This window comes from Bos indicus, chromosome 13, assembly GCF_029378745.1.
Source record: "Bos indicus isolate NIAB-ARS_2022 breed Sahiwal x Tharparkar chromosome 13, NIAB-ARS_B.indTharparkar_mat_pri_1.0, whole genome shotgun sequence".
NCBI classification, from domain to species: Eukaryota; Metazoa; Chordata; class Mammalia; order Artiodactyla; family Bovidae; genus Bos; species Bos indicus.
Genome location: NC_091772.1, coordinates 59,759,476 through 59,830,984, shown reverse-complemented (window position 1 = coordinate 59,830,984; position 71,509 = coordinate 59,759,476). Strand labels below are relative to the sequence as shown.

At 46.2% G+C, this 71,509-nt stretch overlaps 3 protein-coding genes across 4 annotated transcripts in view; all 3 read right to left on the bottom strand.

The window, feature by feature from the left end:
* The window catches only part of SDCBP2 (syndecan binding protein 2), a 19,657-nt gene extending 15,631 nt beyond the window's left edge, over positions 1-4,026 (bottom strand). Inside the window, exon 1 of the mRNA XM_019972168.2 lies at positions 3,910-4,026. The gene's annotated coding sequence lies outside the window, so the exon portion shown is untranslated. The remainder of the gene's footprint in view (positions 1-3,909) is intronic.
* Positions 4,027-32,853: 28,827 nt separating this feature from the next.
* Positions 32,854-60,307, bottom strand: FKBP1A (FKBP prolyl isomerase 1A). Of its 2 annotated transcripts, XM_019972166.2 has the most exons (5): positions 60,124-60,307; positions 59,991-60,038; positions 40,216-40,328; positions 35,967-36,131; positions 32,854-33,938 (listed from the first exon to the last, which is right to left on the bottom strand). In XM_019972166.2, the coding sequence occupies exons 1-4, from the start codon at positions 60,158-60,160 to the stop codon at positions 36,003-36,005; spliced, it is 327 nt and encodes a 108-aa protein (XP_019827725.1). In that variant the 5' UTR covers positions 60,161-60,307; the 3' UTR covers positions 32,854-33,938; positions 35,967-36,002. The 2 variants fall into 2 exon arrangements, with proteins under 2 accessions (XP_019827725.1, XP_070657520.1); XM_070801419.1 differs by lacking the exon at positions 59,991-60,038 and having other exon boundaries at positions 60,124-60,298.
* A 9,734-nt stretch (positions 60,308-70,041) lies between these two features.
* The window catches only part of NSFL1C (NSFL1 cofactor), a 21,688-nt gene continuing 20,220 nt past the window's right edge, over positions 70,042-71,509 (bottom strand). The window contains exon 9 of the mRNA XM_019972165.2: positions 70,042-71,509. This exon is cut by the window's right edge and continues 391 nt beyond it. The gene's annotated coding sequence lies outside the window, so the exon portion shown is untranslated.

Sequence of the window (71,509 nt, the reverse complement as noted above, 5' to 3'; positions counted from 1 at the left end):
GCTTTTTGGAAGCAGCCAGGCACACAACTCCGTGAACAGGGGGACCGGAGAAAGCACCACAGGTCCCTAGGGCTTGTTTCCTAATCTGTCCAACGATCGCTGATCGAAGATCTCCAAAAGACTCCCATTCTGACCCTCTTGTAGCTCCGAACTTTGCTCGGAATAAGAGGCGACCTCCCCTGGTTGCTATGGGTTACAGCAAAGACTCCGCCAGGCCGCTAGGGCGCGCTGCGGCGGCTAGAGCGCATGCGTCTAATCCATCCGGGGCTGCGCACGGCTACACGCCGTTCCCAGGGTGCTCCGCGGCTGTGGGTGGAAAATGGCAGCCTCCTCTGTGGGTTGTTGGTCCGGTGGGATCCTAGCATCCCTCCGGCCTCTTGCTTTTTCCAGGCGCTCGTGGCTGGCACCCACATCCATACACACACACAAAATCAGGTAGAGCATCAGAATAAGGGATTTAAAGGCTCAATCGGGCTCCGCATCGCCTCTTACCGGTGTGGAAGCTACGCGGATCAAATTGCGCTTTCAATGGGAATGTCTCCCTACACTCCACACACCCCTGAGCCTGAGTCCATTAACGGCTTCCCGAAGGAGAGCGGGTGCGGCTGAACCCTCCCCTGACTGATAGGATTCCGTTCTGAGGCAGCTGAGGGAGGGAGGAGGGCAAAGTTGACACGCCTGCGCTCCGGGCTGCCTGTTGCTCCTTAGGAAGAGGAAGCTCCAGCGCTCCCGTAGGTTTCGGAAGCACCTTGGATCCCCGAGTATTTCCCACCCATTGAGACGTCACCTTCCCAAGTTTCTTGTCCTGCCCTGACTTCCCGTCCTGGTGCTCCGCCCCAGGAAGATTCACCCTAGGATCCCACCCGAGAATGAGGGCCTGCCACTCGGGGTGAGGGTCTTGGGCTTGGCCTGGCAGATCACTTCCCACAGCAAAACGACCCGCTGCTCGTTTTTAGAGATTCGGGCAGTTGGGTCTGTGGGGTGCAGGATAAAAGCCTGGGGCAAGGGGGAAGGCCTCCCGGAGGAAGCCAGGGGACACAGACTGGACTGTGAAGAATAGAGGTTCCAGAGGAGGAGAATGGAGTATGTTACTCCAGAGATGGGAGGCCCAGACCCAGGAGTCCAGCCGCCTTCCAGATCTTTACTGCCTCCCGCTGGTTGAAACTCATTTTTCCCAGCTTTGCTGCCACTCTACAGTGACCCCACCAAATGCACCCCATGGTCGGAGCCAGAAACCTGGGAGTTAGCCTTGACTCCTGCCCTCCAGCCTACCCATTTCCTGCCCTCAGAGTAAAATCTCCGACTTCAACTTGATATTCAAATCTCCCTGACCTGACTCCAGGTACCTTCTCCACTGACTCCTGATAACCTCACTCTTGTGCACTTACCCTGCATCTCATTCATTCCAGACTCCTGTTGATCGTAACTCACCTTGCTAGTTCAGCCTCTGTGCTTTTACAGATGCTGTTCCCGCTGTCTTGAATGCCATTCACATCTCCCCCGCCCCCACCACTTTGTTCATCTGGTGAACTCATTTTACCCCCAAATTCCCCAAACCAAACACAAATAAGCGTCTCTCTTTTCTAAACCACAGAATCTCATATTCATTCCACTACTAATATCATTCATTCCACTAGTGTTTTTAAGCACCTACTGTGAGCAAGGTCTGCATTTCCTAAGTTGGATTTCCACTACTCTGTATTTGTTTGCCTGTCTCCCTCTCTGGTGAGGAATGTTGCTCATTTCTGAAGCCCTAGTGTTGTGCCCACTCCCTGGCACACAGCAAGGGTCCAGTTACTGTTTCTTGAAACGGAAAAGCAGACCCAAGGGGAAGACAAAAAGTTCCAAAAAGACCTTTGAAGAAAAACCCTGGGCCTAGAAAGGGAGATAAAACAGTGCCCTGATGAGGTAGATGGAAAGGCGGCCTCCTGCAATGACACTGGAAGAATTTGCTCAATACGATGCTGCTGATTTCCTACAATTAACTGGCTCCTATGAAAGGAAAGAACCCATCTAACCTAGCTCACCCAGAGAAATGTTCTCCCACTGCATTTTCCACGATTTCCATCCCTGAGCTTCTGTACTTTGTGGTATTCTGAGTGGTAGCAACTCCCACAACTGAGCAGCAATCAGGTTCTCAGAGACCAGCAGGGCTGAAAAGGGGTCACCAGCCCCCATCTTTGGGCTTTGAAATGAGAACACTTTGTTCCAAAGAGCTGACACTAAGGGACGCCCACTTGTTCCTGTGGACAACTCATCCATCCTTTAGAAGACAGTGTGCAGGAGGGAAGCGTGGGTTAGAGTGTCAGAGGAATAGCTCCTGGAAGGCCAAATTAGCCCAGGGATGTGGTGAGTTGGAAAAGAAGAGGCTGTTGCTAGGCCACCAGCTTATACCCGCCTCCCTCCCTCAGGCTGTACTGCCTGCTGGAGAAAAACTGTGAACTTCTTTCAAGGAGTGCAGATGCTTCTGAACCCAGGCACAGGAGAGGCAGAATGAGAGCAAGGACCTCGGAGGCAGGCAGGATGGGTTCAGACTGATGTGCTCTGGCTGGAGAGCAAGCACGGACAAGTCTCTCCTGCATGTCATTTCTTCCTTTGTAATATGAATAACAATACTTGCATCACAGAGTTGTTGTGGAGGTTAGATTCTTGAGATGTGTACAGAAAGTACTACCACAATAAAGGGCACGCAGTAATCGTTAGCTGTTGTTCATTCAGTACATTCACTTAGCACCTAAGTCCCAGTACTGTTCTAAGTACCGGTAATAAGGCAGGGAACAAAAGAAAAGCCCGCCTTTGAATGTCACCTGGCTGGATAAATAAGTGCGTCTGCAGTGTTAGTTAGGTGATTAGGGAAGTGATAGGGAGTGGAGGATAGAGCCTGGAAGCCCAGGAGGCTCACTGCTGAGGGTGGGGGCCACAAGTGGCCTAAATGGGGAAGGAAAAGCAGTGAGGCTTAGGGCACAGCCACTGCAGTGGCCCTAAGGTGAGTGCCTGTTCTGTTTGGGGAATGTCTGACCAATGACACTGAAGTCAGTCATTCAGAGGGGAAGTAGTAGGACAGAGCGTGGAGAGGTGGTGAGACAGACTAGATCCTTTACGGCCTGAGGGTCATGCTGAGGGCTTGGCATAAACTCTTGTGAGATGGGAGCCAGCCACTGGAGAATTTTGAGCAGCAGAATGACATGGTCGGACTTTGATTTGGAAGACAGAAGAGGGAGCGCGAGTGAACAGAGAGCCCGGGCTAGAGGTGGTGGCGGTACAGTTGTTAGTAGTTTGGACCACCCTGTGTACAACAGCCCATGCAGTGCCTGCCCAGCACATAGCAGCCCTGTCTTAAGCACCATTTTCTGAGGCTAGCTGTGTGGAGGCATGCTCCTTTTATCCATGATCTCATTCAGTTTCCCCAACTGTGTGGGAGTCCCCGCAGGAGGAAACCGGTTCTTGGGTCAGGCCACTGGCCCACGCCCCCAGCAGGTTCTCCTTCCTTGGTAGGGAGCTTGTTGATGGAAACAGCTTCAGGCAGAGAAGTGAGTAACAGAAACTGAAGCCTGCATTCAGTTTCTTGCAGAGGTTGCTCTTTGGTTTTCCAGGGGTCCATTGTGAGGAACAAAGTGTGGGTCCCATCCCTGTGATCACTGTCCCAGGCAGTCAGAAGGAGCCTGGATGGAGCCCTAGTGATGTCTGGATAAAGATCACCTACCCTTGAACCTGGCCCAGGGCTGGGCTCAGAAGAAGAAGCCCCTCTTCCAAAGTTTACATTTCACTGCCAGAGAGAAGCACCTTGAGAGGAAAAGGCCTGGAAGTCCCAGAAGGGTCGAAACAGGGAAAGAAGAAGACAGGTGAGAGCAGGTGTCCTCTTCGCCCCCTCCAACCCCCCTGCCAAGGGGCCCTGCGCCCAGCTCTTACCTGTAGTCAGGTGCTGCTGCTCGTCCTTCTCTAGCCACTGCTGACGGACTATGGTCCCTCCCTGGAAGGTGGTGGCCCTTGTCCCAGCTGGGTTCCGGCTCCCTGGTCAGCTGACTCACCTGGGCCTGGAATGGGCCCAAGTACGTCCCTGCAGCTGGGTCAACCTGCCCGAGGTCAGCAGGTTCAGAGGAGGCCTTTGGCCTTAGTCTGGATGTAGAAATGGGGCTAGGGGCTCACAGCTCCTGTGGGGAGGGGTATGAACCAGACTTCTTGACCTTGAGGAAATCAGACTTGGATAGGACACCTACTCCTCTAAACATGAAGGCAGTTTGATGGGTCTTTAAAAATGGCCATACCTTGTGACCTAGCAATTCCTCTTCTGGGGATTCGTCATAAGAAAATAAGTAGGATGGGGTCTCAGGGCCCATCACTGTGTTTCTTATAGTAGGGAAATCTAGAAATCTCCAAATGCCCATCACAGACATCACAGGGTCAGTTAAATAAGGCGTCTTTGGAAGATCAGAAAGCCATCAATGTCATTTAAAGAAGCAATGAGGCGTCCTGTATTACATCCTGTAATACAGAGTCTGTATTCTTGGCTGCTATACCACATCACTACACAAAGATAAACGCAAAGTTCTAAAAAGATGGTGATTAAGAAAAAACAAGGATTAAGTGTGTTTTTCTTATCAGTATTGTTTTAGTTAGAGGAGTTTGAAATATGTTTTATAACTTTTTTTCTCATCAAAATTACTGCTTCCATTTTTCATTGCCTATTTTAGTAAATGTGATCAGTAGTCACCTAGTAACACAAATGAGAAAACTTAGACACATCTAAGATCTCTACTTCTTTTATACTTCCTACATCTAAATCAGTGGCCAAATCTTATGGTGCATGTATGAGTGGTGAAAAGAGCTTTATTTTTTCTTTTTCTTTTTTGGCTTATTTTGTAAGGTTTTTATTTTTTCACCTTTTTATTTTGTATTGGAATATAGCTGATTGACAGTGTTGTGATGGCTTTGGGTACACAGTGGAGTGACTCAGCTGTACACGCACATATGGCTGTTCTCCTCCCAGCTCATCTTCCATCCAGGCCACGTGGCAGTGAGCAGAGTTCCCCGCGCTGTGCAGTGTGTACTTGTTGGCTATCCATTTCAAATGTAACAGTGTGTGCATGTCAATCCTGGGGCTCCCTGGCTGTCCTCTCCCTGAATTCTTCCCTTCTGGTAACCGTGGGTTTGTTCTCTTATGAGTCAAAACAGCTTTAATTTACTATGGACCTACAACCACAAACCATGCAAACTCAGAAAAGGCAAAATTATTAAAGAACCAAAAACAAAACCAAAAAATTCAGTAATTCTCTCAACAGTATCCCGGTTTTTAACATAATAAATAGTATATACTTATATAACTTAATTATATAAATATATAACATTTATAATTTTAATATATATTTATAAATAAAATACAAAATATGGTCTCATTTTCTTTTTTAAGTCATGAGGAAATGTTCTGGCAACATATCAAAAAAAATCAATATTATGACATCCATCTTGTGTTTGGTTTTCATTTTTTAAAAAGTAAATATGCACGGAAAACTGTCTGGGTGGTCATATCCTAAAACACTGGAAATTCAGATGGTGGGATTGTGGGGATAGGCTTTGATTTGTATTTCTGTGTCTGTTTCAAAGTGATGGGGTTTTCTTTTGAAGTTAGTTTTTGCTTTGCATGTTTATGATTTTTGTAAGGGGTGATCAAATTAAGGTTAATTGTTTTAAAAAGAAATTTAGATGAGTTATCTCCAGGAAGGAGAACTAAGGGGCTCAATGCTGAGGCGGGAGGGGATTTTTTTTGTAATAGCACACTTTTTGTGCCTTTTAAATTTTGAAAAAAATTTAATGTATTTGACCATCCCCCCAAATAATCATGTAAAATAAACAAAAAGCAGGGAAGAATTTAGCTGAGGTCCTGGTGGGTTGGGTGGTACAGAGGTGACCGTCACACCTGGTGCCTGGGGAGGGCCGGCCCCCATGTGCTGGGCAGTCCTGGGAGGAATGATGCAGGGCAGCCGCCCAGGGTGGGGTGAATGTCAGGGTGGCTCAGCAGGCCGGGCAGGCCCACGTCACAGTCCCTGTGAGGAGCCTGGACAGAGGGGCACTGGGGCATCAGATCCTGGCTGGGGCCCAGAAAGTGTTCAGCCCATGGAGGAGACACTGCCAGCCTCAGGGGCTTATAGCCAAGAGCCCCACACTGAAGACCAAAGCAGGAAACAGGAATAACAGCAAGGATGCAGGGCATAAGACCCCACCGTGGGCGCTTCACAGCCATTACTTCAGTGGCTCCTGCCATCCCTGCAGAGCAGGGTAAGAGGCAAAGTCCCTCTCGAGTGACGCAGCTGCAGAGTGGCTCCAAGGTCCTTTTTTCCCTTCTATGAGACAAATGCACTTGAAGCTGAGGTGTGGACACACCCAAGGGCTGAGCCACACGGGCCTGAAGTGTGTGGGAGACCATGGCTGACGGACCACCTTCGATTAGGCCTTCAAGTCCAAAGAAAAGTAGCAAATAGAGACCCTAACTGAACCATGTGACATCTCCTGCCCTCACCACCCCCGCCACACACACATATCTCAGTTCACTCAGTAGGGTCTAAAAGTGGCTTTCTTGTGACTTCCCTGGTGGTCCAGTGGTTAAGACTGCATGCTTCCACTGCAGCAGGCAGGGATTCAATCCTTAGTGCAAAACTAAGAACCCACAGACCCGCAAAAAAAAAAAAAAAAAAGGTGGGGGAGGGGCAGGCTTTTCGAGAAGATGGAGGGAAAAACCAGCCCAGAAGGGTAAGGAACTTGCCTGTGGTCACACAGCATGTCTGTCCACACAGATCTGGGACAAGATCTATGTCCCCTCACCCCCACCTACATGCAGGGTGCTCCCTCTGTGCCCTGCTGGTTTAGCCACCTCCAGCTCTGACTTCTCCCCTATTGCAGTCACCAAGAAGAACTGATACTTTGCTGTAGCATGCCCTTGCTCAAAGTCTTCAGCGGTTCCCTACTGAATATAGTCCCTCCTATATTCATTGGAGGGACTGATGCTGAAACTGAAGCTCCAATACTTTAGACACCTGATTCAAAGAGCCAACTCATTGAAAAAGACCCTGATGCTGGGAAAGACTGAAGGCAGGAAAAGAAGGAGACGTCAGAGGATGAGATGGTTGGATGGCATCACCAACTCAATGGACACGAGTTTGAGCAAACTCTGAGAGATGGTGAAGGATGGGCAAGCCTGGCATGCTGCAGTCCATGGGATCACAGAGTCGGACACAACTGAGTGACTGAACAACAACTGAAGGGAGAGAGCGAGGGTCAGTATCAGGACTAAATTCCCAGGCCTGACATTGAGACTCCATGGCCCATCTCATCGTCATTATCCTTTCAGCCTTGTTGCCCCAGCACTCCTACCTGAGCCAGGCTGCAAGCCTCTCCACTCTCACCTCAAGCTTCCCTACCTTTGCTGCTGTTTCTCCTGGAATGCCTTCCCCCCGCCCCCACTCCAAGCTCCTCTTCCAGGAAGCCTCCATGATCACTTCCATCCGTGTGACCTGTCTTGCTTCTGAGCTCTGGATCAGATCGTGCTGTTCCGTTCTGTTCTTTGATAGTAATCATATTGTATTTTTCATGTGTCCTTTTTAAATTTTTTTATATTTTAAGCATGTGCACGCCTGGTCGCTCAGTCATGTATGACTCTTTGTGACCCCATGGAGTGTAGCCCGCCAGGCTCTTCTGTCCATGGGAATTCTCCAGGCAAGAATACTGGAGTGGGTTACCATGCCCTCCTCCAGGGGATCTTCCCAACCTAGGGATTGAACCCAGGTCTCCTGTATTGCAGGTGGATTCTTTACCATCTGAGCCACCAGGGTGGCTGGCCACCAATTACAGCCTAAGTTCCTTGAGGGTAGGGCCTAGTTATTACATGTACAGTGGCTATTTTCAAAATGAAAACTAGAACCTGTGCTCCGACCAGGATATGTTTCTGCTTTGAAACTCGCATAACCATCTTCAAAAATCTAAACCATTGGTATCCAATATGCACCATACACTCAGAAACTCTGTACAGCACCCTTCACAGACCTGAGTAATCAGCCAGTAACACCCCTTGCTGCTAAGCCCAGAGGCAGCTCAGAATTCTCTCAGAATAATGTGGCAGGTAGCTAATACCACCTGGATTTGGCCTGTGAGATGAAACCTCTGCATCACCTGGAATGGGCACTCCTTGAGAGCAGGGACTTGTCTATGGGATTCTCATCCATAGGGCCAGCACCCTGCCTGGTATATAATAGGCTCTCAGTAAGTATCTATTGACTCAATGCATGCCCTCCTAGAAAAGTCAATCACAGATATAAATGTAATGACTAACTCATTTAAAAGATGGGCTGGGCTGGGGCCCCAGATCTCTGTCTCAGATCTATGACGTTGCACAAGTTACCTAACCTCTCTGAGCTTCAGTGGTACCTGCTTTACCAGCTTGTTATGAGAATTAAATGAATCATATGCAGTGCTTAGGACATAGCTGACACTCCATAAACATGTTTCCAACTTCCTCTTGGAAGGAGTCCAGCTACAAGTTACTGAAACAAAAGACAACTGGTTCAAGTCAAAACAAGGGTTTTTTTCATGGAAGAAGGGGGAATGGCTGCTGGGCAGAGAGAAGTGTCAACTGCACACTTCTACCCTCTGCCTAGAACTGGGATGGTGTAGAAAACTCGGGTTTCGTCACCACAGCTGCATCAGTACCGCTAAATGATAACTGGAAGTGCTCCATCTGCATGTGGAACGCTCTGCTGAGCGTGGGGTAGAGCCCAGTTTCAGGTTGTTCCCAGCAGCCCGAAGATGGGGAGGGCGGAGCACCTTGCCTAAGGCCACACAGCCCGGGGGTGTGAACAGGCCGTGGCTGTGAACTGAATGGAGCCATCAGGGCTCGGGAAGTCTTCCCCATCCCCACAGAGCTGAGCCATGGATTTCTCAGGTGGGAGCTGAGCACCAGAGGGCTGACTCCCTTCATGCTTCATCCCATTTAGTTCTACTTAGCCCCTAGCTTGGAAGCACAGGCTCCTGCCAGAGACCCCAACATGGGCACAGGCACCTGCCAGAGACCCCTTACAATACCACCCCCTCAAAAAATACCCGAAAGTGGTATCCTAAAGGGGGCACAGCATATCGTATGGCTGTGGAATCCCAGCCCGCCTGGGCTAAAATCTCTATGCTTAGGCCGCGTGAACTTGCGCAGGTCACTCCACCTCTCTGGGCCTCGGTTTCCTCACCTGTAAGAATGATTTCACTTCGTATCTATTAGCACAAAGTGTGCAATGACACGGTGCCCATGGGAAGAGCCAGCTAAATTTGAATTATTATAATACTGAATACATTATTGAATTTTTGTTTTATCCAGGTGAGAAAAAGTGTATCCATTACTGCTTTAAATGTGATCAGAGATCAAATAAACAAATTACTTGCATCCTTTCTGGACCATCCATCCAGGCTGGAGCTTCTCCCAGGATAAGCTTCCAGCAAGTAGGAAGCTGAGGTCCCCAGACGGCCCACTACTGTGGCGGCCCCACCATCTGGGCCCTTGCTTCCTCTAATCTTCCCCTTGAATCCTGTATTTCTCCAAGGGCACTGACCCCAGCCACCTGCAACAGAGACCTCTGGGTAGAGAACAGTTAAAAAGACAGATTCCAGGGAACAACCAGGCTTGCTGCACCCTGCTCTGCCTTTGATTCACCTCTCCACGTGACCGGGACACAACCTATAATGTGAGAGCTAATGTCTTACTCCTTCCAAACCTGGTTTCTTCTCAGATCCAGTGCCTACAGTGTGCTAAGTGTGGGGCTAGGGGCTTTCCACCCCTTAGCTCCTTGAAACCCCTAAAGCATGACCACTGGGGTGTTGTGACAAGTAAACTGAGACTCGGACAGGCATGGTGAGGGCCCATGATCACATGTGCTAAGCCATGGAACTGGGATTCGAACCTAGAATCTGTCTGCTTTCCCTTTGCAGGCTGTGGCGGCTGTGCCAGCCTCATTAGCCTGGCCCTGGGTCTAACTTGGTATTTGCTGGTGAAAGTTGGTCGCAGCAGCCAAGCTGCTTGACCAGAGGCACAGGAGGAGCATCTAAACACACACAGGCAACTTGGGGGTAGGGGAAGTGTCGGCATTTGGGCTTGAGGAGGGGAGTCGGCCAGAGTTGTGATCGTCCATCGACAGAAACTGGCTGTGTGTTACTTAAGTAAGAAAGGAACTTATTAAAGGTTACTGGGGAGCCCACCACCTCTAAGTCAAGCAGAGAGTCCAGCATGGAAGTCTTATGGCCCAGATCACCTCTCAGCCCCTAATCACGAGACACTGACATGGCAACCCATCTCATTGACTCCCAGACCTGGCCAGTCCCTGTAGGACCTCTGTCCCTGGTGACTCCAGACACTGGATGTAGGCATGGCCAAAGTGGGTCTGTGTGCCCCTGTCTCCTTGGGTCATGGATCCCCCAAAATTTTGCACTGAGGGCACGTGACTGGGGGAGACTTCGTCGTGTGCCCAGCCCTCACTGCAAAGCATCTGGTAAATTAAGGGTGCTCTGTTGGAAGCATCATTGTTGTCGTTCAGTTGCTCAGTCATGTCCGGCTCTTTGCGTGCCCGTGGGCTGCATGCAGCTTGCCAGGCTTCCCTGTCCTTCACTCTCATTAGTGTCATTAGGTGGGGCATTCACCAGACACAAAGGCGGCTTGAAAACAGGGCATCCGGTGAGAATGCACATGTCCACTGAGACCAGGGGTGGGTGGTGAAGACCCAGCCAGTTCTGAGGGCTGCCAGGAACCAGGGGCTGCACCCGGTGGTTCACATCTGTAGGCTGCCATCCTTGTCCACAGGAATAATGCCAGTTTACTGATGAGAAAGCTCAGGTCCAGCATCACAGGAGGCATGAGCGCTGTTGATCTGGGTCCATCAGACCTGAGCCAGGGCTGGTGACCACCACCAGGACGTAGGTCATTGCTTTTTGCTTCCTGTGAGAGGGCCAACCCCACACCTCCAGATTGCACACTTGTAATTCCCCTGCCTTTTGCACGCCTCTGAGTTCTGCAGGATGGTCCCTCAACATCCCTGGGAGGGAGGCAAGCAGGGTATTATTGTCCCATCTTATAGGTGGGAACCCAAGTCAGTGGAGGGATTTGTCTGGCTCAGAGCAGCCATGAGAGGTCTGGGGTCTCCCCGCACTGGTCTTCTCTTATTAATTCTCTGCTCCATTTCCTGGGGAAGCCCGGCTTCCCTTCTGAAGAGAGCTTGGAGAGCCAGCTGGGAACACTCCTTTTCCCTGCCTTTGCCTGGCAGAGAGCCAGCTTCTGGGGAAGGCTGTGGGGTGGAGGTGCATGGGCCCTAGTGCAACTTGGGGAGGAGAAGGAAGGCAAGGAGAGCCCTAGAATGTATGTCCAAAGCCCTACTTCTCCAGTTGCTGGAGTTGCTTTGCTAAAGAATCCCTCTCCTCCAGGGCTGGAAAAATGTCCCCAGTCCCTTCAGCCCACCCAGAGATATCTCTGCCAGCCCTTACCGTAGGGCTTTGCTAGCCAGGTACAAAGCACATGGGAATTGTAGCCCACCTTCTTGGGCAGTGGATTTTTATAGGAGGTTTTATGATCTTCATTGACTATTGAAACATCTTTCCAGTCTTCGCAATTTTCACACTCACTGTGTACCACCTGCACCACTCAGAACGCGGATGGGGCTGCAGCTGCGATAGCAGGAAGGAGAGGGCAGAAGGACCTCCAGCTGAGTGACCCCCTATAGGAAGCCCACCAAGAAGTCCAGGCGGACTTCATACTTAGGTACTTAGGTGGCAAGGATTTAATCACATGGCCACACAGTTGCATGCAAGGCTGGGCGCATTACAAGATAATACTGGAGTTCTGTTACAAAGGAAAAGGGGAGCATGTGTACTGGGTAGGCAACAAGCAGTCTTTGCCCCTCATGTCAAGATATGCTAAGATCCAGCAAAGGGCCAACTCAGCTTCGGTGGGTCCCCACTGGGCCCGAGACACCACAGGTATACAGCCTGGACATTTGGCATTATATACCTAGAGCCCAATATCTATCAGCCCGTGCTGATAGGTGAAATCCCTCTGCCTAATTGCCCCAGGGCCAGGTATTTGGCAACTGGAAGTCCCCTATAGCCCAGAGCCCACTGAAATTATTGGGACCAGTCCTTCCCAAACTGTTCACTTTGCCCTACCTTGCCTTTTTCTTGAAAACCCCAGTAAAGGCTGTGGCTTAAGCCTTCTCCCCTCCCCCTCCTGACCACCCTGTGTTTTTGCCACTCATGGCACGTATGTTTCCTGTCTCTAGACTTGTGCATGCATAGAACCTTTGTTTCCCTGAGCCTCCCCTCTGCTCCGTGGCCACACCTAATGAACCATCTCATAAAAAAACACAAGACAGGTCTCCAGACTGAACATCCTCCACCCCATTTCTCAGCTCCACCTTGGTTCTGCTTTCTGGAGAAATGTACTAGTCAAGGGAGGAGAGGTCACACGCGCTGCGTAACAAACCACCCAGGTCTTAGCGGCACCGGCACATCCATCAAAAGCCAGTGGGGCTCTCCGGTCACCTCCCCAGGGCCCAGGAGACGGAGAAGCCACCTGCTCAAAGGCTAGCAGAAGCCACGATGGAGGAAGAGCATCTTCACCTGGCAATTGCTTCTGCTCGCATGCACCTCATTGGCCAGGGCTAGACAGATGACCCCACTCGATCACAAGGGGGCAGGAAGTGCCATCTCCCCACGTACCTGGAGGGCAGAGCCTGGGAAATAACATGGAGAATGACACTAAGGACCACCTCAGGCCTCTGTTTGGGGGGTCACCAGGCGGCTGTGGTCACCTGTGCAGGGGCAGAGGGAGCCTCTATGTCCTGGATATGGGGGTGGGGCCACACTGAGCCAGCAGCAGGGACCTACCTGGCGTGGGGGGCACTGAAGAGAAGAAAGACATCTGACAACTCCGAGCCTGGGGCTGTCAGGCCAGACAGGCCTTCCAATCCGCCTGGTTCCTCTTCTGCAAAATCGAATGCTTCTCAAACAGCAGTTGTGGTGAAGAGTAATGAAAATAACACAAGTAACATGGGGAAATGTGCCTTTTAATTCCCAGCAGCCCTTCATGGAAGGAAATACTTTTCAGTGGAAGACCCTTTGCCCGACTGAGCCCTTTGATGAGCTCAGGTGGACAAACTTGAGAGCAGGTTGGCAAAGAAAGGTTTAGGGGAGGCAAGGGGCTTAAGACTGTGTTTATAAAGCACAAAATATCCCTAAGATTTCTTTGGGGGTGACCTTGTCTATTTGGGATGATTTGGGGGGAATCAATGGAGATTATTGGGCATCCGGGCTTCCCTAGTAGCTCAGCTGGTAAAGAATCTGCCTGCAGTGCAAGAGACCCTGGTTCTATTCCTGGGTCAGCAAGATCCCCTGGAGAAGGGATAGGCTACCCACTCCGGTATTCATGGGCTTCTCTGGTGACTCGGACAGTAAAGAGTCTGCCTGCAATGCAAGAGAGGTGGGTTCAGTCCCTGGATTGGGAAGATCCCCTGGAGGAGGGCATGGCGACCCACTCCAGTATTTTTGCCTGGAGAATCCCCATGAACAGAGGAGCTTGGTGGGCTACAGTTCATGAGGTCGCAAAGAGTCAGCCACAACTGAGTGACTAAGCACAGCACAGCACAGCATGGGGGCATCCAAGCCCCCCCTCACCAACTGCCCCTATCAAAACTGGGAAGAAACCAATTGTTTGTATAACAGGAAGAGAAGATTCAGGGGTTTCTGTTGGAGTCCACAGGATGGGAAGCAAAAGGAGGGAAGCAGGAGAGGGAAGGCAGCCAGACGACAGCCGCTGGCAGGAAGTAATGGCCAGAGAGGTCCCCTGGGGGCATGAAGGCAGCAGGAGGGTACTCTGAGGATAGGCTGAGGCTTTGAAGCTGTGATGTGATGTGAGCCCTGGTTCATCCCCGTGCCTCACGTCTTGAGCGAGCTCCCTCTGATGGCGGGATGCTTGCTGCTGCACATGGCCACTCAGCATGCTGCCTGTGTGGTTCATGTTGCGGCAAAGCCGACTTGTGGACAGGGAGGCCCATTCTGCCTGCTGGGCTGAGGGTAGAGAGAAAGCGTATCAAAAAACCGATCCTGGTCCTGCCCACACAAAGGGACACACTGATAAGATTTGGATGTACTCTTCCGGAAGCCTCCCGTGGCCAGCCCAGTGTGGTGGGCTTGTCTGAGCAGAGAAATGGGGGACAGGGCAGCAGAAAGACAAGAAAGAAACTTCCTGAGATCAGCAGTCACCTTGTTAATCTAGCTGTGCAGGCCCTTTGGCAGACAGGACAAACTGAGTCCTGCGGGGATCAACTTTCCCACAGTTACCCAGATGGCCACAGTACAGCCAGGGAGGAGGGAAAGGGGGGCACAAAGAAGGGGAGGCCTTGCCCAAGGCCACATGGCAATTCCGAGGCAGATCCAGGATGCGAGGACTCCAGAGCCCATCTCTTCCAGCTGCCAGCCTGGGAAAGCTGTCCAGCCCTTTTACCCACTTTTTGCCTCGTGCCAGGGAACAGGTTGAGTGGTGGGGTGAGGAGAGGCAGCGTGATCTAAGAAATCCACTCCAGCCCAGACACTACGACTGAACCGGTCCCCCTTGCGCCTTGGCAGGAGCAGCCACCCCCCCAAATTGACAGTACCTGGGAGGACAGCTGTACTCTGAGTGGGACACCAGACCTGGAGCTCAGCCTCATGCACGCGTGATCTCATCGGACCCTCAGGCAGTCCTGAGAGGTGCCTCTGCTATTTTTGATTTTTCTAGAGAGGAGACGGGGGCAAGCTGGACCGAGGCCTCGGGGCAGTCAAGAGCTCCAACTCTGAACGGGAGGGGCCTGACTGGGACTGATTGGGAGTGGGTCGGCGGGGGTGGAGTGGAGGTGGCGCGAGGGTGGGCTCCCCAGCCCGGATGCGCCCTGGCCGGAGCTGCGAAGCTGAGCAGGAAGGAGGGAACAATGGACCGTGGCCTCAGCAGGGCTGCTGGCTTCCGGAGCCAGGGTGGGGCCAGCTGGGGTCTGGCCGGAGTCTGGCCGCTGAAGATTGTAGGAAAGAGGTCCCAGCGCAGGAGGCTAACAAGATTAACATCGTCTGAGCAGTCAGGTGTGCCAGGACCTGCGTTCACTGCTTTAGGTGGAGTTATCTCCTGGAGTCTTCACTTTGTTACTATCCCCATTTTACAGATGAAGAAATTGAGGCACAGAGAGTGTAAATAAAATAACCAAGGTTAAGTAAGGGGTGAAAGCAATAGTTGAACCTGAGTGGTCTGGCTCCAAATCCTATGCTGTTGACCACCATAAACTTGATTCACACACACACCCTACCTCCTTACACACACATTTTCTTGTAAATTTCCTTTTTTTCACTTAAAGCTTTCTATGTCATAAATACCGGAGAAGGCAATGGCAACCCACTCCAGTACTCTTGCCTGGAAAATCCCATGGATGGAGGAGCCTGGTAGGCTGCAGTCCATGGGGTCACGAAGAGTCGGACATGACTGAGCGACTTCACTTTCACTTTTCACTTTCATGTATTGGAGAAGGAAATGGCAGCCCACTCCAGTGTTCTTGCCTGGAGAATCCCAGGGACGGGGGAGCCTGGTGGGCTGCCGTCTATGGGGTTGCACAGAGTCGGACACGACTGATGCGACCTAGCAGCAGCAGCAGCAGCATGTCATAAATACAGTCCTCAGTTGTCCTTGTTGGAAGTCCCAACAAGCTGGGAAGATGTCCTTGCACCCAGCCCCTCACCCCACGTCTTTCCCACTATCTGAAAGACCTGATTTCCATTTCTACTGAAGGTGCTCTGTCCTTGAGCTAGGCCTGGTTCTTCAAATTTAAACTGGTGATAACATCAGGGATGGGCCAGTGGTTCCTGTGTCCATAGTGCTCTCCTGGCAAGAATACTGGAGTGGGTTGCCATTTCCTTCTCCAGGGGATCTTCCCGACCCAGGGATCAAACCCAGATCTCCTGCACTGCAGGCAGATTCTTTACCGTCTGAGCTACCAGGGAAGCTCAGTGGGTGCTTAAGCCCCTCCTAATCTCTATCAGAAGCCCCTCCATCACCCCCAAAAGACGCACCATCTACATAAAATTATGCACTTATTATGCAAAGGAAGCCTTACCCGGCCTCCTTCCCACCCCGAATCAGACTAGTGCACCCAAGACCCCCCACCACAGAGAATTCCAGAGACAGCAGGGCTGGTGGGTTCCTGCTTGCTGGGTTCCTGGCTTTGAACACTAGATAAGGAAACACTGCCGGTTTCTTAGGATGTTGTTGGGTGAAGATGTGGCCCTTCCTAGAGTGGAAAAAGACATGGGAAGATCCAGCCTGGCTAGCAGTGGTGGCTCCAGAATCCACAGAAGGCAGGGTAGCTGGAGCAGGTGGAGGCGCTGGCCTGGGGCTTCCCTTTTATATAAGATTAAGGCATCAGATTGACACCATCAAGGACTGGGAAGGCCTGTAGGAATCTTGGGCCCCTCACCCAACTCCCTTCCAACTGAGACAGACTGGGAGATACCAGTACAGCAGGGATGAGGCCGGGGGTTGTTAAAGCCACCCCATGACATCTACTGGGAGAAACTCCTTTCCCAAAAAGGCTGATGGAGCTTCTCCTCCAAAAATGATGAACCAGCTGGACACTCCCATCCCAAAGTCCCCTTGGGTACTCACAAGATCAGCTGGGAGCACTAGATGGGAGACCAAGATACCTGAGCTCTGTGTTCTGGTTTTATCTCCGCCAGGGGCTGCTGTATGACCTTGGACCAGTCATTCTCCAGCTCTGGGCCTCCAGCTTCCCCGCCCCACCACACCAGGGGCCTTCTTGACAGGTGGTCTGACAATGACACTTTCCCCTTCTGAGGCCACCTGAGCAGCCAGGTGGATGATCTGGTACAAGTCACCTCTTTGAACCTTCCTTTCATCACCAATTATTATTTTCCAAAGACAGTTATAATTTTGGGGTCATCCAGCACTCACTTCTTCTTATGCCATCAACTCCTGATTTTCTTCAGGGGAAGCCTCCTCTCCCACCTCAGCCTCGGGCAGTGGATGGAGTTGAAACCAGCCCTGACTACAAGGGGGACAAGAGTGACTAAGCCAGGCCCAGACCTGCATTCCATCCCCTGAGCCTCCACTGAACTGTCCAGAGTGTAGTCATGTAGCCCCGTTCCAGTCACCGGCAGTTGGGCTTAGGACTTATTCCAAATGTTGAGAAGAATGGGAGCATCAAATCTGAGAGGGTCGGCTGCTGGAGTTGCTGGCAGCTGTCCTGCCTCTGCTGGAAAGGGAGCCTTTGCAGAGAGGCAGAGCCAGGTGTGTGTGTGTTAGTCACTCACTTGTGTCTGACTCTTTCCAACTCCGTGGACTGTAGCTCGCCAGGCTCCTCTGTCCATGGATTTCTCCAGGCAAGAATACTGGAGTGGGTTGCCATTCCCTTCTCTAGGGGATCTTCCCAACCCAGCGATCGAACCCAGTTCTCTTGCACTGCAGGAAGATTCTTTACTGTGTGAGCCACCAAAAGCCCCCCAGTCCAGCTGTGCTTGAAGCCAATTGCCTATTCTTAGGCTTTCTACATCCAAGAGCCAATAAAGTACCTTTTTCACTTAAGCCAGTTTAAAGTGGGTTTTTGGTGCTCATAATGGGAAGAATCATGACCATTTTGGATTTACTTGATACTGTGGCAACCCAGTATTCTTGCCTGGGTAATCCCATGAACAGAGGAGCCTGGCAGGCTACAGTCTATGGGGTCACCAAGAGTCAAACACAACTGAGTTACTTCCACTTTTTTTTATAACGTTATCAATTGTAAGATTTTTAAAGAAAATATATCTATTTAGTAACTTTTTGGTAAAAAAGCATATCAGGTGTGCCCTCTAAAAAACTTACAGTAGTGTATTTTATTTCTAAAATTGCATATCATGGTCACTTTGGTGACCTGATCAAAGATTAAAGTTCTTCACATTCTTTGGATGAATTTGGCAAGTTTTGTTTTGTCTGGGTGATGGTAGGCTTCTGAACACTCAATAACCTTCTATTTCCATGTGGCATCATTTTAGAAGCCACTGTAAGGGATAATTAGGGATTCAATCTGATAAAATTCCATCAGGCTTGATCTCAGCCATCTGAGGGACTGGCCAGAGACAGTGAGGACACCTAACTCCCCCTCCGCCTGCTGGCTGACATGCTCCTTGGACATCAGTTGTCAGACACATCCTCATTCCAGAGACAGGGAGATGCGTGTGTGGGACCCATGTGTCAGAACTAGTTACAATTGTAACTGAGGCATTTCCTGTGGGACAGACACTAAGCCAAGCAGAACAAGGGTGTGACCTTGGGCAATGATCACCACCACTCTGTTCTTCCATTGCCACATCTGTAAATGAGAATAATAGCTTCACAGGGTGGTTAGGAAATTTAATGAAAAAAAAAATCAGTCATACTCTTGGAACTTTGGGTACCAGAATTTTCCAGTAAGTATCAGGCATCATTATTTTTTTTTTCATTCTCACAACTACTTTTTCAGATCAACACTGGTTTAGGACACTGAGAACAGGGACAAGTAGAGTCATGTCCAAGGTGACTCATCTGAGAAGGTGGTGGATCTGGGACTCAAAGCCAGGCCTGTCCAGAACCCAGGCTTATGTTTCTAACTAACGCCATCCAGACCTCCAGCCAGCAGCTGGACTCCTAACCCCAGACGTGCAGGGTTTGGGGGGTGTGGGCCAAGGGGGACTTGAGGGTTCAGTTCTTAAATGGGGTGGGGAAAGATCATATTCCGTCACCAGCCACAATCACTGCCCAGACCACTGTTTAGCCTGATTTGTGGAATAAATCAAGGATTTATTGGCCAGGGACTTGTCCAAGGCCATACTGGCCAGGGAGCGGCAGGGCTCAGGCGAGAGCCCCATTCTCTGTCTCCTCTCAAGTTCCTCATGTTTCACTGCCCTCCCCCTCTAGACCGTCCCAGCACAACGTCCTTCAGGAAGCCCCCTGGCCACCATAGTTCATGTCCACGTTTGCTGTCTTGCTCTGGCAAAGCCTTAATATCTGCTGGCACTTCAAACTCCATGGACTTTGGAGTTGGGCCAACCTTGGACTTGAACCCCTTTCCTGTCACTTATGAATGTAATCCTGGGCGTTTTTCCCTTCCCTTTCTGAACCTCAGTTTCCTCATCTATAAAATGGGCTACAGAAGCCCATCTTGTGGAGTCGATGTGAAGTTTCGGGCAAAGTCAGGACTGAACTAGTCTTTATGATCAGCAATTTTCTCACTACTCCCTCCTCTGCAGCATAATTATTGTCATTAATAATCACGAAATAAATCATAAGAATAATGACCAGAAAAGAAATTCAGCGTTGGAAAAGTTTCTTTATTGGACTTCACATAGACTTTTTCACAAACCAAATCAACAAATACAGTATTACAGTACAAAAAAAGGGAAAGTGATGAACTAATATTTCTGTCACAGTAATGTCTTTTTTCTTTTTGCAAAAATAAATAAAGAGTGAACCCAGTGAGCCTGGAGTGTGATCGGCACATGCGCTGAAAGCCTGAGGTCACGCGGGCTCTGCTGCCGCCTCTCACGGTCACAGCGCTGTCACTGCTTAGTCTGTTCAGACTCAGGGGTGTGCGGAACACCGGAGGGTACACCAGCTGTGTCTGGAGTTGAGTTTGACTGTTACAAACTGTTACCAAACTAGAAAAAAATGCCTGTAGTTGAGTCTGGGTGTGTGGGGGGAGCCAAGTGTATAATAAAGTTCTCTGGATTAACTTCCATGTAGAACACCATGTTTATTACAGGAAAAGTAGTTTTAAACTGTGCTAATAGCCTGTTATTAAAACTTAACAGTAACCACAGTGACCATTTAGAACCTAGACTCGCAAAAGACTTTTACCAGGAGGAGAAAGTTAATCACTGACTTGGATAAGAACTGCCAGTGCAGAGTGATAATAAAAAGCAGGCGCCATTCAGGGGTTTCATTACTACTTCTCAACTCTCTACAGAAAACACCCCTCATAGTCCACACCGGGAAGCCTCGCTCTGCCCACCCTCGACACTCCTCTGTTCTCAATTCCAGGTAAGTGTCCTTTTGATGATCACTGCTAGATTTAACCACAGGGCATCCCCAGAGAGGTGAATGAGGGAAGGAGGGAGGGAGCCATCGCCCGTGAGTCCCAGGCCTAACTCATCATAACAAGCTGTTTGTGTCACACCACTCTTTGTGCTTCAGGGCCTGGGTTATGCCTCCCCTGCTTTCCTGGGCCTGAGCCTAGGCCTAGTGGCAGAAGCAAGTGGCCACTGCATGCCCGCTGCATCCCTGGGCACCTCTCTAGAAGTCAAACCCAGGCTGGCACAGCCTCGCCTGTTGTTACCTCTCCTGCTCCAGCTGCCTGGCTATCGGCAGACCTTGAACGTGCTGCAGTGTGGACAGTGACTGGTTTTAATTTTGTATGATTCCATTTTCTCTCTTCTCAGAATATCAATTGCTTCTTTTAAAAATTTGTTAACAGATTCCCTAAAACAGAGGTCCCTGATTTCCAGGATCTAAGGTGGAATTGATGTAATAATAGGAATGAGTTCAGTTCAGTTCAGTCGCTCAGTCGTGTCTGACTCTTCCCGACCCCATGAATCGCAGCACGCCAGGCCTCCCTGTCCATCACCAACTCCCGGAGTTCACTCAGACTCACGTCCATCGAGTCAGTGATGCCATCCAGCCATCTCATCCTCTGTCGTCCCTTTCTCCTCCTGCCCCCAATCCCTCCCAGCATCAGAGTCTTTTCCAATGAGTCAACTCTTCGCATGAGGTGGCCAAAGTACTGGAGTTTCAGCTTTAGCATCATTCCTTCCAAAGAAATCCCAGGGCTGATCTCCTTCAGAATGGACTGGTTGGATCTCCTTGCAGTCCAAGGGACTCTCAAGAGTCTTCTCCAACACCACAGTTCAAAAGCATCAATTCTTTGGCGCTCAGCCTTCTTCACAGTCCAACTCTCACATCCATACATGACCACAGGAAAAACCATAGCCTTGACTAGATGAACCTTTGTTGGCAAAGTAATGTCTCTGCTTTTGAATATGCTATCTAGGTTGGTCATAAATTTCCTTCCAAGGAGTAAGCGTCTTTTAATTTCATGGCTGCAATCACCATCTGCAGTGATTTTGGAGCCCCAAAAAATAAAGTCTGACACTGTTTCCACTGTTTCCCCATCTATTTCCCATGAAGTGATGGGACAAGATGCCATGATCTTTGTTTTCTGAATGTCGAGGTTTAAGCCAACTTTTTGACTCTCCTCTTTCAGTTTCATCGAGAGGCTTTTGAGTTCCTCTTCACTTTCTGCCATAAGGGTGGTGTCATCTGCATATCTGAGGTTATTGATATTTCTCCAGGCAATCTTGATTCCAGCCTGTGTTTCTTCCAGTCCAGCGTTTCTCATGATGTACTCTGCATATAAGTTAAATAAGCAGGGTGACAATATACAGCCTTGACGTACTCCTTTTCCTATTTGGAACCAGTCTGTTGTTCTATGTCCAGTTCTAACTGTTGCTTCCTGACCTGCATATAGGTTTCTCAAGAGGCAGATCAGGTGGTCTGGAATTCCCATCTCTTTCAGAATTTTCCACAGTTTATTGTGATCCACACAGTCAAAGGCTTTGGCATAGTCAATAAAGCAGAAATAGATGTTTTTCTGGAACTCTCTTGCTTTTTCCATGATCCAGCAGATGTTGGCAATTTGATCTCTGGTTCCTCTGCCTTTTCGAAAACCAGCTTGAACATCAGGAAGTTCACGGTTCACGTATTGCTGAAGCCTGGCTTGGAGAATTTTGAGCATTACTTTACTAGAGTGTGAGATGAGTGCAGTTGTGTGGTAGTTTGAGCGTTCTTTGGCATTGCCTTTCTTTGGGATTGGAATGAAAACGGACCTTTTCCAGTCCTGTGGCCACTGCTGAGTTTTCCAAATTTGCTGGCATATTGAGTGCAGCACTTTCATAATAGGAATAAAGTGCACAATAAATGTTATGCGCTTGAATCATCCCCAAACTGTCCCACCGGCCCCAGTCCACAGAAAAATTGCCTTCCATGAAACCGGTCCCAGGTGCCAAAAAGGTTGGGGACTGCTGCACTGGAGTGTGCAGTATGTCTGCAACTAATCCCAGTCCACTTTCTTTTACATTTTTATTTATTGAGGTACAATGGACATATTGATATAACATTACATTACCTGAAGATGCACAGCTTAATGATTTGATACTTGTTTATAAGTCCACTTTCAAATGACACTGTACCACTTCATGGGTACTCCAACTCCCTTGGAGTGGTCCCAATTCCTCCCTCCAATCCATTATAACATTGCTGCCATTCAATTCACTTTTCATATGCTAGAATCACCCTGTTCGCTGTTGTTATTATTACTTTGGACAAAGAATTATCTCTAAGATTAGGTAGGTATACAAGCAATGAAGACTGTATTTTACCTTCATTTCTTCCTTCTCAGATACCTTTCTTCCTTATGTTGATCTGAATTTCCAATTGCTATTATTTTCCTTCTCTCCAAAGAACTTCTTTTAACACTTCTTGCAAGGCAGGTCTGTTGTTGTTCAGTTGCTCAGTCATGTCCAACTCTTTGTGACCCTGTGGACTGCAGCAGCCAGGCTTCCCTTTCCTTCACTATCTCCTGGAGTTTGTTCAAACTCATGTCCATTGAGTTGATGATGCCAGTCTCTCCCTTTCTTCCTGCCCTCAATCTTTCCCAGCATCAGTGTCTTTTCCAGTGAGTAAGCTCTTCACATCAGATGGCCAGAGGATTGGATTTTCAGCTTTCAGTATCAGTCCTTCCCATGAATATTCAGGATTGATTTCCTTTAGGATTGACTGGCTTGATCTTGCTGTCCAAGGGACTCTCAAGAGTCTTCTCCAGCACCATAGTTCAAAAGCATCAATTCTTTGGTGCTCAGTCTTCGTTATGGTCCAGGTCTCACATCGGTACATGACTAGTGGAAAAACCATAGCTTTGACTATACAGACATTTGTTCGCAAAGTAATGCCTCTGCTTTTTAATACGCTGTCTAGGTTTGTCATAGCCTTCCTTCCAAGGAGCAAGCTGCAGTCACCATCTGCAGTGATTCTGGAGCCCAAGAAAATAGTCTGTCACTGTTTCTATTTTCCCCCCATCTATTGGCCATGAAGTGATGAGACTGGATGCCATGATTTTCGTTTTTTGAATGTAAAGTATTAAGCCAGCATTTTCACTCTCCTCTTTCACCTTCATCAAGAGGCTCTTTAGTTCTTTACTTTCTGCCGTTAGGGTGGGGTCATCTGCATATCTGAGGTTATTGATATTTCTCCCAGCCATCTTGACTCCAGCTTGAGCTTTATCCAGCCCGGCATTTCGCATGATGTACTCTGCATAGAAGTTAAATAAGCAGTGTGATAATATACAGCCTTGACGTACCCCTTTCCCAATTTGGAACCAGTTCATTGTTCCATGTCTAGTTCTAACTGTTGCTGCTTGATCCGATACAGGTTTCTCAAGAGGCAGGTAAGGTGGTCTGGTATTCCCATCTCTAAAAAATTTCCACAGTTCGTTGTGATCCACACAAAGGCTTTAGTGTACTCAATGAAGCAAATAGATGGTTTTCTGGAATTCCCTTGCTTTTTCTTTGATCCAATGGATGTTGGCAATTTGATCTCTAGCTCCTCTCTCCTTCAGTTTTTTGTTTGTCTGAGAAAGACTTTATTTCTCCTTCATTTTTGAATGATAATTTTGCTGGATACAACATTTTAGGCTGGTTGTTATTTTCTTTCAACACTTGGGTATCTCACTCCACTCTCTTCTTGCTTTCATGGTTTCTGATGAGAAAGCCCAATATAATTTTCATCCTTGTTCCTCTACAAGTAAGTTGTTTCCCTCCATACCCAGCTTCTTTCAAGATTTTCTCTTTGTCCTTGGTTTCCTACAGTTTGAATATAAAATGCTTTGGCATCAATTTTTTGGTATTTATCCTGCTTGGTATTTCTTGAGCCTCTTGAATTTGTGGTTTGGTGTCTATCATTAATTTTGGAAACTTGTAAGTCATTACGACGTCAATGACTTACAAATCATTTCTTCTCTTTCTCTTCTCCTTGTTTTCTCATTATGTGTACGCCACACCTTTTGTAAATGTCCCATAACTCCTACTTATTCTGAAGATTTTTTTCCACTTTGCATTTTTTCCAGGTTTATTGAGATAGAGTTGACATACTGTGTAAGTTTAAGGTATAAAATGTGATAATTTGATACACTTACATATTGCAAAATTATTACAATAGTATTAGTTATCTCTATACCATCACTTCACATAATTACCATTTCTTTTTTTGTGATGAAAGCATTTAATATCTACTCTCTTAACAACTTTCAAGAACATAATACAGTATTGTTAAACACCATACTTTAGATCCCCAAACTTATTCACCTTATAACTGGATATTTGTACCCTTTGACCAATATCTGCCAATATCCTGAGCCCCAGCCCCCAGAATCCACCACCTTCAGTTCAGTCGCTCAGTCATGCCTGACTCTTTGTGACCCCATGAGCTGCAGCATGCCAGGCCTCCCTGTCCAAAACCAACTCCCAGAGCCTACCCAAACTCATGTCCATTGAGTCCGTGATGCCATCCAACTATCTCATCCTCCATCGTCCCCTTCTCCTCCTGCCCTCAATCTTTCCCACCATCAGGGTCTTTTCAAATGAGTCAGCTCTTCGCATGAGGTGGCCAAATTACTGGAGTTTCAGCTTCAACATCAGACCTTCCAGTGAACACCCAGGACTGATCTTTAGGATGGACTGGTTGGATCTCCTTGCAGTCCAAGGGACTCTCAAGAGTCTTCTCCAACACCACAGTTCAAAAGCATCAATTCTTGGCACTCAGCTTTCTTTATAGTCCACCATCTTACTATCTAGAATTTGGCTTTTAGTGCATACTATTTTAGGATTGTTATGTATTCTCAGATTGGGGTTCACTCAGCTTCTTATTTTAGGACTGTTATGTATTCTTAGTTTGGGGTTCACTCAGCTTAAGTCAGTAAATTTATGCTCTTTTACCAAATTTGAGGATTTTTCAGTTATTATTTCTCTATATTTTCTGCACTGCACTCCTTCTTCTCTCCTTCTGGGACTCCAGGGACATAAGTGTATCTTGGTACTGTCTGACAGGCTCCTGGAGTTCTGTTTGTTTTTCTCACCTATTGTTTCCTTGTTCAGGCTGCATAGTGTGTATTGGCCCAACTTCAAGTTCATTGTTTCTTTCCTCTGTCATCTCCATCCTGCCACTGTGTCCATCCAATGAGTTTCTTATTTTTGTATTCTTTAGTTCTAAAATTTCCATTTGGTTTTCCTTTATATTTTCTATTTCTTTGCTGAAACTTTTCATCAATTATTTCTCTATTTCAAGAGTGTTCACAGTTGCTCGTTGATCCTTTCCTTCCTTTACCCTTTCCTTTTTTTCTTATGATGGCTGCTTTAAAACCCTTGTCAGAATTTCATCATCCATGTAATCTTGATATTGGGATCTGTTGATTGTCTTTTCTCAGTTCAGTTCAGATCTAGTAATATTTGATTTTTATCCTGGGTTTTTGGGTATTATGCTACAACAATCTGTTTCCTTTAAAATAACCTTCTACTTTAGTATGCCTTCAACCTGTTTCAGTTTAGAATGCATATTATGGCTCACTTTTGTGGTTTGTGTGTTTGAACGTCCATTTAGTTCCAAATTCAGTGTTATTTTGGTCTGCCCTGCTTGTGTGCTACTCAGAGGCCAATCTAAGACCATGCAGTATTCCACATCATAGTTCAGTTCTCAGAGATTTTTCTATGTTAATTTCAGTGGGTTTCATGCATGGGACACTTGAGTGTATGCCAACTTCATACACAAATTAAAAGAATCTCTTGCTGTAGCTCCTCCTTCTCTGTAACCCTCCCCAACACTCCGGCTGTGAGGAGGAGAGTGTTGCCTCTGTTACTGTTGCTTCATGCGGAGCAAGGAAAGCAATGGGGCTCCACCCTGCCATGGAGTGGGGGGTGGGGAGGGTGGGGTGTCCCCTCTGATCACCTTAGTGCAAGGTGGAACTGAGACCATTTGCTGTGAAGAAGCCTGGGCGTGCCTGCTGGAGGACAAGAGGCCACATGAGAAGATTAAGATCCTAAAGTGACACGTTGAAGCACAGCAATGTAATGTAAAATTCTTAAGAGTAGCTTAATATTATTTTCTACTAAATTTTTTTCTTTAGAATTTTTATATATTTAGGGTACAAGATTTTTGTTCTATTTTGTAAAAAGAATTTCTCTCCATTATGGCTCTTTTCTTTATGGCATTATGATACAGAAGTTTTGTTATTTCATTTTTAGGTGGTCACACCTATTCTTAATTTCCTTTACATCTCCTGAGATTTTGTTTCTTAATTAAGCAGGCTCTTTCCAAAGATTTACTTTAATCTTATTTTCTAAACAAACAAGCAAAAAAAAAAAAAAAAAATCCCCTAAAAAACAATATAATCAACTGGTACAACATGGTGGTAACTGCAGAAGAGCGAGCTAGGAGTTTGAAATAGTTGTCTCTGTGCATGGGCTAGAGTGAGGAGGGCCTGGCGGAAAACTGCTGCTTTTCTACTGGGACTCTCCCTCATGGTTCTGCCTGAAAGCTACCCTGGTAGTACATCCTGGACCTGACCACTTTCTTACTACCCTCGCTTCTATCAGTCTGATCAAGACCTCCCTCATCTCTGGGCTTCCCTGGTGGTTCAGATGGTAAAGAATCCGCGTGCACTGCAGGAGACCTGGGTTCAATCCCTAGATTGGGAAAATTCCCTGGAGAAGGGAATTACTCCAATATTCTTGCCGGGAGAATCCCATGGAGGGAGGAGCCTGGTAGGCTACAGTCCATGGGGTCGCAAAGAGTCGGACATGACTGAGCAAGGGAGGAAGAGCAAGCAAGGGGCTGAACGGGAATCCCTAAACTCTCCTTTCTCAGTGGTTCCTGAGAACCCAGTTCAGTCCAAGGCTATCAACCAAAGTGAATCCACATTTATCCAGGGAGCAGGTGCATGCTGAGGGCAGAATTCTTACAGACACACATCCCACGTGTCAAAGACAAATCTAAGTTTAAGACAAAATTAATAAAGCCTGTTTATTTAGAAACTTGCTGCAAGCGAACTCCCGCCATCATCTTTGCTTCCGCAGGGGTTCAAAAGTGTCAGGGGTACAATTTATTGCGTAAAAATGAGATCTGTTGTTTAGTTGCTCAGTCGTGTTCAACTCTTTGCCACCCTACGGACTGCAGCACACCAGGCTTCCCTATCCCTCACTATCTCCCGGAGTTTGCTCAAACTCATGTGCAGAGTCATTGATGCCATCCAACCATCTCCAGGCTCTGTTGCCCCCTTCTCTTCCTGCCCTCAATCTTTCCCAGCATCAGAGTCTTTTCCAATGAGTTGGCTCTTAGCATCAGGTGGCCAAAGTATTGGAGCTTCAGCTTTAGCATCAGTCCTTCCAATGAATATTCACAGTTGATGTCCTTTAGGATTGACTGATTTGATCTCCTTGCTGTCCAAGGAACTCTCAGCACCAGCTGGAAAGCATCAGTTCTTTGGTGATCAGCCTTCTTCATGGTCCAACTTTCACATCCGTACACGACTACTGGAAAAACCACAGCTGACCTTTGTCTGATCTTTATACTTACACAAAGATCTTTATACTGATCTTTGTTGGTTAAGACCTCTTTTATGGCAACGGGATCATACTTATTAGTAATTACCTTAAACGTAAATGGGTTGAATGCCCCAACCAAAAGACAAAGACTGGCTGAATGGATACAAAAACAAGACCCCTACATATGTTGTCTACAAGAGACCCACCTCAAAACAGGGGACACATACAGACTGAAAGTGAAGGGCTGGAAAAAGATTTTCCATGCAAATTGGGACCAAAAGAAAGCAGGAGTCACAATACTCGTATCAGATAAATTAGACTTTAAAACAAAGGCTGTGAAAAGAGACAAAGAAGGTCACTACATAATGATCAAAGGATCAATCCAAGAAGAAGATATAACAATTATAAATATATATCCACCCAACATGGGAGCACCGCAGTATGTAAGACAAATCCTAACAAGTATGAAAGGAGAAATTAACAATAACACAATAATAGTGGGAGACTTTAATACCCCACTCACACTTATGGATAGATCAACTAAACAGAAAATTAACAAGGAAAAAAATAAATAAATAAACATGTATCTATAAAGTTCACTAAAGCAAAGCACAGTAAAATGAGGTATGGCAATAAAAGGCGTTAAATTTATCAAATAAAAAAAAAATAATAAAGTGCTGAAAAATTAAAGCTGTCAATTCTGTAATAGATATTCATTGAAAGTATCTTTTGAAATGGGGGTGAAAACACCTTCAGAGAAATGAAAGCTAAGGAAGCATGCACGAGCTATAAAAAATGATAAAGTCCTTTATGAATGATGATAATATCAAAACAAAACTTGGAAATACAGGAAGGAGTAAAGAGCACTACGAACAGTCAATACATGGATAAACATTAGAAACTATTCTCTTTTCTTAATTTCTTCATGGTAAACTATCAACATTATATTGTGAAATTTTTCAGAAAAAAAAAAAAGAATATGGTATGACATAGTTCTGTCTTAGATATTATGCAAGTGGGATGAATACTGAAAAAAAAAAAAAAAGAAATATTTGTTCTCATGTTCAAGAGACCTCCACATGTCCCTGCAGCCCTTATAGTGACTTCATGCATAAATGGGATAACCTTTAGTTGATTAAAATATTAAAAAAAAAAAAAAAAAAGACCTCTTTTAACATGCTGTCTAGGTGTATACTAATGTAGTTTCCAATTGGAACACGGTCCAGTAGGGCAGGTTTGTGGAGTGAAGGAGAGACCAACTGATCTTCAAGTACATTTGGCCATCCTTGGTTAGCTGCAACAGGCCAAGCAAGCAGTCTGGGGACATTTCAAAAGAGGAAGGGGTGGAGGGTGTGTGGCCAGCCATTTCCTGGAACAAGTAGGGGCTGGTGGAATTCTTTTTTGCAGTCAAACTGTCATCCTGGTTACTGGGGAGCAGAGGAGCTGTGTGGCTGCCATGGCCGCATACAAACAGTGAAGTTTCTCATTTGATCACCGAATTTTAAATCAGTACAATTTTGTTAGAGTTGGAAGTTATCTTACAAGTTCACTCAGTCACTCTGACCTACTATGCACTCCCCAAATTCCACCCCAAATCCACTCAACAATTGGAAAAACTCATTAACAGGGTAGATCAGTGTCTAACCCATAGCAAAGTTCAGAAGCAGACTTAGTTCTCCTGAATCTCAGGACTGTAAATATAACCACCATGTTTCTCAAAAATTAAACAAAAAGGAAGGAAAAGGAAAAGAAAGTCAGTGTCAACATGAACCAGTTCCAGCTGGGCCTGTGGTGCTCCTGTTTCTTTATTATTTTTAATATACATTTTTAATTTGGCTGCATTGGGTCTTCGTGGCAGCACGTGGATCTGAGGAGCACTGGGCTCTCTAGTTGTGGTGGTTGGGCTTCAGAGTGCTGGGCTCAGTTGCTCTGAGGCATGTGGCTCCCCAACCAGGGATTCAACCTGTGTCCCCTGCACTGCAAGGTGGATTCGTAACCACTGGATCACCAGGCAAGACCCAACTCTTGCTTCTTTAGTGAGAGATCCAGGATGCTGTTCTGGGGCTCAGAGGGAGCCAGCACTGGGGGAAGGGTGATACGTCTCTGGTTCAGTCCGGTCAATTCTCCACAGATCTACTTACAACCAAGGAACATAAGAGCAAAGAGGGTGAGCGGGAGGGTGTCTGGAAAAAGAAAGTGCTCACGTTTTAAGGAGACCATGGAAGTGATGGCCCATATTCTGCCGTGCGACATGGGTAGGGTTTGTTTTTGGTGTGTGGGAAGCTTATACAACTTGGCAACACCAACTGAATGTCATATAATAATCTCTTTGGAGCCTACAGCCCTCCTTCCACTATTTTATCCTATAGAATCAAGGTATTTAGGGAAGAAAAAAATTACATGTTTAAAGACATATTGACTTTTTAATAAATGCAAAACATTGGAAACACCTGAAGTACCGTACCACAGCAGGATGCCAGCAAACGTGGTGGAAGCCTTCCAAGTCGCTTTCCTCCCTCCCGTTACTGCGTGTTCCACCTGCCCATCCACCCCCATCCCTTTCTCGGTTGTCTCCACCGTCCATTCTCTTTAAGCCACTTCACAATGATTGACCTTGAGGGAAACTGACAGTGAAGATGACTCTTGTGCAGAGAAATGCAGATTGCATCCAGTGGAATTTAACTGATGGTGAATTAGTTCTGTGGATACTGGCCAATTCTGTTGGTTTTGTATCTATTAAAGAAATTCATTTCAGGATTCCTACTTGGCTTATTACTAAAACATCTTACTGGGTCTCCAATTAATTAACAACTACAACCTTTAACATGTTCATTTTGTACTTGAGTCACGATTGTACTTTCCAATACAGTTTATCCTTTAACAAAATGGTTAAGGGAAATTCCCTGGCAGACCCGTGATTAGAACTCAGCAATTTCACTGCCAGGGCCCAGGTTTGATCCCTGGTCAATCGGGAAACTAAGATCTCACAAGCTGTGTGGCGTGGCCAAAAAACAAAACAAAAAAACTCCAAGGTGGTTAAACTTAGTACAGTCATTTGACTTTATTTACAGCCCTCTTAAAATAGTTACAAAGACTTTGTAGCAACATGGACATATATTCCTGATCAAAAACATTCAGTAGGGAAAAAACCAGAATGCAAAATTTGTGCTAGGTTGTAATTAAAACTCAAAATGACAAGTCCCTAGGGAAATAGAGGGGAAGAAGCAGGAAAAATACTGAAACCTGATTTGTTACGAGTTGTGGAATCTTGGGAGATTTTTTAAAAAATCTTGACTTCTTGTTATTCTGTTCTCTGCTACACATTAAAAGAAACAAAGACCCTGTGTGAGTTTTTTCTTGCTCAAATTGCCAATGTAACAAATTGCCAGAAATTTAGTGGCTTAAAATAACACAGATTTGGCTTGTAATAACACAGATTTATCATTTTACTGCTCTAGAGGTCAGAAGTCCAAAATGGGTCTCACAGGACTAAAACCAACTGTTGGCGGGGCTGGTTCCTTCAAGCCCTGGGGAGGATTTTCGCACCTTTTCCAGCTCCTAGGGCCCACGGCCATTTCTCAGCTTGTGGTCCCCGCCTACATCTTCAAAGCCAGCAGTGCAGTATCTTCAGATGTCTTTGTTCTCACATCTCTGACTCATTTAAGGACCCATGTGATTACACTGGATCCTCCCACATGATACATGACAATCTCCCCCCATCTAGGTCCTTCCTGTAACCATATCTGCAAAAGCCCTTTTGCCACATTAAGGTACTCATGAGCTCTGGGAATCAGAATGTGGACATCTTTGGCGTCCATGGTTCTGCCTGTCATGGGTAACTGACCCCGATCCAGAGGATTTCTTTCATCTTGAAGTTCAATGAGAACTAAGTTTCCCGATGTGTCTGAGTGCAAGGAGATACAGCCTAAGATGATACTGAAATTAAACTCTGCAACAGGCAACACTTTAGTAGAAAAAATTTAAACTGTTGCCTCTGGGGGGTGGGGTGGGGACTGACTAGGAAAGGGCACAGGGGAACTTCCTGAGAGTGCTACTCTGTATTTTGATAGGTTTTTAAGTGTAAACAAGTACTAAATTCTAATGATATCTAAGGGATACTGCAGTGATGCTTGCCATTTATTCTGAAATGTGACTAAAGGGACAGGTAAATAAAATGATAAACAGGTGTACAGTAACATGTTCATGGTAGAATCTAGGTGGTGGGTATATGGGTGTTCACGATAAAAATCTTCTGTTGTTTGGTTTTTTTTTAAATAAAAGAACTATGGGGGATATAAGATAACACTGAAATAATATTCCGGTGACTTCAATTAATAAAGGTGGGAATTCTTTGGCAGGCCAGTGGTTAGGATTCTGCGCTCTCTCTGCCAAGGGCCCAGGTTTGATTCCTGGATGGGGAACTAAACTCCCGTAAGCCATGTGGTGTGGTCAAATTAACAAACAGATAAATTAATAAATGGATGGCTGGATGGATTTTAAAAATTATTAAGCAAGTCCTTGAACCACCTATTTAAAATCAAAGGCTCTTAACCAGGGAAATTTTGGAAGGTGTCTAGAAAGGAGTGGGACACCGCAATTTTTGATGTCCATGATAGGGGAGGAGGGGAATATTACTTAGCATATACAGGGTAGGGCCAGGGAAGCTACTGCAAGCACTCACACTGTCCACTTGACAAAAACCTCCATACCAGGTTTCACCAAGGAACACCTGCTTAAAACCCAAATCTCCCCTTTGTAACATTTCATCCATCTGCTGGCAGCACATCTTCAAAAGGGTTGTGGCTCAGTTCACCTGTTGGCACATCCCCGACTTCCTGGCAACCCCAGGAAAGCCAGCACAGAGCTCTACCCAGACTTCACTTTTAATGAACTTCTGATGATGGGCAAGGAGGAGAGTCCCTGACCATCTCAGCCTCATCTCCACATAGTTCACTCCATGGTGAAGATGCAAGTCTACGGCCCACTCCCTCCCACCCCCGCCAAAGACCACTGGGGCAGGATGTTCCTGCTGCAGCTCTGCTAAGACACAGCCTCCGACACTACAGCCCCACCGTCATACCCCCAACCCCATTCTCTCCACAAAAGGGCAGGGGAAGGTGCCTCAAAGTAACCACCATCACACAGAGCTGAGAAAAGCCAGCATAAAGCACTTTTATTGCAATAATAAAACTTGAAACTCATGTGTAGTGCAGGGAGTAGGGGTAGGCTGGGGGAGTAGGCAGCAGTTTCTCTCACCAAATCACTACACAGTACAGCAAAGGGGTGAGAGGGGGCAAGGAGAAGCCAGGAAACTCTGAGATCAGCAGGGGGAGCTGAGCATCAAAAAACAGGAGATGCTGAAGCTGTGATGACCAGCATCATTTTCTTAAGACAACACTCAAGGATTTGTCATGATGGCTGGGCTTTCATGGGTGTTAAGTGTCTACAAACAGCACCTTCAATTTAACTTTCGATTAAAGTTCTTAAAATTTAGGAAGTAGAGCTTGGATAGCTATGCGATTACAAAAATCCTGGATATCCATTAGAAAAACCACAGGATGAAAAAAAAAAGGCCAGGCCATGAAGGTTTCAGAGGTCCCTGCTGGCCTGGGGAACAGACATCTGCAATGTCCAACATCTCAGTGAAAATGATCTGCTTTCAAAAGGCAGAGGGTCTACGAGGAGGGTGAGGGTGGGGCAGTGGAGGCAAAGGCTCTCCCCCTTCCCACTGCAGTTTTGGGTAGGGCTTTCAATTCAACCCGAGGACATCTCTCAACTTGGAGAATAATTCGGCCCTCAAAAGCGCCTCAAATCTGCTATGGCTTTGCAGCACAGCAGCAAGAACGTTTAATATATAATAGATAAAACTTTTATCCAAAAAAATAAAATAAAATAAAGATTCTTGCACCCCCCACCCCAACACCAATTCCTAGTCTAAAGTTAACCCATTACTTGTGCTGTTAATACTTGACTAATACTTAATTGGAAACCTAGATCCAAAGGACTGAAACTCAATCTTCACCCCAAAACAAAAACAAACTGAGTAATTTGAGGTTTATGGCATATAGTTCAGGTCAACACACATACGAGGAGAAAGGGGAAGAGCAAAGCCGGTGGCAGAACACATTCAGTCTGGGAAGATGTTTATACAAACAGTGTAGTGGAACATCAGGAAAAGCTCCATACGGACTCGCTGTGTGCGTCTGGAGGCGCCAGATCCTTCTGTGGCACATCTGTTGGGGACAGAAAATCCGTAAGTCCCAGCAGCTCAAAGCTTTCTGTGTGGGGAAGGGACCACCACAAGGCTGTTGCCATACCATGTCCCTTCCCCAACAGCTGTGAGGTCTGATCTGTCCTCACCCCTCTGCTCCAGTTGGGAAGGACCCACTGTGCTCGGGCTAGGTTCCCAGGTGAGCAGCCTCTTCCTGCACACCTTAGTGGTGCTTTTTAAACCTAAGGTTACATCTATGTTGCTGAGGACAGCAGGAGGGACAGAGCCCACCAATATGGCTGACAATTCAGATCCCCATTATCAATGGGTCTCCAACCTGGCTGCATATCTGGGGGCTTTAAAAAAAACCTGAAGGCTTAGACCTCACATCTAGTGACAGCAGTTAACTGGTCTTGGGGTAGCCTGGGCATCAAGAGTCTTAAAGCTTCCCACAGACTTTAACACGCACAGCCCTAAGCCAGTTTTTCCTTGTGTCAAACGGATTGAGAAAATATCTAGTTTTCATTCACTCACTCGAACCTGACTTTTTGGGTCTGGTCTTGAGCTTTCCCTCAAGACCTTTGCAAGAAGCTCTGAACTGTTCTTTGGCAGTGTTGGGGGGAGGCTGAGGCCAGGGTGAATCATAGCCATTCAGCCCTCTCTCCCCTCCTTCCCTTTCCTGTCCTTCCAGATTTACAGAAAGCCTGTTCCCAAATCAGGATTACTCCAGGGCTCCCTTTGGTACATTTATGTTCAAAGGACTCAGCCTTCTAGGGCAGGGACTAATGGTGCAGCTCTCTGGGCAGAGAGAGGCTCTATCAAGTGTCAGGGTTTCCCCCGGAAGGAATGACAAGTGAAAAAGCCAGAGTCCTCAAACCTGACCAGGCATGGATGACCCAGGTGTTTAGGGATCAAACCACTGAGAGGAAATAGCTTAAAAAAAAAAAAAAAGGCTCCTCTACCTCAAGACAAAGTATTCCATAACGCTGGCAGCCACCTACTACTGTTTTCAAATAGAATCACTGTCACCCAACCCCTGGCTATGGCCTTCTGGTTCCAGAAGCAGGAGGGGAGCAAATGCAGAGATCTGGGGTCACATGGAGGAGGAAGGCACGGCAACCCACTCCATATTCTTGTCTACAGAATCCCCTGGGCAGAGGAGCTTAGCGGGCTTTGGTCCATAGGGTCGCAGAGCTGGACATGAATGAAGTGACTTAACATGCATGAGGTCATGTGGAAAGATGTCAGCGTTCACATGTTTTATGATTCTAATACTCATATGAAAAGTAATGTTATTAGAATATTGAGTTGGCTTACCTAGAAATAAGGGAAGAGGAAGGAAAACAAGTCCAGGAAGGGGAAGCAGGAAAGGGTTCTGTCCATTACTGTCTCTGTCTGGATGTGACCTTGAGTAAGGCCTCTTTCTCTTTCTCTTGGCCTCGGCCTCCTCACTTGTTGGACAGAAAGGCTCACTCAGGTCCCTAAGATCCTCTCCAGGACTGTCTGAGAACATCCTTCATACTTCATAAGCATCTGGGCCTCATCTTTAAACCCACTGTAACAAGCTGGCCTACTGTCCTGCGTGTCCTGGGCTTGCTCCCTGGGGCAAGTGGCCCAGGTGGTAATGTCCCATTCATACCTTTCTAACAGGCAGTGAGAGGATGTATGAATGAAGGAGCTGCACAAACTCAGCAGGGCAAACAAAGTCATCACCAATCTTATTTCTAGAGAACTGAAATGCTGGCACTAAAAATTTGATCTATATTTCCAGTTCCCAACTCAGTTTTAGTTTGTAAGCTACATATAAAAATACTTCACTTAAACAGCTACCATCAGCTGCCCTGTCCCCCTGAGTTCTTTCAAGAGCACATGCCGTCCCTTTCCAAGGTATAAACTTGTAACAGAACTGAAAGTATGGCTGACGGAGGAAGAATATAAAGGAAAACATCCCGAGGCACCAAGGTTCTTTCTGATGCCCATCAAGCACTGGGCATGACTCAGGAGGAGCAAAGGTAGTTAAAGGAAGGTTCTTTAGCATTAAGTTCCTTACCCAAGAATGGGGAGCTCAGGGAGGAGGCCACTCCTGTCATTCCAGTTTTAGAAGTTCCACGTCAAAGATGAGAGTGGCATTTGGTGGGATGATGCCTGGGTGGCCAGTGGCACCATAGGCATAGTCTGGGGAGATAGTCAGCTTGGCTCTCTGACCCACACTCATCTGTGAAAAGAGCAAGGAAGAATGGCAGTGCTGGATGTGCTCCCCAACTGTTCCCTTAAGAAGCAGAGCTGTTTACTGGGTGCTCCTTGGCCAGGATGGTGTGATTCTGGTGACTGCATGGCTGCCTGGGCACCGGGCACCCTCTGTGAGGACGTGGAGGCAGGCAGACAGGCTGGATGAGCCCTCCATCTGGCTCCAAGGACCCGATAACTGATAAAAATCCCTCCTGACTCCCAGAATCGCCAGGCTCTCAATCCTTCTGTCCTGGCCCCACTAATCCAACTCTGGGCAGCCAACACTATAGACATGTCACCACCTAAGCCCTTCAGTGGCCCGTCACTAGAAGCATCTATACTACTGCAAAAGGAGCGCTTTGAACAAAACTTTACTTTAGAAGAAAACATACAGAAAGTCATATTTAAGGCAGGCTACTTTTCTGCAATCTCTATATTTATACTCAGAAATGTAGAAAAAGTAAAACAAGCAATAAGATTTTCTGGGGGTACCAAGTAGCATCTACCAATTGTATGAAAATAGCATGCTACCAATTATACAAAAAAGAAAAGTATTTATACATAGTTGCACCTATCTGTATAAACATGAAAACATTTTTGGAAGAACACAAATAATACCAGCACTTTTCTATGGGGAGAGCAGAGGATGGCAGGAAAATTTTCACTTTTTAAAATGTATTTGTAGCTTTTTCATTTTCTCATCAAATACAAAATGTCTATTTTCCGAACAGTGAGCAGGTTCTCTGCTTTATCCCCACTCTTTACTTATCTCTTTTAAGTCTCCATATCTATTTCCTCTCACCAAATAGAACTGGAGATTAACCAGTGTGGATAGAGGGATTTCTGTCTCTTTTTCAGAATATACTTTACTCTACATCCTTTGTAAAAGATCACTGATTTACCTCCAAATAAATGGCTTAACCAGAGAAGGCAATGGCAACCCACTTTAGTACTCTTGCCTGGAAAATCCCATTGACAGAGGAGCCTGGTAAGCTGCAGTCCATGAGGTCATGAAGAGTTGGGCACGACTGAGCGACTTCACTTTCACTTTTCACCTTCATGCATTGGAGAAGGAAATGGCAACCCACTCCAGTGTTCTTGCCTGGAGAATCCCAGGGACGGGGGAGCCTGGTGGGCTGCCGTCTGTGGGGTCGCACAGAGTCGGACACAACTGAAGCGACTTAGCAGCAGCAGCAAACAGCTTAACTTTCAGAAACTGCCTTTCCCAGGTGTCTGGATTTTTGTTCCTGTCTGGCTAAAAGTTGGCAGTACAAAACAGAGAGGATCTTTGTGGCTTCCTTTCCTTCAGACGCCTCTCCAACTATACCCATACCTCTCCATGTGTGCACTCCTGGCTCTCTGACTCAGTCCAAGTGATGGTGACTGAAGAGAAAGCTACAGGCTTCTTTCCTACAGCGCCCTTGAGAAACTGGGACATGTTGGACCAAAGCGGTAAGGACAGTTGAAAGCATATGGCTTAATCTAATAAAATTCAAAGCAATGATATCCTTTTACCCAGCAATTCCACTTCCAGAATCTGCTAGCAACTCAAATGCCCACTGCAAGGGGCGTGGTTTCACAGTACAGCTGTACCATTCTTCTTAGCCTCTAGAAAGAAAACAGTGGCCTTAACTATACTAACATGGAAAGATGTCCAAGATACATGGTTAGATGAAAAAAGCAAGTTGCCAAAATAGTATATGTGCCAGGACTGAAGACCTATAAGCACAGAAAACTGGAACAATATCAAAAGAACAGGAAAAGGGGCAAAAGACAACCCTTCTTCCTGCGCCTTTAATGTATGTCCTAAAGAAATATTATATGGAGGAGTTCATGCTCTATGCAGGTCTCAGACCACCCAGACTTCCCCCAAGCAACAGCACTGTGACTGACTCAAAGCAGCCTGGCTGCAGGGGGAGACTAGGGATCTCCCTAACACTTCATTAGGCCTTACCAGTCTGGGATGGGAAGTAGGCTGATAACACTAGCTCAGTAGCAGCGACGGCTCCTGGGACACACAACACAATGATTGTTCCAGTGCTGGAACAGCCACAGAAGATGAGCCATGGAGTGGACAATGGCTGGCATGGGAGATGGGGGGTGAGCTACAGACCCAAGAGCCTACCAGACGTCTGGGGTGGGAGACAGGACAGAAAGGTACAGTTGGAGAGGTTTCCAAAAGGAAGTAAGCCACAAAGATCCTCTCCGTTTTCTATTGCCGACTCCCAGCCAGGAAGGAACAAAAATCTAGACACCTAAGAAAGGCAGTTTCTGCAAGTTTAAGCAGTTTATTTGGAGATCAATCAGTGACATTTTATAGAGGACGTAAAGTGTATTCTGAAAAAACAGAAAAACAGAAATCCCTCTATCCACATTGGTTATATCTCCACTTCTCTTTGGTAAGAGGAAATAGACTAATTATCCACCATGGCAGAGCCTGATTATAAAGCTCCCTGGGTTGTAGGCCACAATAAACATCCCTTTACCTGGTCAGTGCCAAGAACAAATTCCTGGGCTCGGCACAAGGATAAAATCCAACTGAAATTTGGCAACCCTGGGTCCCTTATTGTCTACTGGGAATTTCACAGAGTTGGCAGAACAAAAGCTGTTTACACAAATGGGGAGGGGAGAAGTGAAGAAATAGACTTAAGACAAACAAAATTACTTTCTCCGTGAGCCTGACCTCTCAGAAGTGGTCTGACACAACATGGTCAATAATAAGACAAATACAAATTAAAACCATACCAAGATAATGTTTTTCACTCATTGTGTCCTGAAGCCAAAAGTTTTTAACAACACTGGGCTGGAAGGGCTGGGAGAAGCAGGCACCTTCATAGCCCACTGGTGGCAATTCAGTGTAATCCCTACAGATGGCAACATGGCAATATGTCAAAATCCAGTGCACAGAGCTACTGAACCACTCGGTCTACTTCCAAGAATCTGCCTGTGGGAACCCCTGCACAAATGTAAAATAAAGTCCATTCAAGATTAATCACTGCAGTGTTGTTTATAATACTGAAATACTGGGAAAGACCCAAATGGCCATCAAGAGAGTCCTGGTCAAATAAACTGTAGTACACCCACCTGAGGGATACAGACATAAACTCGTTTTACTGTGCTTCTCAGACACTGTGTTTGTCACAAACTGAAGGTTTGTGGCGATCCTGGGTGGAATAAGCTTACCTGTGGCTTTTCCCTCAGCATTTGCTCACCTCATGTGTGTGTGTGTCACATTTTGGTAATTCACGCAGTATTTTGAACCTTTTCATCACTACATTTGTATAGCAATATGCGGTCTTTGATTTGCTACCACAAAAAGATTATGACTCGGTAAAGGCTCAGATGTTAGTTAGCATTTTTTAGCAATAAAGTATTTTTTTAATTAAGGCACATACATTTGATCCTTGAACAACACAGGTTTGAATTGCATGGGTCAACTTACATGTCAGTGTTTTTTAACACTGAACACCACATGATCCATGGTTGGCTGAGTCCTTGGATGAGGAACTTCAGGCACAGAGGACCGGCTGTGAAAGTTATGTGTGGATTTTTAACTGTTCAGGGGGCAGGAAGGTGGGGTTTGGTGTCCCTACGCTGCTCTGCTCAAGGATCACCTGTCCATTATTTTTTAGGCATAATGCTATTGCACACTTAATAAACTATAGTGTAAACATAATTTTAATATGTACTGGGAAACCAAAAAATTCATGTGACTCACTTTACTGCAAGATTTGCTTTATTGTGGTGGCCTGAAAACAAGCCTGCAATACTTCCAAGATCTGCCTACACTATGAAGCTCTATGAGGACAGCTTTCTTCTATGTCCTGGTATAGTGCAAAAGAAAAGAGCACAACAGTGTGTGTGTGTGTGTGTGTGTGTGTGTGTGTGTGTGTGTCTGTCTGTCTGTCTGTCTGTCTAAAAGAAGGGGTGGGGGGCATTTACAGAAATTCTACAAAAACATTAATAAAAGGAGCTATTTGGGTGAGGGAGCTAGCAATGAAATTTTTCCTACTCATAAACATTATTTAAGAAGTAGACACTAAAAAAAAAAAACAAAAAAGAGAGCATACCTGGGCAACCCCTTCTTCCCAGCCTCGGATCACCTCCTGCTTGCCCAGCACAAACTTAAAGGGCTTGTTTCTGTCCCGGGAGGAATCGAATTTCTTTCCATCTTCAAGCATCCCTGTGGAAAAGGGCAGTTGTAACATGAGTAACGAGGAGGAATGACATGAGGGAAGTGAGAGCCAGCAGGAGAGTGCCTGTCCTAGAGGCCAGCACTGGAAGACCTGGTGGTGTCCTAGGATTTCCTGTGTCCTCAGTGGGCCTCTGAGGAGCTGAGGTAGTCCCTCTATTCCAGGCTAGTGAAGGCTCTTCCCCAACTCAAAGCAGTAAGTTGATACCAGAGGCAGGCTGTCTACCTTGTTCTGGAGAATGGGGAAGCAGACACACTCCTGGCAGGAATTCCCAGCACTCTGGATTTCCTCCCAGACTGAGAGCAACTGTGGGCCCTTTAAGCACACAGTTCACAGTCAGTCTATGTGCAAGCCATATTCCTCCCTGAATTCACCCATCATCTTTTACAGAAAGTGGGTAGTGTCAGAACGTAACTGAACTGTAGGATACCAGCTGGTATTGGAGAAGGAGCATTGGAAAAGATACCAAAAACCTTTCACTGATAAACTGTCTAAAGCTCTGGTTCAACTGTGGGCAGCGCTTCTAATCTGAGTCAGAGACTGGGCAAGGTACTTTCCACACATGAACTTTTTCAATCATCCCCACAGCAAAGGATTCCTGTCCCCACTTCACAGAAGAAGTAACTGAGGCAGAGAGAAGTGAAGTGATGTGGTAAGGCATTAAAGCTAGGCTATAAATCCAAAAACCATTTTCATTCTACCATTCCAGTTTCTCATAAGCCAGACAACCCATACGGGAAACTTGCACTAAAAGAGGGCATTTCAGAGATGGAAATGCCAGGGGATGAGTGTCATGACAAAAGACCAATAGATACCTGCAACTCCTTGTTCACAAAAGACCATCACATTGGTTTCTCCAGAAGCCAGTGTCAGCCAATTGTGATAGCTGTCACTGAGGTCTTGAAAACACATCTTCATCCCAGACTGGAAGGGTCCAGCCCATTGTTGACATATAACTAACACAATACTGATTTCACTGGAGGTGGAGGGAGGGCAACCACTATGGTTCTAAGCAACCCTCTAAGGACTCAGCGAAACACAGAATTCTGTTGTATGTTTTCAGAGGTGGAGGGAAATTCCAACCTAAAAAACAGTGTCAACACTGGTAGGTGGAATGGGGAAGCAGAGATCAATTGCCAGCTTTATCACAGTCACCAGACTTTCTGTATTTTGACAAAATAGGAAAATGGGGAGTCGTGGGGACAGGAACTACTGTCCTAACAGAGGAGGAGAAGGGACAGATGTCCTAGGGCAGAGTGGGTGATGATACTGCCTGAAACTGGGAGCTGAAGACAAAGGGAGACACAAAGATGGAGATTCACCCCGGTTAAGTCACTGTAAAGCTAGGAACTGGCACCCTAGAACTAACAAGTTCGGGTGTACATGTAGCTCATCTCTTTACCAGAACACAATCACTATCTGATCAAAGAAATGATAAATAGTTTTCTATAAATGACAAACTGGGAGAAAACTAGATCTCCACTCTCCATAATACTCACCATAGATGTTCCCTCTAGTCCATTTCAAGCTCTTCACACACTGACCCCACCCCAAATGAACTCAGCATCAAGGGTGAGAGCAGGCAACAAGAAGCTAGGCATCTCAGAATCCTTTCTTTTTCAGGAGCCTTTCCATCCATCTGCCAGAGACTGCTTTTAACAAATGAGGAAATCAACTCCAAGGCTATAATTTGCAGGATGCTGAAGGAGGTTATGCAAAAGAGGAAGCAATGTCCATTAAGAAGCAGGAATGAATGTGCATATGATGCTTTCTCGAGTGGGAATTAGGTTTGTCAGTATTGAATGCAGAATATAAGAGAAACTATGATATCAAAACAGGTATTAACAGTTTTGGCCAAGATGGAGGAAAGGGATCAGATTTACCCTTCTACCAAAAACTGAAACAAAAAGACACCAGACAAACCAACCACAGGAAAAAAAAAAAGAAACTGAATGAAACCAAAAAGAGGCCAGACTACAGTTACAACAGTGAAGACACTGGACTTCGCAATTAAAGCCTGTGATCCCTGAGAAATAAAATTAACAAGGTGAGAGCTATGACGTCCTCCCCCACCCGGCTTATATCCTCGGGAGCTTCCGAGGGAAGAAAACAGAACAGAGTCTATTGAACACACACCAGGGAGGGGAAGAGCGTAAAGGAAGATCCCCAGATCTACAGAGTCCCCCATAAGTACCCACCACAGTACTAATCAATGCATGTGGCCTGAGGACACCACTCACAGCCTGGAAAAGAACCCATCCAAAAGGTTTACAAGGAACAGTGCTCAGAGCCTACACAGGACTGGGATCAGTACTGGTCCCCACTAGCTGAACTGAAAAATGTCATGGTTCATGAGGCACAGCATAGGATCTCTGGGAAGATCTCGCCTCAGCAGTGAGGAGTAATCAGCCCCCGCCTGAGCACTGCTTTGGAGGAGCCACCTAACATATCATAAAAGCAAGACCGCAGAGGATCAAACTGTTTCCAAGTAACTCAAGTGTTTACCCATAAGAAACTCAAGAAGATTTTTAGGAATAAAATATCCAGCACCCCAAAAGGTAAAATTCACAATGTCTAGCATCTAAAGATGGTTGTTGTTCGGTTGCCAAGTCATGTCCAACTCTTTGCAACCCCATGGACTGCGGCACGCCAGGCCTCCCTGTCCATCACAATCTCCTGGAGTTTGCCCAAGTTCATGTCCATTAAATCAATGATGCCATCCAACCATCTCATCCTCTGTCGTTCTCTTTTCCTTCTGCCTTCAATCTTTCCCAGCATCAGGCAAAGTCTTTTCTAGTGAGTCAGCTCATCGCATCAGGTAGCCAAAGGATTGGAGCTTCAGCATCAGTCCTTCCAATGAATATTCAGGGTTGATTTCCTTTAGGATTGACTGGTTTGATCTCCTTGCTGTCCAAGCGACTCTCAAGAGTCTTCTCCAACAGCCCAATTCAAAAGCATCAATTCTTCGGCGCTCAGCCTTCTTTATGGCCCAACTCTCGCATCTACACACAACTACTGAAAAGATCATCAAGGCTACTGTATAGCCTTGACTATACAAAACCTCTGTCGGCAAAGCAATGTCTGTGCCTTTTAACACACTATTCAGGTGGTCATAGCTCTTCCAAGAAGCAATCGTCTTCTAATTTCACAGCTGCAGCCACCATCTGAACCCAGGAAGAGGAAATCTGTCACTGCTTCCACCTTTTTCCCTTCTATTTGCCATGATGTGATCGGACTGAAGTGGTTGTCTATGGCGGCTTCAGAAAGTGCTGAGGAAAGAAGAAAAGCAAAAAGCAAGGGAGAAAGGGAAAGGTATACCCAACTGAATGCAGAGTTCCAGAGAATACCAAGGAGAGACAAGATGGCCTTCTTCAATGAACAATCCCAAGATTACCAAGCATGCAAAGATGCAGGAAAGTATGACCTACATGCAACTAATCAATAAACTGAAACCAATCCAGAAGTGACACAGATGTTAGACTGAGCAGAGGACAACTATAAGATTGAAGTCAAACTTCCAGAGGTGAAAACCGTAATGCCTGAAATGAAAAATATGCTGGGCTTAGAAGAACTGGATGGACACCCACAGGCAAAAAGTAAAAGCCTGGACCTATACTTCACATCATAATCAAATGTCAACTAAAAATCGGCTCTAAAAGAACACTAAACCTATACAATTTATAGATGAACTCATAAGAAAATAACCTTTGACTGTGAGTCGTGCAAAAATTTCTTAGATATGAGGTGAAAAAGCACACTCCATAAAAGGACAAAATGAACTTCATCAAAAATGAAAACTTCTGCACTTTTAAAGAATACTTTTAAGAGAATGAAAAGTCAAGCCACAGACTGGGAGAAATCTTTACGGGACATATCTCTCATAAAGGACTTATGTCCAGAATACGAAAAGAACCCTCAAAAAACTCAGCAAAAAAACAATTAAAAAAGGGCAAAAGATATGAATCCATTCTTCATTGAAAAGGATAAAAAATGGCAAATAAGTACATGAAAATATATTCAACACTGTCATCATTAAAAAACGCAAATTAAAACCACTAGGAGATATGACTACTATCGATTAGAATGTATAAAACTAAAAAGACTCATTATCATATTATTATATTTTTATAATATAATATAATCAGATCAGTCGCTCAGTCGTGTCTGACTCTTTGCGACCCCATGAATCACAGCACGCCAGGCCTCCCTGTCCATCACCAACTCCCAGAGTTCACTCAGACTCACGTCCATCGAGTCAGTGATGCCATCTAGCCATCTCATCCTCTGTCGTCCCCTTCTCCTCCTGCCCCCAATCCCTCCCAGCATCAGAGTCTTTTCCAATGAGTCAACTCTTCTCACGAGGTGGCCAAAGTACTGGAGTTTCAGCTTCAGCATCATTCCTTCCAAAGAAATCCCGGGGCTGATCTTCAGAATGGACTGGTTGGATCTCCTTGGAGTCCAAGGGACTCTCAAGAGTCTTCTCCAACACCACAGTTCAAAAGCATCAATTCTTCGGCGCTCAGCCTTCTTCACAGTCCAACTCTCACATCCATACATGACCACAGGAAAAACCATAGCCTTGACTAGACGAACCTTTGTTGGCAAAGTAATGTCTCTGCTTTTCAATATGCTATCTAGGTTGGTCATAACTTTCCTTCCAAGGAGTAAGCGTCTTTTAATTTCATGACTGCAGTCACCAACTGTAGTGATTTTGGAGCCCAGAAAAATAAAGTCTGACACTGTTTCCACTGTTTTCCCATCTATTTCCCATGAAGTGGAAGGACCGGATGCCATGATCTTCGTTTTCTGAATGTTGAGCTTTAAGCCAACTTTTTCACTCTCCACTTTCTGCCATAAGGGTGGTGTCATCTGCATATCTGAGGTTATTGATATTTCTCCTGGCAATCTTGATTCCAGCTTGTGTTTCTTCCAGTCCAGCGTTTCTCATGATGTACTCTGCATATAAGTTAAATAAGCAGGGTGACAGTATACAGCCTTGACGAACTCCTTTTCCTATTTGGAACCAGTCTGTTGTTCCATGTCCAGTTCTAACTGTTGCTTCCTGACCTGCATACAGATTTCTCAAGAGGCAGATCAGGTGGTCTGGTATTCCCATCTCTTTCAGAATTTTCCGTAGTTTATTGCGATCCACACAGTCAAAGGCTTTGGTGTAGTCAATAAAGCAGAAATAGATGCTTTTCTGGAACTCTCTTGCTTTTTCCATGATCCAGCGGATGTTGGCAATTTGATCTCTGGTTTCTCTGCCTTTTCTAAAACCCGCTTGAACATCAGGAAGTTCACAGTTCACATATTGCTGAAGCCTGGCTTGGAGAATTTTGAGCATTACTTTACTAGCATGTGAGATGAGTGCAATTGTGCGGTAGTTTGAGCATTCTTTGGCATTGCCTTTCTTTGGGATTGGAATGAAAACGGACCTTTTCCAGTCCTGCGGCCACTGCTGAGTTTTCCAAATTTGCTGGCATATTGAGTGCAGCACTTTCACAGCATCATCTTTCAGGATTTGGAACAGCTCAACTGGAATTCCATCACCTCCACTAGCTTTGTTCGTAGTGATGCTTTGTAAGGCCCACTTGAGTTCACATTGCAGGATGTCTGGCTCTAGGTCAGTGATCACACCATCGTGATTATCTGGGTCATGAAGATCTTTTTTGTACAGTTCTTCTGTGTATTCTTGCCATCTCTTCTTAATATCTTCTGCTTCTGTTAGGTCCATACTATTATTATTATATTATGTACTGGCAGGGATACAGAGAAACTGGAATCCCCACATGCTGCTGGTGGGACTATAAAACAGAACAGCCACTTTGGAAAACAGCTGGCAGTTTAAACATACACCTCCCATTTGACCCGGTCATTCTACTCCTAGATATTTATCCAAGAGAAATGGTGGTTTTGGCTATATAAAAATATTCATATACACAAATGCTCATAGCAGACCTACTTATAATAACCAATAACTGGAACAATCCAAACAACTGCCATCTGGTAAACAGATAATTAAATATATCCATATGATAGAAAATTATTCAGCCATAAAAAGGAACGAACTATTGACTCGTGGAACAACATAACCTCAAAATAATTATGCTGAGTGAAAGCCAGGCAAAACAGTACACATGGTATGATTCCACTTCTATAAAACTTTAGAAAAGGCACACTAACCTATGCTGACTATCAGTGGTTGTCAGGGATGGGAAGAGGAGGGAGGTTTCAAAGAGTAACAAAGAAACATATCAAAACTTATGAAACTGTACACATTAAATATGAATAGCTTATTTACTGGATGTCCATTACACCTCTATAAAACTGTTATTTTAAAAAACAGGAGAAAGGGAAAAAAGTGAGATTTACTAAAATGCTACATGCTTGCTTCCTACACTCAACCAGGCAGTGGATGGCAGGTGCTTCCTCTGTTTGGGAAGGAGCAGGTGAAGCAGGCAAGTTAGCCTCAGCAGCTGCTCCCATTTTAGTTCTGGACATCTCTGTGCCAGAACCGGGAGCCCTTGAACAGTGAAGCCACCTGCCAAGTTAGTGCTGTAATTTCCTAGAGAAAACACTTCTCAGCTGAGAGAAGGCAACTGAGGTTACAGTGCAGACACGACAGCTGATACTCTTTAAGCTCCGAAGGCCATTCTTAGCAAAAACCTGGATCACCAGCATGGCCTTCTATTTAAAGAACTGACTGATTCCATTTCTGATTACACACAAATCTATACCTCATGATCCAGAAACTGTCTAGGATAGCTACGTACTCTTGATGTCAAGAATTAGTTCTCGTCTTTCCCAACTGAACATGGCTCGAGATCAGACCTGGACTCAAAAGAGTTCTACGTCCCTGAGGCACTCAGCTCAACCCCTGGCACTCATGAGCACTTTAGGATCTGCTTCATTTGCACAATTTTAAGGAACTAGCAGGACAACCACAAGGCTTTGGACCTCTTCCCTATGTGATAAAAAGATTCTGAGGGGTAATCCCAGAATGGCAGTTTTTTACATTCGGCACCTTTAAATTCCTCGGCAAACTCCGGGCTCTCCAGTTAAAAGCACAAGGCCACGAAAGGAGCAAAAGCTATGGCTGCCTGAGGGACTGTTAAATCGGCCTCTGGCTGCAATGCAGTTGACGTCACCTTCACCTGGGTCTACTCCCAAACTGTTTCAGCTGTTCTTTGGGGGAGAATCAAACTCAGATCCCTGGAGAGGGAGCAGGAGGTCTTTAAAAAAGAGAGCAAGCGTATACACGATAGTGGGGAAGTCTCCAGATCCTCTCCTGGCAGGATCCCGCCCACAGCTTGGCTTTCTGCTGCCTGTTATGGAGGGCTCTTTCTTGCTCAAAAGGAACCAGCAGAGGCAGACCTGGCCAGCAGCTGCTATGCAAAGGCCCCTGTCACAGAAGCAGTGGTTACGACCCAAGACCAGGGAATTCCCTGGTGGTCCAGTGGTTAAGGATCTGACTCTCGCTGCCAAGGGCCTGGGTTCAATCCCTGGTCAGCAAAGATCTGGCATGGCACACAGCCAAAACATAAAAATACATAAATAATACATTAAAAAGAAAATAAAAAATCTTAAAAAAAAAAAAAGAAGAAGGACCCAAGGCTAGCATTTGGAGAGTCTGGAGAACCCCTGGGTTATCATTTCACTTAACAGAAAAGAAGCCACTTCTAGCGCACTCTGCTTCGTGGAAGGCAGAGTTCCCAGATACCCTCTACTGGGTAAGGGAAGATGACTGAGGAAGGCATGAATCTACAGCCTCACCACATGTTGTAGTTAAAGCTCATGATTCACAATGTGATTTTCATTAGCTGGTGCATCTTTGCAGGTGGTTTTCACAGGAAACATTTTGCAGGGCCCCAAATATGGAAAGTTTTAGAACACCAACCAACCAACCAACAACAACAAAAACCTAAACCAAACAATAACAAAACAGAGTATCCCAAACCCCAAGCTTTCAAAACTATATAAAGTTCTTGCTACTTACAGTTGGGAGAGGGAGAAAGAATTTCTACTTTTAACTTAATACCAGTTAGTTTTTTAAGGAATCTGCATACTGTTCTCTATAATAGCTAGTATCAATTTACATTCCCACCAACAGTGCAAGTTCAGTTCAATTCAGTTGGTCAGTCAGTGTCCGACTCTTTGCGACCCCATGAATCACAGCACACCAGGCCTCCCTGTCCATCACCAACTTCCGGAGTTCACTCAAACTCATGTCCATCGAGTCAGTGATACCATCCAGCCATCTCATCCTCTGTCGTCCCCTTCTCCTCCTGCCCCCAATCCTCCCAGCATCAGAGTCTTTTCCAATGAGTCAACTCTTTGCACAAGGTGGCCAAAGTATTGGAGTTTCAGCTTCAGCATCATTCCTTCCAAAGAAATCCCAGGGCTCATCTCCTTCAGAATGGACTGGTTGGATCTCCTTGCAGTCCAAGGGAGTCTCAAGAGTCTTCTCCAACACCACAGTTCAAAAGCATCAATTCTTCGGCACTCAGCTTTCTTCACAGTGCAAGAGGGTTCCCTTTTCTCCACATCCTCTCTTTATTTATTGTTCGCAGACTTTTCGATGATGGCCGTTCTGACAGGTATGAGATGATACCTCACTGTAGTTTTGATTTGCATTTCTCTAATGATGAGCAATGTTGAGCATCTTTTCATGCGTTTATCAGCCATCTGTATGTCTTCTTTGCAGAACTGTCTGTTTAGGCCTTCTGCCCACTTTTTGATAGTGGTGTTTTGTCTTCCTGGTATTGAGTTGCCTGAACTACTTGTGTATTTTAGAGATTAATCCTTTGTCAGTTGCTTCATTTGCTATTTTCTCCCATTCTGACAGCTATCTTTTCACCTTGCTTAGTTTCCTTCATTGTGCAAAAGCTTTTAAGTTTAATTAGGTCCATTTTTTAAAAATTTCCATTACTCTAGGAGGTGGGTCATAGAGGATCTTGCTGTGATTTATGTCAGAGTGTTTTGCCTATGTTTTCCTCTAAGAGTTTTATATAGTTTCTGGTCTTACATTTAGGTCTTTAACCCATTTTGAGTTTATTTTTGTGTATGGTGTTAGGAAGTGTTCTAATTTCATTCTCTAACATGTAGCTGTCCAGTTTTCCCAGCACCACTCCTTGAAGAGGCTGTCTTTTCCTTATTGTATATTTTTGCCTCCTTTGTCAAAAATAAGGTGCCCACAGGTGTGGGGATTTATCCCCAGGCTTCCTATCTTGTTCCACTGGTCTACATTTCTGTTTTTGTGCAAATACAATGCTGTCTTGACAACTGTAGTTTTGTAGTATAGTCTGAAATCAGGAAGGTTGATCCCTCTAGTTCCACTTTTCTTTCTCAAGATTGCTTTTGGTTATTCAGGGTATTCTGTGTTTCCATACAAACTGTGAATTTTTTTTTATAGTTCTGTGAAAAATACAATTGGTAATTTGATAGGGCCTGCACTGAATGTGTAGATTGCTCTGTGTGGTCATTTTGACAATATTGATTCTTTCAATCCAAGAACATGACATATCTCTCCATCTGTTTGTAATCTTTGATTTCTTTCATCAGTGTCTTACAGTCTTCTGCATACATGTCTGTTGTCTCTTTAGGTAGGTTTATTCCTAGGTATTTTATTCATTTATTTGCAATGGTGAGTGGGATTGTTTCCTTCATTTCTCTGATTTTTCATTGTTACTATATACAAAAGTAAGGGATTTCTGTGTATTAATTTTATATCATACAACTTTACTAAATTCAGTGATTAGCTCTAGTGGTTTTTTGGTGGCATTTTTAGGGTTTTCTATGTATAGTATCACATCATCTGCACATAGTGAGTTTTACTTTTTCTTTTCCAATCTGGATTCCTTGTTTCTTCTCTGAATGCCATGGCAAGGACTTTCAAAACTATACTGAATAATAATGGTGAGAGTGGGCACCCTTGTCTTATTCCTGATCTTAGAGGAAATGCTTTCAGTTTCTTACCACTGAATAATGTTTGCTATGGGTTTGTCATTATGGCCTTTATTATGTTGAGGTATGTTCCTTCTATGCTGATTTTCTGGAGTTTTTATCATAAATAAATGTTGGAATTCTGTTGAAAGCTTTCTCTGCATCTACTGAGATGATCACATGGTTTTTATTTTTCAATTTTGTTAATCTGGTGTATCACATTGATTGATTTGTGCATAATGAAGAATCTCTGCATCCCTGGGATAAACGCCAGGATTAATCTCCAAAATATATAAGAGCTCATACAGCTCAATATCAGAAAAACAAACAACCCAATCAAAAAGTGGGCAGAAGACCTAACAGAAGTATGATACCAATCAGAACAGGAATGCAGACTTTCCACACTCCAGCTGAAGTCTAATACCAGGTCCTAAGTGACCACTTGAAACAGTCACTGAGTACCTACTCCATGCCAAGCACCAAAGGAGAAAGACCCTGGAGACCACCAGCCCTGTGGGGCTGACTTCCTGGAGCCTGCAGTCTCCTGGGGAAAGAGCAGATGTAACTACACACTGCCTGATGGGCACCTTGTTAGAGATAGAGGCCTAAGTGTGTGCACACATCTCAAGTGTCACTTTAGCCAAGGGTCAGAGGAGCCCACCGAGGGTGTGTCATTTAAGCTGCAAGAGGAGCCTGCCCTGGTGAGAAGTGGAGGCAGTGTGGCAGGCCAGAGGCCTTCCTGGGGGGAAAGGTTGGTATGTTTGGGGAACTGAATGCAGGCCAGGGTGGCCTGAGCTCCTGGGAAGGGAAAAGGAAAGGCAAAGAGAACAGAGACAGCAGCAGCCAGGTGCAGATTATCCCCCCTTTTCTTTCCCTTTCCTCCTCCTGCTCTTTGTACTGCTAGAATTTATCAGGCCAAAGTTAAAGGGGCCCAAGGGAATACATGCCTAAGTTGTTCAAAACACCTCCGGCCTTTTCCATGGGAAACTGTAGATGACAATACCGTTTTTAGAGAAAATCCCAAGGCAGACAAATGAGCCTTAGTTTATAGACACAATGAACTGTATCTATAACATTTCAACTCCTATTTCATAGAAAATCAAGGTAATGGAAGGAGCTACACAAAACCAGGAGAAAATGAGACAGACGCGGGGGTATTCTAATCAGAAACTTTACAAAAATCAGTTTTAAACCACCAAACATGTTCAAGTTAAAAATTTTATTGTATAAATTATATCCAATGAAGCTGTCAATAAAAAAAGTCTGAGACCCATTGCAAGGAACCAGAGTTCTTTGGAGAGAGGTGACTAAGGCAAGGAACAGAACAGTGAAACCAAGGAAATGATTAAAAACAGTGGAAGCATGTCAAAAATGCAGGGGCTGCATGCATGTACTCTCAGTCACTTCAGTCGTGTCCAACCCTTTGTGACCCTAAGGGCTACAGCCTGCCGTTCATGGGATTTTTGTGACACGAATACTGAAGTGGGTTGCCATGCACTCCTCCAGGGGATCTTCCTGACCCAGGGATGGAACTCGCGTCTCCTGTGTCTTCTGCACTGCAGGCAGATTCTTTACTGCTGACCCAGCCAGGAAGGCCCCCTGAAGGGGCTCCTACTGGCCAAATCTGGGACAAGAGTTATCAAAAAGAATAATGAATAACAATGATTTTAAGGCCCTGAGTAAAATATGAGTCCCAAATACACTACAGATAAATAAATAAATAGATGGGGAGAGTCACTTGTCATCATGGAGGATGACTATAAAACCAATTCCTGACCTTAAAATTGATAATTAAAGCAAAAGAATTCAGCTTTACCCTGTGTAATAGAAGAGCAGTTAATAAATGTGGAAGATATGAAAAAAAAGTTTTTAATTACCATTTTGTAAATTAAATGCCAATGAAACAGTTTTTTCAGGTAAGAATCATCAACTGAGATAAAAAACAGCAGGTGAAAGGCTGGTGAGGAGCAGGGCACATGCACAATGTCCGAGCACTTTGACAATGGCCCCGTTAATTCAAAGGGTAAAATGCATAATCAGAAAAAAGATCAATTTAGCATCACAAATAGTGATGTTCCCCATGGTACGCCAAGTATGAAGTACACAGCATCATGTTAGAAGTCTTCACACTAAAATGTTTTAGCCAGAAACTGTTTAGACATTTCAACTCCTAGTTTAAAGGAAATCAAGATAGTGGAAGGAGTTATACAACAATCAGGAAAAAACAATGAGATAGACGTGGGGGTATTCTATAACAATAAGTGCTCTCTTTGGAAAAGCAGTGAGATATGAAGACTCTTCTGGATGTTTACTACAGACATAATCTCCAACTGAACTCTTTTTTTTTTTAAGCTACTGAAAAACACTTTGAAGACAACTGGGGTAGTTTCAATACGCATTTGGCTTTAGATACTACTGAACCATTTAAAATTTTCTCAGAGGTGACCAGAATTAGAATAGGGAGAATACTCTCATTCTTACAGCATGCTCAAGTACTTAGAGAAAAGTATCATGTCAGCACTGGTCATAACAAACACCCTCTTCCAACAACACAAGAGAATACTCTATACATGGACATCACCAGATGGTCAACAACGAAATCAGATTGATTATATTCTTTGTAGCCAAAGATGGAGAAGCTCTATACAGTCAGCAAAAACAAGACCAGGAGCTGACTGTGGCTCAGACCATGAACTCCTTATTGCCAAATTCAGACTTAAACTGAAGAAAGTAGGGAAAACCACTAGACCATTCAGGTATGACCTAAATCAAATCCCTTATAATTATACAGTGGAAGTGAGAAATAGATTTAAGGGCCTAGATCTGATAGAGTGCCTGATGAACTATGGAATGAGGTTCGTGACATTGTACAAGAGACAGGGATCAAGACCATTCCCTTAGAAAAGAAATGCAAAAAAGCAAAATGGCTGTCTGGGGAGGTCTTACAAATAGCTGTGAAAAGAAGAGAAGCGAAAAGCAAAGGAGAAAAGGAAAGATATAAACATCTGAATGCAGAGTTCCAAAGAATAGCAAGAAGAGATAAGAAAGCCTTCTTCAGCGATCAATGCAAAGAAATAGAGGAAAACAACAGAGTGGGACAGACTAAGGATATCTTCAAGAAAATCAGAGATACCAAAGGAACATTTCATGCAAAGATGGGCTCGATAAAGGACAGAAATGGTATGGACCTAACAGAAGCAGAAGATATTAAGAAGAGATGGCAAGAATACACAGAAGAACTGTACAAAAAAGATCTTCATGACCCAGATAATCACGATGATGTGATCACTGACCTAGAGCCAGACATCCTGCAATGTGAACTCAAGTGGGCCTTACAAAGCATCACTACGAACAAAGCTAGTGGAGGTGATGGAATTCCAGTTGAGCTGTTCCAAATCCTGAAAGATGATGCTGTGAAAGTGCTGCACTCAATATGCCAGCAAATTTGGAAAACTCAGCAGTGGCCACAGGACTGGAAAAGGTCCGTTTTCATTCCAATCCCAAAGAAAGGCAATGCCAAAGAATGCTCAAACTACCACACAATTGCACTCATCTCACACGCTAGTAAAGTAATGCTCAAAATTCTCCAAGCCAGGCTTCAGCAATATGTGAACTGTGAACTTCCTGATGTTCAAGCGGGTTTTAGAAAAGGCAGAGAAACCAGAGATCAAATTGCCAACATCCGCTGGATCATGGAAAAAGCAAGAGAGTTCCAGAAAAGCATCTATTCCTGCTTTATTGACTATGCCAAAGCCTTTGACTGTGTGGATCACAATAAACTACGGAAAACTCTGAAAGAGATGGGAATACCAGACCACCTGATCTGCCTCTTGAGAAATCTGTATGCAGGTCAGGAAGCAACAGTTAGAACTGGACATGGAACAACAGACTGGTTCCAAATAGGAAAAGGAGTTCGTCAAGGCTGTATACTGTCACCCTGCTTATTTAACTTATATGCAGAGTACATCATGAGAAACGCTGGACTGGAAGAAACACAAGCTGGAATCAAGATTGCTGGGAAAAATATCAATAACCTCAGATATGCAGATGACACCACCCTTATGGCAGAAAGTGAAGAGGAACTCAAAAGCCTCTCGATGAAACTGAAAGAGGAGAGTCAAAAAGTTGGCTTAAAGCTCAACATTCAGAAAACGAAGATCATGGCATCCGGTCCCACCACTTCATGGGAAATAGATGGGGAAACAGTGGAAACAGTGTCAGACTATTTTTCTGGGCTCCAAAATCACTGCAGATGGAGACTGCAGCCATGAAATTAAAAGATGCTTACTCCTTGGAAGGAAACTTATGACCAACCTAGATAGCATATTCAAAAGCAGAGATATTACTTTGCCAACAAAGGTTCGTCTAGTCAAGGCTATGGTTTTTCCTGTGGTCATGTATGGATGTGAGAGTTGGACTGTGAAGAAGGCTGAGCGCCGAAGAATTGATGCTTTTGAACTGTGGTGTTGGAGAAGACTCTTGAGAGTCCCTTGGACTCCAAGGAGATCCAACCAGTCCATTCTGAAGGAGATCAGCCCTGGGATTTCTTTGGAAGGAATGATGCTGAAGCTGAAACTCCAGTACTTTGGCCACCTCATGTGAAGAGCTGACTCGTTGGAAAAGACTCTGATGCTGGGAGGGATTGGGGGCAGGAGGAGAAGGGGACAACAGAGGATGAGATGGCTGGATGGCATCACTGACTCGATGGACGTGAGTCTGAGTGAACTCCAGGAGTTGGTGATGGACAGGGAGGCCTGGTGTGCTGTGATTCATGGGGTCACAAAGAGTCAGACACGACTGAGCATCTGATCTGATCTGATCATGTCAGCAGCTTCTAATGGCTCAGCTAAAAACTAAACATTGATTATATCTATCTACATACACCTGGAAGTAGACAGAATTGGCAAACATGACAAAATGTCAACCATCAGGGAATCTAGGTGGTGGGCACGTGGGTAATTACTGTTCTATTTTGATTTTTCTCTAATCCTGACAACTTTACAAATAACAGTTGCACATAGATACCAGAATTCTATGTGGTCTTTAGTTCATTTAAGACAAGTGAGCCTTCTGCTCTCACCTGTGGAAGAAGAAACTGGCATCCATGTGATTCGATATTTTGGTAATCACAATCTCAGAGGAAGGAAAATATCATTTCCATAGCAAGGTCCATTTGCAAAATGTTAAAATCCAATTATGTTATGGAAACTTGAAGGTAAAAGGACTGACACTTTAACTTGCACACACTAGTGAGCTGGTGCAGCCCAACCCTGACCGTCTTACACCCACCAAGCATCAATAACAAATACGAAAACTCCTCTGGTCTCAAATTAAAGAGAACAGCTGTAGTTTTCTTAGCCAAAATATTCTGCAGGCAATGTGGAGGGCTGTTTTAAGATGAACCTTCACTCAGAGTCATCTTTTGTATAATTACCTATTTCCTCATCTGTGAAATGGAAGGGTCTCGGCCTAAGCAACTCTGCCAACCCTAAACTGAGGGGTGGTAAAACACGGAGCGCTGGGGACACAGGGGCCTTTCGTGACACAGTGTGCAGTGACAGCATCACTGCTGCTGCTGCCCCTCCCAGATGCACTGCCCCCGGCAACTCCTCACAGCAGGCATTGCTTCTCCCATTTTTAATAGATGGCATACGGAGGCTGAGAAAAGTGGATCATGTGCCCAAGCTAAAATCTGAACCCAGTGAAGGACCCACATCTTCTTTGGGGATCACTGTCCACGTGGTACCACTTCTGCACACCTGCCCTTGGTACGCTTTGAACACCCAGGATACAACGAGGGCCCTGTTTCCACAATGCCACCAACACTCCAGTGTCCACACAGTAGCTAGAAGGGAGGCGATTCTGTTCAAATCCAGATCAGCTCATGACTCCCATCTCAGAAAGCAAGCCCCACCATTACCTCATCTACTACCTTCTCCCTCACACAATCCACTCCAGCTAATATACCAAGTCATGCTCCAGCCTCCGGGCTTCTGTGCTAGCTCCTCTCTCTGCCTGGAAGACTCTTCTCCTTGACAGCCACATCAGTCACTCCCAACTTCCTTTGGGCAAATAATTAAGTGTCCTTTTATAAGAAGTTTTTTCCAACCACCCTCACTAAAAGCTGTAAACCCCCTTCCCAGGCCCTCACTCTGCTTTAACCTCTCTCCACAGAGCTTCTCACCACCTGATGTGTCATACCTTCATGCTGCTAGTCTCTTCCCCTCCAGACCAGGCCTTTGTTTAGTTCACTGGCTGTGTCCCCAGTGCCTGGCTGGTTTCTGTTGCTCAATAATTATCTGCTGTAGGAAGGAAAAGGGTCCTGCTGTGGCCCTGCCCAAACAGTTACAGTCGGTCTGCCTGAAGCCCGCACACATGGGGGAAGCCATCTGAGCAGTCACCGCTGGGGGTGAGCCTTCCTCCAGACATCTGATCACCAGCCAAGAAACACCCAGCAGGGGAGGGGGTGGAATAAAGCAGGGAGGAGAGGAGAGACAGAGGCTAAAGAAAAGCAGCAGGTGGGGAGGGGAGCTGCAGTGTCCCTTCAAGTGGACCTCCTGCAGTGATGAAGCCAAGGGATCCTTGGTTTTTCTCAGTCAGAAGTCAGGCTACAGACAAGTTAAACCTGATCCCAAAGACAAGATGTCAACTATAAAAAAAGAATTCCTCAATCCACTTGAGGTTGCTCTAACAATGGCAGGCACGTGGCCTGCTGATGTGAGTAAAAGGGACATAAGCCTAGCAGTGTGTCAGGACAAGCTCAATAATAAAGTTCATAAAGCTACTGGAGGCAAGGAGGGAGCCATGAGGATCCACTTGATCCTCCAGGCACCTATTTGGCAGGTTATCTTTCCACTTCCTCCCTCTCACCTCAATGCCTGCCTGTCATGCTACTAGGAGGGGCTTGGCTAAAGACAGTACAGTTTTCACCTTCCCTTCTGACATCACGTAGATGTGGTACAGGCCTTTCTTTGAGGCCGTGCTCATGCTGTGCTCTGCTAGAAGCTGTGGAAATTACCAGAAGGAGCCTGGAGAGTGGCATCCAGGATACAACTGGCAGCCACCAGAAGCATTTGGAACATCCATGTGGTCAAAGTCAGCCTGTGCTAATCATATCCCTGGTGACCGAGAGAAGATTTTGGCTTCCTTATTTCCAGCTTATCCTTTAAAGCTGCTCCCAAATCAGCAGCAGCAGTTACCTGGCCAGAGCAGACTGGATCTAGAGAATCCACCTGACCTGAACCTGGGTCAATCAGATTCTCCGTCCTAGGAACTGTAACCACTGGAGCCACACAGCCAAGCAGTCTGAGCTAGCTATGCAAAAGAAAACAGAGAAACAGGGGGCAGGGGTGGGAGGTGGGCACACAGGGATGTCCACCATCCATGACTTGGGAGAAGCAGAGAAACAGCCCTAACAGGAGACTACTGAGAGGTGGGTAGAGAAAAACAAGATGAAAACTAGGAGGATCATGAGAATTTCTCCTCCTCAAGGTTCAGTGAGGAGAGGTTCTCTTGCATTTGAGGACCCTCAGATTTGTATGATACTCTTCACCATGTTCCTTCAAGATGGATTCTGTTCCAAGTGGCTTTTAAGTCACTCAACTGCTACAGATGAAATCTCAACGCGCTTCCCCATTCCTCTCACGCCCCCACAGGTCTCAAACAGGTTCTTCCTGGGAGGTTGATGGCAAAAACCCACAGGAACAAAGAAGCCTGCCCAAGAACAGCCTATTCTGTGAGCATGAGGCAGAGCTGGCTTCTCACCAGGGTGTCTTTGTAGGGCTTATCAAAACTGAAATAAAAAAGAAAGCTTTTGTCCTAATGCATGCCAGGGTCGCACCGCTGTTCTGGGAATGTGTGGGTGGGTGCCACCCTCAAGGAAAACAGAGACTTGGAGAAGAGGCACTGGGAGCCCCGATGGTGTTCTGGGTCCCACAGCCATCTGTTCTCTTAGGAAAAGGCTCCAGACGTGCGGCGTGGGGACACTTCATAAGAGGCACAGTGAAACTTCGTTCTGCCCACATGCTGGTGTCCAGTCCTGCTATCAGCCCCAGAAGATGGGTGAGCCAAGGACAAGGGGCACAGACTTGGGAATGGCACAGGTGGAGCCAATTAACCTAATGTGACTACTTAGAAACTGAGAGGAGAGGGGAGAAGTCAACTCAGAGAAGTCAACTCACTTCTGAGTCCCTGCCTCAGTTGGCTGTGGGAACTGAATCAACTGCCCACTCACCCAGCACTGTAAAAGGCAATGGTTACTCTTCTCATCTCACAGATCAAAATCAACCAAACTGACATGTTCTCTTCCACTAGACCTCCAGGGCTCAGGTGCTGACCACGGTCTACAAAGTCAACCGTTTAAAACATCAAAACCACTTTACAGTTTCTTTTGTAGGTATGAGATAGTTACCTACCAAGATAGGTTTCAATACTTCCTCCTATGGTAGCCTTTTTAAAAGTTCTATCCCTAACTCCCTACACCCTCACCCCCTTTTCTACACAGGGAGAAGGGCCAGAGGAATAAAAAACCCAGAGAAATAAAAGGGCACCAGAGGGGGGAATGTTAGCTGCCTTTTTCCCTTCCCAAAGAAAAGTCATTTCCCTCAACAGAGGGCTCCCCCCGCCCCCCCCACCATGATCTGAGAGAGAAGGCGAGAGCTCATCCCCGAGCAGCAGGTTCAGAACTGCCTACAGCCTACTTGAGGGGGTGGGGGAGCGGAGAGATACAGAGGAAGGAGGAGAACAGAGGAAAGGGTGGGAAGGAGGAAAAAGGGAAGGAGGAAGGGGAGGGAAGGTTGTTCATATTAACAACTGTGGCTACACCAATCACCAGCACTCACTACAGCTAAGTCTCCGCCTGCTCAGCCTCCCCCCTCCCCTCCCTACCAAGTACAACCCAGGAGAACCTTGTAAGGGCATAGAGTAAAAAATGGTCTCAAGGAATATGACTGTCATGTTAAAATTCTGGCTGAGAATCTTAATACTTCCTTTGGCTTATTATACTATCTGTTTTCCTAACTGGGCCTCAGTTTCCTTATCTTTTGAAAGGGGATAAGTCTCTACTCTTAGCAATACTGGGGGGCTAAACTACATGTTATGTCAACCCGGGTCATCACCGCTACTGAGGCTCGGATTTATAAAGTGGCTCAAAACTAAGAAAAGGAAAAGGACGTTGCAGATCTAACTTCGCCAAGGCCAGGCTGGGCCAGAGCAAAAACTTAGAAAGTGGGATGTCTCTCCACCCGCAGCGCGGGGCCGAGTTCCCACGGACTAGTAATTACCTCGCCCCTCTTATCTCCATCGAAGGGTGGGGCGGAAGCGCGAATAGGGTGTAAACTGGGCACAGAAATGCTATAAATCCTCTCTGATGGTCCTTGGCCAGAGCTCTGCCCATCCTGAGCTTGTGACCTTGGACGAGTGACTTGGCCGCCCCACGCCTCAGTTTCCCCATCCGCGCTGTGGGCAGAACGACAGCATCTCTGACACAGAACCGCTTTCGAAGTGCGGAATAAAGTCCGGCCCGCGCGCCGGCTCGGACCGCCCGAGGTTCGGCAGGTCCGACGCTGCCCCCTCGGGGGCGCTGCCACCATCCAGGCCTCGGCCTCGGGCCACGCGGGCCTGCCGCCGCCACGCCCCAGGCCTTTGCCCCCAGGCCGCGCCGGCTGCCCCCCGACCCCCGAGCCGCCCCCTACCCCGGTCCTGCCACTCACCCGTGTAGTGCACCACGCAGGTCTGGCCACGCTTCGGGAAGGTGCGCCCTGAAGAGACAGACAGACGCGCGAGGTGAACGGATGCGCGCGGTGGCCGGGGCACCCCGGGGCCACCCGGCGCGCGCCTACTCACCGTCTCCGGGAGAGATGGTCTCCACCTGCACTCCCATGGCTGCGGTAGCGGCGGACGCTGGGTTGGCCGACTGGCTGCGCGACGGGCAGCGTGGACCGAGACCGGATCTCGCGGCGATTCCGCGGCTCTGCCTCGACCCTCCGCGCTACGGCTGCGCACGCGCGCGCCCCCGCACGCCCCGCCCTGCGTGCGCGCCCCACACGGCGCGCACGTCCCCGGAGCCCCGGCCGCGGGGCAGTAGGGGGAGGGGGGCAGGGAAAACCGGAAACCCGGAAGCCCCGAGGCCTCCGGATGCTGCCTTTCAGAGGGGCCGGGCTGCTTCCCCCACCCTTCCTTTCTCCGTGCTACCAGCGGGGCAGGCATCACTAATTCAGTTTCCGCGTATGAGAAGCGAGAGTCAGAATTGGGAATCGGCCAGCTACTAGCCGGGGGACTACTAAATCCACACCTACTCATCCTGGAAAAGGATGGTTGTGAGAAGTTCGCGCAGATGTGCGTTCATGTTAGCATTCCAGTCAGTGGGTCACGATCCTGAGCTCTGTTTTTCTATTGAGGAGGAGTCTTCAGCGTTTACACTGCGTTGCAGGAAACCTTTCCCTCTCTTGTCCGGATCCATTCATTCATTCATCCATTCATAACTTACATACATATACTTATTGAACACCTACTCTATGTCATGCGCTGTGTTAGATGCTGGGATAACAGTAGTAAAGGAGACAGACTCAGTCCCTGACCTCATAGGACTTACGGTCTCGTGAGGGAGATCCAATCAAATAACCACAAAGATAAATGTAAAGTTTCAAATCCTTACTGTGAGGGTGGTTAATGGCCTTGTGCTCCGAAGGACATATGACAGATGTGTAACTTAACGTGGACTGGGGTGACATGCTTCCCTGAGGTAGCCAGGTTTAGCCAAGGTCTGAAGGGGTTGACCAGCTCATGTTAAAAACGTGACCCCAAAGTTCTTTAACACTCTTATCATCTATGTCCCCTTTCCTTTGAATCTCAGGGAGCCTGTGACTGCTTTGGCAATTTGTGCATTATTTAGGATATGGTCTGTGACAGAAACCTAAAGGAAGTCAGTCCTGAAAGGACTGATGCTAAAGCTGAAGCTCAAATCCTTTGGCCACCTGATCCGAAGAACTGATTCATTAGAAAGACCCTGATGCTAGGAAAGACTGAAAGCAGAAGAAGTGGACAACAGAGGATGAAATGGTTGGATGGAATCACTGACTCAATGGACATGAGTTTGAGCAAGCTCCGGGAGATGGTGATGGACAGGGAAGCCTGGCGTGCTACAGTCCATGGGGTCGCAAAGAGTTGGACATGATTGAGCAACTGAACTCAACTGTGACAGAAACCAAATTAACAGTGGCTGAAATGAAGCAGAAGTTGGTGTTTTGGGACGTTCCTGGTAGTCCAGTGGCTAAGACTCCACACTCCCAACGCAGAGGGCCCAGATTTGATCCCTAGAGAGGGAACTAGATCCCACATGCCGCAACCAAATGAAGATCCTGTGTGCCACAACTAAGACTCAGTACAGCCAAATAAATATATATATAAAAAAGAGGGGGATGGAAATCCCACCTCACTGAAACCAGGGTGGCAGATGAGAAATGCACAATGACAGCAGTCCCCCTGAAGAGAGAATTGACCTTGTGGCAGCTCCTCACAAGACTGCCTGACTTCCCACGTTCCTGAAGATCCCAGGAGTTCCACCAAGGCTTAGGTCAGCCGTAGTCAAACCTTGCCTACATGGTCTAGGTGGATATATGTGCAAGGTTGTCAGGGCACCAGTACAGAGCATTTCCCTAAAAAGAGTCCTCCCCGGAGAACAAGAAACACAAGAACCCTATGAGAGTTTCCAGGGTGAGGTGAGAAGAGCTATGGGAGTCCTGGGTTCTAGATTTGGCATTGCCAGTGACTTGCTGTGTCACTTGGGTAAGTTCTTCCCCGTCTCTGAGCTTCTGTAAAGACAAGGGGTTTGTCTAGATGATCTCCAAGGGCTGGGAAGGCTTTAATGATCTCTGATTCCAGAACAGTGCCTGACACATAGTAGAGGCTTAAACATGAGTTGTTGAATGTATGGCAAAGGGAAATTCACAGTGCAGATTCATAATATAATCACTGTGAGATCTGTGCTGTTAAGACTCTGTTGTTCAGTCACTCAGTTGTGTCCGACTCTGTCACCCCATGGGCTGCAGCACGCCAGGCTTCCCTGTTCTTCACTATCTCCCAGAGTTTGGTCAAACTCATGTCCATTGAAATGGTGATGCCATCCAACCATCTCATCCTCTGTCACGCCCTTGTTCTCCTAACTTCAATCTTTCCCAGCACTGGGGTCTTTTCAATGACTCAGCTCTTTGCATTAGGTGGCCAAAGTATTGGAGTTTCAGCATCAGTTCCCCAATGTATATTCAGGGTTGATTTCCTTTAGGATTGACTGGTTTGATCTCCTTGCTGTGCAAGGGACTCTCTAGAGTCTTCTCCTGCACCACTGTTCAAAAGCATCAATTATTTGGTGCTCAGCCTTCTTTATGGTTCAGCTCTCACATCTGTACATGACTACTGAAAAACCATAACTTTGACTATACAGATCTTTGTTAGCAAAGTGATGTCTCTGCTTTTTAATACACTATTTAGGTTTGTTGTAGCTTTTCTTCCTAGGAGCAAGCATCTTTTAATTTTGTGGTTGCTGTCACCATCTGCAGTGATCTGGGAGCCTGAGAAAATAAAATCTGTCACTTCATTTGCCATGAAGTGATGGGACCAGATGTCATGATCTTTGTTTTTTTTTAATGGTGAGTTTTAGGCCAACTCTTTCATCCTCATCAAGAACTCTTTAGTTCCTAGTCCTCAGTTACGTCCAACTCTTTGCAACCCCATAGACTATAGCCCACTAGGTTCCTCTGTCCATGGAATGCTGCTGGAGTGGGTAACCATTCCCTTCTCCAAGGGTTCTTCCCAACTCAGGAATAGAAGCCAGATCTCCTGCATTGCAGGCAGATTCTTTACCATCTGAGCCACCAGGGAATCCCATTTTAAGCCAACTTCTTCACTCCCCTCTTTCATCCTTACCAAGAGTCTCTTTAGTTCCTCTTTGATTTCTGCCATTAAAGTCATATCATCTGCATATCTGAGATTGTTGGTATTTCTCCCAGCAGTCTTGATTCCAGCTTGTGATTCATCCAGCCCTGCATTTTTCATGATGTACTCTGCATAGAAGTTAAATAAGCAGGGTGACAGTATACAGCTTTGACATACTCCTTTCCCAATTTGGAACCAGTCTGTTGTTCCATGTCCAGTTCTAACTGTTGCTTCTTGTCCTGCATACAGGTTTCTCAGGAGACAGGTAAGATGGTCTGGTATTTCCATCTCTTTCAGAATTTTCCACAGTTTGTTGTGATCCACAAAGTCAAACACTTCAGTGTAGTCAAAGAAGCAGGGTTTTTTTTTTTTTTTTTTTTAATCCCTTGCTTTTTCTATGAAACAGCGGATGTTGGCAATTTGATCTCTGGTTCCTCTGTTTTTTCTAAATTCAGCTTGTCTATCTGGAAGTGCACAGGTGAAAATTCTAAGGTTTAAAAAAACAGTATAACAGAAGTTATATATACCCTTCTGACCACCACAATTAACATTTGGTATGTGTTTCCAACATGTTCGTGGTGTCTATACAGATACAAGCAAATACATATTTATATAGATTTATTATATGAGGGAGGAAGTGAAGGAAACCACAGTATGTCATTCCAAAATGTGCCTCTTTGACATGAAAATTATTTTATACGGAAAACAGGAAGCAGAAAACCTCCCCCTTTTCTACCCCTAAAGGCAGGATATAAATTCTTTTATTAGAGACAGACATTTCAACCTAGAGATGACACCAGAGGAATCTACAAACAAACCTTCTATTAGTTTCCTCCCCTGTATTTACCTTCCCACAATCTGCCATCTTTGGAAGCCTAAAAAGCTTTCTTTTGTCCCGTCATTTTTCTACAGATTTATTGTTCCTTGTTGAAGACGCTATATAAACTAGAATTCTAACCTGCCATTTTTGAGTTACTTTTTACTTCATTCCTCCTTCGTGATGTGCACTGTACGCTTTAATAAACTGCTTTTTGTAACCTATGCTTCGTGTTTTTCTTTCTTTTCTCCCTCATGGGGTTGGGGTGAGGATCATGGGTTAATACTTGTGCAGTGCTAAGAACAGTGCCTGGCACATGTAGGCCCTATTCTTGGAAATCACTTATCAGGTATCCTGGAGAGAATCCATTTTCATGCATGAGCACTCGTTCCTTATAAATGACTGATTGTATTCACTGTGTGAATGTGCCATAATTTACTTAACCATCTGGTTAAATTCATTTAGAATCTGATATTACAAAGACTGGTTCAAAGAGATTCAATTCATTCATTCATGCCTCACTTGGCTCCTAGCATGAACCACATGCTTTGGGGCTTCCTGCCCTTTGCACCTTCTGCTCCCTTTTCCTGGCACATACTTCATCAGCTCTCTGACCACTTGGATGAATACCGTACAACGTCCAGCTCTCAGCTCCAAAGTCCTCTCGAGAAAGGCTCTCTGGCTTCCTGACAGGCCATGTCTGCCTGTGACAAGCTCCTGGGGTCTGTCTTGCCCCTCACCTGCATCTGTGTCCTTTAGTGATTGACTCTCTCCCCTGAAGACTGTGCATGGGGGGTGACCCTCAAGGAACCCCACCATGCACCCTTGGGCCTGGCACTGAGCATGTGCCTACCAACCCTTGTTAACTGATGGATACTGTGGGCTAGATTTCTCTCCCTTGTTAAATCTCCTAAATCTGCAAGAGACTTGAATTTTAGAAAATGCCATTTTCTTGTGCTCAAGATCTCAGGCACTCTTGTGAACCTGAGCGCTGTTAGCAAGTGGAACCCTGAGGTCACAGCTTATCTAGTTTCTGCCCTGATTCAGGTAACAACGAACACCTGATGCATGTGTGCCTCGTACATGTTATTTGATTTCTCACAGTCACCTTCTGAGGCAGGTATGATTATTGTCTTCCTTTAGCAATGAGGATGTCAAGGCTCAGAGAGAGGATAGAGCCAGTAAGGAGTATGGTAATATTCAAATTCAAGACCAGCTTAGGACACTGGTACTTTGTCTCTTGCTCACTTCTACCTGTGCCCTTGGGGCTTCAGGGATTGGCTTAGATAATTTTTTGGCTTTTGTGATAACCCTCACCCCTTTTCACCTCAAATTTCTGCACCACTTACAACTTTAGATCTCCGTCATCTGGCTGGTGAGCGGAGAGTGTTCAGATGGGGCCAGAGTCTCTCCTGAATTATGACCTCCACTGGGGATTTGGGGACCTGTTTGGCCTGCCTGGATGGAGAAGGCAATGGCACCCCACTCCAGTACTCTTGCCTGGAAAATCCCATGGATGGAGGAGCCTGGTAGGCTGCAGTCCATGGGGTCACTAAGAGTCAGACATGACTGAGCGACTTCACTTTCACTTTTCACTTTCATGCATTGGAGAAGGAAATGGCAACCCACTCCAGTGTTCTTGCCTGGAGAATCCCAGGGATGGGGGAGCTTGGTGGGCTGCCGTCTATGGGGTCGCACAGAGTTGGACACGACTGAAGTGATTTAGCAGTTAGCAGTTGGCCTGCCTGGAAGGAAAGCTGTCCCATCTCCATGGGGTCAAGTGGTCCCACCTGCTAAGAACCTTTGGCGTCTCTGCTGACTGGGGCCTTGCCCTCCAATTCCTGGTTGAAAATCGTCCAAGAAAGCACAAACTCCTGGCCTGGGGAGGGAGGTTGCAAGCTGACTTGCTATGTTATAAGTGTGAAATCTTTGAATAAACTCCATCACCTTCGGGGAGTTGAGGTGTCCCAAACCTGCCCTGGAAGCAGAGTTGTTGTCAAAACCAACTACTGGCTGATCTGGGGGCCCATGAGTTCACAGGTTTGGGAAACAGCGTTCCTAGCAATACAGTAATTGTTACAATACAGAAATTCTTCTGAGAGCCAATTTTATAGATGGGAAGACTGCAGAGCAGAGAGAGAGTCAAATGAGGAGGAAGGGGTTAGCCCTGGGGCTCTGGAGTCCATTCTTGGTTTCCTCAGCCTTCTCTCATCCCATGGGTCCGAAGGGGACCTTACTGTTGTCCCTCAGTAGGGACAAGATGCAGTCTCTGGCACTGGCTCCTTCCCAGAGCCCAGAGGTTAGTTGACTCATCTAATGTCATACCAGATCTACCTGCCCCATACCTTCACACATCCTTTGGGTTTGTCTCTAGAGGAAGGAAAACTCTTTACCTCCTTGCTAGTGAACCAAGCCCTGGTCATCCTTCACAGCCCAGCTCAAGGGTGCCCTCCTCTGAGAAGCCCTCCTTGATTTCCCCTGCCCTTCTCCCCACCTGTCCGTCATTCCTCCCACCGCTGTCTCTGGGCCTGCATTATTCACAGCAGTAGATCCTGATGGTCCAGAGCCATAGCTTTGGAGTCAGGTGGCTGGGAATTCAAATCTTGGTTCTTTTACTTGGAATATGACTTCAGCCAAATCCCTTCACTGAGCTAGGCTTCAGAACCTTCCTCCACAAAATGGGCTAATTATGATACCTTCAGGTTGTTACTGAACTACATGAAGTAAGGTACACATAAGACCTGGCACAAAATTAGTGCTTAAATTATGGCGGCTGCGATTATCATCAGTAGACGCTAAAGAACTAAGCTGGGCATTGAGGATCTCAGGTGCTCACTGTGAAGGTGATTGGCCCTTAATAACCTTCCTAACCCAACCCATCTCTTTTTTTTTTTTTTTCCCCAACCCATCTCTTGAAGAATTTTCCACAGTTTATTGTGATCCACGCAGTCAAAGGCTTTGGCATAGTCAATAAAGCAGAAATAGATGTTTTTCTGGAACTCTCTTGTTTTTTCCATGATCCAGCAGATGTTGGCAATTTGATCTCTGGTTCCTCTGCCTTTTCTAAAACCCGCTTGAACATCAGGAAGTTCACGGTTCACATATTGCTGAAGCCTGGCTTGGAGAATTTTGAGCATTACTTTACTAGCATGTGCCTCTTGAGAAATCTGTATGCAGGTCAGGAAGCAACAGTTAGAACTGGACGTAGAACAACAGACTGGTTCCAAATAGGAAAAGGAGTATGTCAAGGCTGTATATTGCCACCCTGCTTATTTAACTTATATGCAGAGTACATCATGAGAAACGCTGGACTGGAAGAAGCACAAGCTGGAATCAAGATTGCCGGGAAAAATATCAATAACCTCAGATATGCAGATGACACCACCCTTATGGCAGAAAGTGAAGAGGAACCAAAAAGCCTCTTGATGAAAGTGAAAGTGGAGAGTGAAAAAGTTGGCTTAAAGCTCAACATTCAGAAAATGAAGATCATGGCATCCGGTCCCATCACTTCATGGGAAATAGATGGGGAAACAGTGTCAGACTTTATTTTTCTGGGCTCCAAAATCACTGCAAATGGTGACTGCAGCCATGAAATTAAAAGATGCTTACTCCTTGGAAGAAAAGTTATGACCAACCTAGATAGCATATTCAAAAGCAGAGACATTACTTTGCCAACAAAGGTTCGTCTAGTCAAGGCTATGGTTTTTCCTGTGGTCATGTATGGATGTGAGAGTTGGACTGTGAAGAAAGCTGAGTGCCAAAGAACTGATGCTTTTGAACTGTGGTGTTGGAGAAGACTCTTGAGAGTCCCTTGGACTGCAAGGAGATCCAACCAATTCATTCTGAAGGAGATCAGCCCTGGGATTTCTTTGGAAGGAATGATGCTAAAGCTGAAACTCCAGTACTTTGGCCACCTCATGCGAAGAGTTGACTCATTGGAAAAGACTCTGATGCTGGGAGGGATTGGGGACAGGAGGAGAAGGGGACAAGAGAGGATGAGATGGCTAGATGGCATCACTGATTTGATGGACCTGAGTCTGAGTGAACTCCGGGAAGTTGGTGATGGACAGGGAGGCCTGGTGTGCTGACTCATGGGGTCGCAAAGAGTCGGACACGACTGAGCGACTGAACTGAATTGAATCCAACCCAGGTGGCAGGGAAATGCTGGGGGCATTCCCTTTACACCATGCTCCCCCCACCCCACTGTGCTTTTTGTTCTGCCCTCTTAATGGCCTTTGCTGAAAGAACCTGAAGCTATGATTACCCTTTAGAATGATGCCCCCATGTGGCTGAATAGGAACCTACTTTGGGAGGCAGTTGATCGGGAGGTCTTATTTCCATTTCACATGTTCATCCAACCAGTTATTTGTTGAGCACCTACTATGTGTCAGGCACTGTGCCATCAGGTTGTCAAGGTACATGAGTGAAGAAAACAATCCCCCTGCTTCAGGGAGCTTATAATCTAGTGGAGGGACAAGGGAAATAGAATACATGATACATCGGAAGAAGTCAGAAGAATAAAGCAGGACAGAAGGATACAGTGATAGGTAGGGGCCAAGTCCTACAGGGCTCTTCAGGCTTTTAGTAATACATTTCTAGGGGTAGTGGGGAGCTCCTGAGGGCTTTAAAGGAAGATGCAGTGGGCTTTAATGGATGTGGTGACTCTGTGTGAACAGATTGTCAGGGGCAAGAACAGGGTGACCAAAAGGAAGTCACTGCAGTTGTTGATGTGAGGTGGACGATGGGCCCCGGGGACCGCCGGGGAGGGATGACAGGTGGCTGGATTTGGGATGCATTTGCAGTAGAACCTGGAGGACTTACTGAAGGACTGGACGTGGGGTGAGGCATGAGGCCACTGAGAGAGAGAGAGAGAGACGCAGGCACATGGCACAGGAGTTTGCTCAGACTGGGACCCAGGCTGGACACTAGAAGTCTGCAGTGTTTGCCGCTCTGCTTCCTTGACCTGTCCTGAGATGAGAGTGGATGTAGAATGGGGGGATGGGAGAACATGGTCACAGCCCTCGACAAGGGAACTAAGTCCATTTTAAAGAAAGAAAATATCCTTTTACTTGCCCCTGGGAGAAGTTCCGGCAGCAGTCCCCCCTCTAAAAATGCAGTAAGAGGGAGCAACAGGGAACTCACATTTCTGCACCAACTTCTTCCCCCAATGAACTCAAAGTCAACTTTGAAGGGCTCCTGGCTGGGATTTGTTGTTGTTCAGTCATTAAGTCATGTCTGAGTCTGTGACCCCATGAACTGCAGCACACCAGGCCTCCCTGTCCTTCACGACCCTGTCCTTCACGATCTCCCGGAGTTTGCTCAAACTCATGTCCATTGAGTCAGTGATGCCATCCAACCATCTCATCCTCTGTCATCCCCTTCTCTTCTTGCCCTCAATCTTTCCCAGCATCAGGGTTTTTTCCAATGAGTCGGCTCTTTGCATCAGGTGGCTGAAGTATTGGAGCTTCAGCTTCAGCCCCAGTCCTTCCAATGATGGGCACATTTTATACTGTGGACAGGCATGGGAAGGGGCCCTGCAGCTCAGAAGGGCACTTTCTCAATGCCACCCAAAGCCATCTCCTGAGGAAGCAACCAGATGTGCCCCACACTGTACTTTGCAGGGTTGTTTAGCATAGTGTGGTTCACAATATCAAACAGGAACAACACACATGTCCCACAGCAGAGATGAATTTAACATGCACTCATTAGGGCATCATCATGACAACTTGCATTTTTCACTTAGTGATGAACTTTGGATATCCTTCTATTAGGACATATCCTATATGTTGCAATATGTCCTTGGCCAGACCTAATTAGGGCTTCGCATGTGGTGCTAGTGGTAAAGAACCCACCTGCCAATGCAGGAGATGTAAGAGACGCAGTTTCGATCCCTGGGTCCGTAAGATCCCCTGCAGGAGGGCATGGTAACTCACCCCAGTGTTCTTGTCTGGAGAATCCCAGAACCTGGCGGACTATAATCCACAGGGTCACAAAGAGTCAGACACAACTGAAGGGACTTAGCATGCACAGACCTATTTAATGCCAGGAGGATACCCCACTCAACAGCCAATTTGGGGGATGATCCAAAATGCCTCAATTGAGAACAACTGCCCTGACTTCAGAAACCCCAGAACTAGTGGCTGTTGCGTATCTCCCGATGAAAGTCTATCAGGTGGATTAACCTTTTCATCTGGGCCACCGGAACAAACTAGGGCTGAAAACTCCTTACTGGCCTTAACTGGACTAGTGTGATCCCTGGCTGTGTGGTTGGCAGTCCCTTTGACCTAGGGCCAGACACCTGGCTGGTCTGCACTGTGGTGGCTGCCAACAGTTAAGTCAGCTGCCTCACTCAGTTCCTGGGCTGGAGGGGAACCCAAGGGCCTTTGTAGACTCTTCTAGTGATGCAGGTTATGTGTTTTCATGCTCTGTTCTGACATGTGCTAATTAACATAAGCTGAAACCCTGCAAAGGGGACGGTTGAGTGTATGTACACAGGGCAGGAGTATATGTGTACGGGGCACGGGGTTTGAGCAGAGAGGCCTTGCGGACAGACAGGCCTTACCACTTACCAGACGTGTGGCCTGGGCTTTAGGTTTTGGCACTGTACAATGGGATTCCTGCGTGGCACTGAAGTACTTACTATGCTGCTGTCATTATACTTCAGAGCAACCCAGTAGAGTACAAAAACTCCACTGTCCTCATATTGGTTTTTAATGGTCAAGATGACAATAATTTCTAGTTTCTCCAGACCAGCATTTGGTTTCCTTCCTCTCCACCTGCAGGAGGACACCCTGCAGCCCTGCCCCAACTGCCTCTCTGGGATCAGAAGTACCAACTCCCTTTCTCAGGATAGGTCTGGATTGGGAACCCAGGGCCTCCCCCAACTCTGAGGACCAGCAGTGTTAGCTCTTGGCTCACTGCAGGGGGTGAAGCAGTGACTCTGAACTCTGACTCTGAACTCACTGAATTGGCACAAGCTGTTTCCCAGTAAAAAGATTCCCCTACCTCTGAGGGACAGATCTCTCCATGAAATACAGCAATGACACAGCAGCCCCGATGATGAGGGAGGAAAGGGCCAAAGCAAGAGGTGTAGTCAGAATCTCAACTGGCCAAGGCCTGGGGAGTATACACCTCCCAGGGCTTGAGTAAAAGGAGCGGTATGCCTCTGAATCTGATCTCATGCTTCAGGACACTCTTGTTGCTGCCAGTTTTATCCAGGCAAGAAATTTGTTCTCATGTAATGAGTGCTACAAAGCCTTTTTCTCTTAAGTCTCCCCCCTTTCTTCCCTACATAGGGGTGGCGGGGGTCACACTTAGTGGGTGGGTGTTGTGTGCCACATGCAATTTTTACACAGAGAGGATGGAAGGAAGGCTCCTCCACACACCCTAGACAAATACGATTTCATGGTAACCAAAGCCTGCCTCAGTGGGAAACGTTCTGTACAACATGCTGGTGATATTCCTTCAATTTTTTTTTTTTTT

Excerpts from the sequence above, each read along its gene's own strand:
- FKBP1A (XM_019972166.2), bottom strand. The coding sequence starts at position 60,160 with ATGGGAGTGCAGGTGGAGACCATCTCTCCCGGAGACG. Across the intron at positions 60,039-60,123 it reads GACCATCTCTCCCGGAGACG|GGCGCACCTTCCCGAAGCGT; the intron begins GTGAGTAGGCGC and ends CTGTCTCTTCAG. Across the intron at positions 40,329-59,990 it reads CTGCGTGGTGCACTACACGG|GGATGCTTGAAGATGGAAAG; the intron begins GTGAGTGGCAGG and ends CCTTTTCCACAG.